At 45.6% G+C, this 72,089-nt stretch overlaps 1 protein-coding gene across 2 annotated transcripts; it reads left to right on the forward strand.

The window, feature by feature from the left end:
* Positions 1-30,448: 30,448 nt before the first annotated feature.
* OSR1 (odd-skipped related transcription factor 1) lies at positions 30,449-52,583 on the forward strand. 2 transcript variants are annotated; one of them, XM_028722302.2, is made up of 4 exons: positions 30,449-30,757; positions 31,457-31,570; positions 46,188-46,868; positions 51,460-52,583. In XM_028722302.2, exons 2-4 carry the CDS (start codon positions 31,527-31,529, stop codon positions 51,593-51,595), a joined length of 861 nt encoding a protein of 286 aa, XP_028578135.2. In that variant the 5' UTR covers positions 30,449-30,757; positions 31,457-31,526; the 3' UTR covers positions 51,596-52,583. The 2 variants fall into 2 exon arrangements, with proteins under 2 accessions (XP_028578135.2, XP_028578137.1); XM_028722304.2 differs by lacking the exon at positions 31,457-31,570.
* The last annotated feature ends 19,506 nt before the right edge of the window (positions 52,584-72,089 follow it).

A 72,089-nucleotide genomic window follows, 5' to 3' on the forward strand; every position in this document is an offset into this window, starting at 1 on the left:
GGCAACTCGGCAACTTCCCTGTCAAAAGCAATGCTGCCATCTCTCACCTGTTGCTTGAGGCTCAAGACACTGTTGAAAACTTTGCCATGAGCTGACAGGGCCACAAAAGTGGTTTGTGCTGTCAGATTTAAGATGTGTCCAAATGGCTGTAATTGGTGGAATCGTATTCACTGCTCCAGTGTATCCGGAGCCCACAATCGTATACACAAAAGAAGGGATCACAGATGCTGGTGAAACTGATCCACAGGACCCAAGGCTGCTGGGTTGGTTCTCCCACAATAGGCCCGGTGCAACATTTTGTAAGATCATGTGTGTGAGGATGTATCCAAGGAGGGCAGTTCTGACATACATGTACATTTTTACTCAACCTTCAATGTCTCACAGCAAAGTCCTGGTTTACATATGTCTCAGAATCAGGTAGGTTCTGATCTGACAGAGACCCTCAGTGGTAGAATGAACTATAAGCTTGTTTACACATTACACTGAGCACAGGCACATGATGTCTTTACACATCTGCAAGTGTTTGTGTGTACACTTGTTGATTCGTATAGCTCAATCATTGTGTAAAACAGGCATGGCCAAACTCGGTCCTCCAGATGTTTTGGGACTACAACTCCCATCATCCCTGACCACTGGTCCTGTTAGCTAGGGATGATGGGAGTTGTGGTCCCAAAACATCTGGAGGGCTGAGTTTGCCTATGCCTGAGGTAAAAGGTAAAGGACCCCTGGATGGTTAAGTCCAGTCGAATTCAACTATGGGGTATGGTGCTCATCTCCACTTTCAGACCAGGGGGTTTTTAATTCCCATCACCTCCAGCTACCATGGCCAATGGCCACAAGGGATTATAGGAATTTAAGTCCAGTGACTATGGAAGAACTACAAGTTAGACACCCCTGTCCCAATAAATGTTTGGTATAGTCAACTTTGACAACACGATTTACCTATGTTGTGGCACGTGTTGGAGGCACACGATCCAACCCCTGATTCCTGCCACTTTTCCAAACAGGTGGGCTGTGTAGTCCTACTTGGTGGGCACCTATGTGCTGAACATCATACATAGCAGCATGTATGCACTGAGCACTGTGCATGAGGATCTTTGGATTTGGGTCAATCCATTTATGTTTTAATGGACCAAGAAAAGCAAGATCCACTGACATACCTCAAAAGATAAATTCAAGGGATCCAGGCACCGGGGAACGACAATGTCCATAGTTCTAAGATAAAAGAGTACTATAAAAATGGAAATTATGATGAGGCTATGGGGACCTAGGTAAGCTAGAATGTGGTTCTAAGCTTGTTGGTGGAAGTGAAGGGTACAAATCTAATGTTGATAGTTAATATAGGAGTCTTCTGGGCATCTTACAACTCCAGAATCATAGAGTCAGTGAGGTAGGAGGTCCTTTCTCCCCTAGAGGAGGTCCCGCAGAGGCAGAAAGATTAATTTTGCCCTGGCAAGGTGGATTTTTTCCTCACGGAACAATCTGATGAGGAAAAGCAACTTGATTAGGTACTCCTCTCTAATGGCGAGGGAAACAGGATAAAGTTATTCTTTTTTTCCTCTGTTCAAAGAATGAATCCAGCACATAAATACTGTCATTGCACTGATTAGCCTTGTTTTTATGCTGAATTAATGATTGTATGCATTCCTGCCAAGAGAAAAACTTTGGTGATGAGTCATTAAAGGCTGCTGGGATGTTTATCAGTGATTTTTTTTTTTCAGAGGGGGAGGTTTAGTGGTGGAATTGTGGCTAACGGAATTAACAGAAGCTTTACTTGTGTGATGAGCACATGTTAGAGGGGAGTGAGAAACCCCACCTTGACCTACTCACATTTGCTTGACCATCTGTATAGCCCCTAGGCATGTGCAGAGTGTGTGCCTGTACATGCTGATGGGAACAGTATAGAAAGCATGATCCCGGCTGCTTGTATGATTCTGTGAGCATGCAGTTTGTACATGCCCAGGGACCACATAGTGGAGAACCTCTGGCCCTCCAGACGTTGAGGACTCGATCTCCCATCATTACCAACCATTGGCCAAACTGGTTAGGGCTGACGTGAACTGGAGTTCAGCACCGTCTGTAGAAGGTTCCACACACCTAATGCAGAGAGACTGGAGAGAATTCTCCACTACATTCCTGCTCCAAGCTTTCAATTAATCTTGTGCATGTGGTGTGAATATTGCAGCCCATCCTTCCTCAATAGTTAACCTAGGGCACGGCATCACTCACAAATTCATGGACCTCAGAGGAGCTGGGGATCTACTATGAAGAGGATTCCCTCATGGTGAATGCCACCTTGGAACTTGAAATTGGAAGGGCCTTCTGCCCAGGTAACTGCAACATTTGTTCACGTGTGCCTGATCTTTCTCTACAACATTGAATAATGCTTGACAACTCTAAAAGAAAATACTACTACAGTGGTACCTCGGGTTAAGAACTTCATTCGTTCTGGAGGTCTATTCTTAACCTGAAACTCTTCTTAACCTGAGGTACCACTTTAGCTAATGGAGCCTCCCGCTGCTGCTGCTGCGCCACCACCATGCAATTTCTGTTCTCATCCTGAAGCAAAGTTCTTAACCTGAGGTACTATTTCTGGGTTAGCGGAGTCTGTAACCTGAAGCGTATGTAACCTGAAGCATATGTCACCCGAGGTACCGCTGTAAAAACATAGGCACCAACTCCTAGGGGCCCAGGTCCCTTTGGGCCTTCCAATAAAATATTTGAGGGGGCCACTCCTCCCCCCAAAAAACTTGATGGGCATTAGTGCCTTTCTTTTCCATGATTAGACTTGGCTTCCCAACAAGCCCTGTAAATGAAGTTGTAAAAGGGTTGTTGGATGACAATGGAGGCAGGATTGGGCAAAAACGGAGGCAGGATTGGGCAAAAAAAAAAATCATTTTTTATGGCCCTTGCGATTGGAGCTAGAAGGTGTATGTATGTGGGTGGGGTGGGGGTTGGGGTGGAGGGTGGGGAGTGAGCAGAGGAAATCCCGGCACCTCGACTTCCAAACAAGAAGAGGAGAGTGATACAGTGGTACCTCGGGTTACAGACACTTCAGGTTACAGACTCCGCTAACCCAGAAATAGTACCTCGGGTTAAGAACCTTGCTTCAGGATGAGAACAGAAATTGTGCTGCGGCAGCGAGAGGCCCCATTAGTTAAAGTAGTACCTCAGGTTAAGAACAGTTTCAGGTTAAGAACGGACCTCCAGAACGAATTAAGTTAACCCTAACCTGAAGCACCACTTTAGCTAATGGGGCCTCCCGCTGCCGCCGCACCGCTGCTGCGCGATTTCTGTTCTCATCCTGAAGCCAAGTTCTTAATCCGAGGTACTATTTCTGGGTTAGCGGAGTCTGTAACCTGAAGCGTCTGTAACCTGAGGTACCACTGTACATGACACTTTAATAAATTCAGGCCACCTCTTACAATCCAATAATATAAAGCAGTGGTATCCAACATGGAAGCCATCCAGATGTTGTGGACCAGAGCTCCCACTATCCATGGCAATGGTTCATGTTGGCTGGAGCTGATGGGACTTGTAGTATCACAACACTGCTGGATAGCTCAGTAGGTTAGAGTGTGGTGCTGATAACACCAAGGTTGCAGGTTTGATCCCCATAAGGGACAGCTTGCTATTCTTGCATTGCATGAATAGATGATCTTCAGGGTTCCTTCCAACTCTATGATCCAACGAGAACATCTGAAAAGCACCACATTGGCTACTAAGGGTGCACTGAGAGTAGAAGGCGGGCAACTGTACCGCTTTTTGCTTTCCTTCATGAGGAAACCATGCTAAGTGGCCAGCAATTACCCTCTTCCTAGCGAACATGAAAGGCGAGCAGATGAAATGATTTCAAAAATAAAACAAAATCCCTCCTATGACATAGCCCTTTGCTTCATTTGTTTGCTTTGGACCAGCTCAGACCTGTCTGAGTGAGTTTCTGGTAGTATGCATTCGTTGTTCGAAAACAACGCAAGACAGTCTGGTGAAGAAGGTGATCAGTTTCTCCACCAGACCTGTAGGAAAAGGCTGGGAGGATTTGACTGGGGATGACCTCAACAGGGTGAGGGCACGTTGAACATGCAAGAGTTTGTATTCCTTGACTGGGACTTAGGCACATCATGCATTCAAAGCTCATGACTTCTCCCCAAAGAATCATGGGAATTATAGTCTACAGAGCAAAAATTCCCAGATGCCTTAACAAACTACAGTTCCCAGGATTATTTGCAAGGTGTGCTTCAAACCTTAGTATCAATCTATCGAGAGTGGTCGCTCACTATTTTTGATCAGGAACAGATGTTTTGGAGGATTTTTAAGCTGCAAAGACTTCTGAAGGAAAGGGGAGGAAGAGATTAAATGGGACTGATACCAGATTAAAACTATTTTAATGGACTGATAAGCCAATACAGTGGTACCTCGGGTTAAGAACTTACCGGTAATTCATTCTGGAGGTCCGTTCTTAACCTGAAACTGTTCTTAACCTGAGGTACCATTTTAGCTAATGGGGCCTCCCGCTGCCGCTGCGCCACCGGACAATTTCTGTTCTCATCCTGAACCAAAGTTCTTAACCCAAGGTACTATTTCTGGGTTAGTGGAGTCTGTAACCTGAAGTATCTGTAACCCGAGGTACCACTGTACTAAAGTAATATAAATAATGGGATAGAACCATTACTCAGAGCTGTTTCCCAATGTGATCGGCAGCACTTACTCCCAGGTAAGGATTGCAGCTGCCCCCCCAAAAAAATTATGGCATATATATGGCAAGAAAAATATATCTGTATGCTTAAGAACAATGAGTTCAGCTGTGATTCAGAACAATTGAGTATTTTTACCCTTAAATAAATTAGGTTTGTTGAATGTGATGCTGGTACCTCAAGTATATGTTGTATGAGCATTGCATTAACAACTGTTAACAGCAATGCATTCACTCCCTTTGAAATCACTAAGACTTTGTGAGGCTCTTTTGTGAAGCTCCTCCTTTGTGATGCTCCTCCCATGATTATATGCAGCAGACCTAAGGGGGTCTAAGCCCAAGGCATACCTACATGCATCCATAACGATGGCTGCAAGCAAGTGCAGTTCTGTTTTACACGTGGGAAAGGTATGGAATCCGGAACGTGTGCAGAGGAGGGCAACCAAGGTGATAAAGGGTCCAGAAACCAAGCCTGGAACTGTTGAGAGAGCTGGGTACGCTTAACCTGCTGAAGAGGAGACTAAGAGAATATATCCCAAGGGCTGTCACACGGAAGATGAAGCAGGCTTGTTTTCTCCTACTCCAGAAGGTAGGACCGAAGCTAATGGATTCAAGTTACAAGGAAAGAGATTCCAACTAAGCATCAAGGAAGAACTTTCTGACAGTAAGAGCTGTTTGACCGTGGAACGGACTTCTTCAGAAGGTGGTTTTTGGGCACAGGTTGGATGGTCATCTGTCTTGGATGCTTTCATTGGGATTTCTGCATTGCACTAATAGTAACATGTTAGTGCTAATATTGTTTTATAGATATGAATGCTATCGTACTTTGTGACTCCTATGATTTTTGGTGTAACTGTGATGTTTATCTTATTTTTTAGTTGTTTTGTTAATAGTGTTACATATATGGTAATTGTTATATATGGGATTTGGGATTGTTCTACTGATGATTTGTTAAGTATTCCATACAATTTATGCTGTATTCGCAGTGTTCCATTGTGTTATTTTTATATTTTGTTTGTAAGCCGCTTTGGGATTTATTTGAATAAAAAGAGGCATAGAAATAGAATCGATCAAATCAAATCAATCATTTCCTGCACTGCCTACTTTTGGCATGTGACACACACACACCACCCAGAAGGTTTGCCAGGAGCAATGGGACCCACAGGCCAAAAGATATTCCCCACCCCTACGATACACACTTTCTTAGGAGTGGCCTTGCAATGTAAAGTACATGGTTAACTACAGTGGTACCTCAGGTTAAGAATTTAATTCATTCTGGAGGTCAATTCTTAACCTGAAACTGTTCTTAACCTGAAGCACCACTTTAGCTAATGGGGCCTCCTGCTGCTGCCACCACGCCACCGCCGCATGATTTCTGTTCTCATCCTGAAGCAAAGTTCTTAACCCGAGGTACTATTTCTGGACTAGCGGAGTCTGTAACCTGAAGCGTCTGTAACCTGAAGTGTATGTAACCCTAGGTACCACTGTATATGATTTACCTGCTCCCATTGAAATAAGAACATAAGAAGTGTCTGCTGGATCAGGCCCATGGCCCATCTAGACCAGCACAGGGACCAACCAGAGGCCACCCTCCCCAAGTGTCCCAATTTTCCAAGGACAGTCCCAGAATTACAAAAGCCGTCCCAGTTTCTGATTTGATCCTGGAATGTCCCTATTTCCCCCACCAGCAACGCTGCCAAATCACAGTGGTCACAATGATCCAATACATTTCAAATATGGTATGTAGGTCCCCTGGCAAAAAGGAAAGAATCCTGGAAAGTGTAGTTTCTTAAGGGTGCAGGAAATTGCAGCTCTGCGATGGGCAAACTACAGTTCCTGACATTCTTTAGAGCAGGCATCCCCAAACTCGGCCCTCCAGATGTTTTGGGACTACAGTCCCCATCATCCCTGACTGCTGGTCCTGTTAGCTAGGGATGATGGGAGTTGTAGTCCCAAGAGATGAAGAAAAGTTTGGATTTTATATCCCACTTTATCACTACCTGAAGGAGTCTCAAAGTGGCTAACAATCTCCTTTCCCTTCCTCCCCCACAACAAACACTCTGTGAGGTGAGTGGGGCTGAGAGACTTCAGAGAAGTGTGACTAGCCCAAGGTCACCCAGCAGCTGCATGTGGAGGAGCGGGGAAGCGAACCCAGTTCACCAGATTACGAGTCTACTGCTCTTAACCACTACACCACACTGGCTCTCACATCTGGAGGGCCGAGTTTGGGGATGCCTGCTTTAGAGGAAGCCATGTGCTTTAAAATATGTGACCTGGGACTTTCAAAAGTTCCGTATGGATGGGATCGCACTCACGGGATGAAGCTTGGGCCTCAGATGGAAAAGGGAGTCAGCCGTATGGAACAGCAAGCAAATATTTTCTAATCGCCGGCCTTTGGAAATGGGGGAGGAAAACCTATTCAAAACAAAGCCTCTGTTCAAAATAGCTGGACCTTCTTGTGCTTCCCAGCAGGACCCAGGTGCAAGTGGCTTTGTGGTTAGCGCTTTGGCTCTCCTACCCGGCACGGACATTAGAGAAGCTCTGAAAGATGCTTCGCGATCCCAGATGGAAATGTGACCTGTCCAGAAGCCCCGGCGAAGAGATTCTTGTGGTCTCCGTCTCCATTTCAGCAAAAGCGAGGCTGAGGAATTATCAGCGCCGTCTTCACCGGTCCCTCTGTTTGATTGCCTTTCCAAGGCAAACACAAGCCAGGCACGGCCTGGCAAAGGAAGGCAAAAAAGCGGCAAGGTGGAGTGGATAGGGGGGGTAGACTTCAGGACTCGCAGCAGCTGGGGCTCGCATCCCACCAAGCAGGCCCCCTCCGTGATGTGCAGTGACAAGCTGTTTTGGGAAGGCTCGGTCGGTACTAAAAATTGCTTGAATAAATAAAGCTGCGCATGCTGGAGAGGTCTCCAGTGACTGCATTGTTTCGCGAGCCGCACGGTGCTGTTCTAAGGATTGTGTTCCCCGGACGGAATTTAATTCCTCCCTTTGCCTGTTTACCTGCATGACTAAATGAGTGCCAGAGGCGCGAGGCCGTATGCGAACTCTGCGGTTGCCAGCTCATGAACAGAATTCTATGCGCTTCCACGCGTCACCAGTGGCATCCAACCGCAATGAACCCGTCGTCGCAGTTCCAAATGTTGCAGGGGGGGGGGAGAGAGGCCGTGTTCTGGAATGCTCGGAACTTTTCAGAACTCGAGCCTTTGGATGCAGCACTTCCGAAAAGCTCCAAGCTGAAGCTGCCAGCAGTGTTTGAATCCAGTTTTCCCCATCGGCTGGACTGGAATTTGTGATACGGGGCCATCCTTCCAGCTGAATCTCTGCTGGCTGGGAAGGTGAATTAGGGGCAGCGATAGGAAGCTGCTCCTGCTTTGTCCCTCAAGGGCGTTGAAATATACTCGGAGTCGAGAGTGGATTTCATGTTCTTTATTCAGCTCATAGTGGTGAGGAGGAATGAAAGTCCCCCCCCCCCCAAGTATCTGCTTTATATACATTATTTACACAATGGGCTGCACGTGATTGGCTAATTCCGGAATTCTCCTGTAGGCCAATCAGGTTGTGGGTTCACTTCCATCTGGAGCTGGATTGGGTGGCTCCTGCAGACCAATCATACTGCTGCATTGTTCTAGGACCAATCAGACTGCTGCATTTTGGATCCTATTGTTCTAGGACCAATCAGACTGCTGCATTTTCGATCCTATTCAACTCAGTATGTAACAGGTGTTTTTGAGTGTGGGCAGCTCAATAAAGTCAATGGAAGGGAACATTGCAAACCCAAGATCTGCTGGGATGAGCAAGTAAGGAGCCAGCAGATCTCTGGCTCAAGTTGCTCATTTGCTCCTTTATTTGTTATGGCCTTTATAGGGACTCAATCATAATTTAATCCCCACCACAACCCTGTGAGCTAGGCACAGCCGGGCTATGCTGACCTATGCCCTACAGCCAGGCAAAGCTGCAGATATATATGTTGTGATTTTATGTTGTGAACTGCGCTGAGATCTACAGGTATAGGGTGTTATACAATTTTAATAAATAAATTCATAAATGAAACGTGCCAGTTTAGCACCTCATCCCCTGCTTAGTCAGGGCTCAGATGGCTGAACCAAGAGCAAAGGAATCTTGCACCAGTGTAAGACCTAATCACCAAAGAAGAAGAAATAAGAAGGGGGGTGTGTGTGTGTGTGGTAGTAGTAGTAGTAGTAGTAGTAGTGGGATACCCTTGTAAAGTTAAGTATATACTGCAACATTTTGTTGCAGGCTCCCACTACTTCACATACACCTTTTTCTTTCTTCTTCTTTGGCGATCACTCGTAGCCGAGTAAGATTGTCTTCCATAAACACAGTTTTAACAGTGTCCGTAAGTGACTGTGGAGGCCAGTTCTGGAGCCACACGTCCTTCCACAGTGGGGACATATGTTTCCGGGCAGGAGTTGATCAAGGTGAGGGTTTGCCACGTGTCTTCCTCTTTGCATGTTCCTGAGTTCGAGCTACATCAAAGTCCATGACACCTTTGGTAAAGGCTGTTCTCCAATTGGAGCATTTGCAGGCCAGTGTTTCTCAATTGTCACTGTTTATACTACATTTTTTAAGATTTGCATTGAGAGAGTCTTTAACCCTCTTTTGTTGACCACCAGCATTACGCTTTCTATTTTTAAGTTCAGAATAGAGTAGTTGCTTTGGAAGACGATCATCAGGCACCCGCACAACATGACAAGTCCAAGAAGTTGATGTTGAAGAATCATTGCTTTGACACTGGTGATCTTTGCTTCTTCCAGTACACTGATATTAGTTCACCTGTCTTCCCAAGTGATGTGTCTCCAATGCCTCAAGATGTCTTTCACCCAGGTATCTCCAATACAACAGACATGGGTTTCATCCTCACTACAACATTGTAAGGCAGTTTAGACTCAGGGATAGGGACTTGCCCAATGGAAATTTTCAGTGACATTTCAAATTGTCCAACCAGAGCCTTTGTGTGTGTGTGTCAAGTTAAAAAGATGAATTGACACCTTTCTTCTCAGTGCAATACAATTTTCAACATAGAAACATTGCACCCTACAAAACATCTAAAAATAAATGATGGCCTGTGTGTTCATATTCACAGTGAGCTGGATAACTATTTCTAGATCCTGATAGGTATCTCTTGCAAACACATGACATTCAGGAAGTTCAGAAACATTCTGAACTGTCAGTCTTTCCTTTGTCTCATGAACATACTGTTGTCACTAGATGAGCAGGGCCAAATAATCTGGTCACATGGAATTGCTCCAAGACACATACCATGGCTTTATGAGACCATTGTGATTCACAGACAGTTTGACAATTATTAATGCAACCTGTAGTTCTAGTAATAATTATTTTTTCTGCTACAGTCTTTGGCAGATGTGATAATTCAGTGGTAAGGTTGCTACCAGAATACCACTATTTTGCAGGTGGGATTGAGTTGCTGACTGGCAAACCCAGCTTGTGCAACTTAAGTGGATTTGGTACACAACAAACCAGCTTCCCCACTCCCCAAAAAAAGTATTACAATAAGAAAAGCGGCTGGAAAATGCACTGGAAAGTGTGATGTGATTGATGATTGCTTTGTGTGATGTTGTATATAGTCTGCATGCAACAAAGAAGAATGAATGTTCAATAAACAACCAACGTCATCTAATCACCCTGAAAACTTTGTGCTAACAAATCAGGTTGCATGGTCAATGAACAGGTTGTCTCTGGATGCAACCTACATGAATTGTGGTGTGATCTATACAGCCCTAGCAAAATAGTTGTTAGAAATTGGCCTTCAGAAAGAGTCAAAACTGCAACACTGGTTGGAAGATATAGGGACACCAGTGTGTACCATAAGCTTCAGTCTATAAATTTCAGTCTTTCGACATAAGGTCTGGAGTCAGATCAAATCATGTCTATCCAAGTTGTGCACTAGAGATGGACAAATCTGTCAATATCCATTTCTCTTGGTTTCTTGCTTTTCCACTCTTTAGTTCTCCACTTTTCTTCATCACTTTGCAATTTTCGTTTAAGTCCTCATGAAAATTTGTCAACTTTTAATGTCAATTTATCCTAAGATACATATTTTATGTGCCACTTTGCCTGATGTACACATTTTTATAAGCAATTTCCTCTCAGTAAGAATGCATTATATGTTTTTCACTAATGTACGCATCTCAATTGAATTACAAAGGTAAAAGGTAAAGGTAAAGGACCCCTAGATGGCTAAGTCCAGTCAAAGGTGACTATGGGGTTGTGGTGCTCATCTCGCTTTCAGGATGAGGGAGCCAGTGTTTGTCCACAGTCAGTTTTCCAGGTCATGGGGCCAGCATGACTAAACCACTTCTGGTGCAACGGAACACCATGATGGAAACCAGAGTGCACAGAAACACCATTTACCTTCCTGCCACAATGGTACCTGTTTATCTACTTGCACTGGCATGTTTTCGAACTTCTAGATTGGCAGAAGCTGGGACAGAGCAATGGGAGCTCACCCCGTCACACGGATTCAAACCGCTGACCTTCTGATTGGCAGGCCAAAGAGTTACAAAGGGTATATGTGCTTTGCATACTTTTTCAGAAATAAACCTACAGCACAAGCAAAAATTAACCAGAAATGTTATTTGATTTGATCGCCTTTAAAAACTAAGGGGAAAATACAGGCTGTGGTTGAAATATATATCAATTATAACTGGACACAAAGAATGTTACTTGAGCCTAACTAGCTTTGCGCTGTGTCTTCCCTTGTTGCAAAACAAATAGGCAAGAGAAGACACCGTGCAAAGCTCGTAGCAAGACAAGTCTTCCCTCCGCAGGCTGGAATTAATGGGGTAATGATCTGATATATATATATCTGTTCTCATTTTGAACTGCTAACTGAATGGTTCAAGTTATTAAAACGAAATTCCTCTACTTCGAATGTAGCGTAATTGAAACAAGTCTGGTTTTGTAACCAGCAGGTGGCGCATTTTCTTCAAGATTCTTGCTGTTGTGGCACTTTCTTTTTTTTTAACATTCTCCATCCTTCAAGAAAATTCTTATTCAAGTACAAGTCTGTACACGACGTGTATCTTAAAGTAACCTCGAGAGTCTGACCTTGAACTGCGAAGAGCGGATAATTCTTGCCTGGAGATTAAATGTTCTGCCAGTTGCTTAACTTCCCCCATAAGACTTGGGCATTGCATCACATTTGGTATTTCTGATCGCCGAAGGTCAGGAGGCAGAGGCAACCTCTCTTGGATGACCTTTATATGCACTACTCCAAGTATAAGGGACTATATTAAGAGATGACTTCCTCTATGCTTTTCCAGGTTTCAGCTCGAGTCTTAGCATTACATCTGTGATTGTGTCAATGTGCATTTATTTTTACAACTTCAAAAGAAGTCTATCTTTAGTATCTTACAAAAACAGGAAGTCTAAGGTGTGTTTAGTAAGTGAACCCAATAATTGTCGTTCGTTTGACGTGTATCACTTTGAGCTCTTGACCCGGAAGTGAAACCTCCTTAACCTCTTGTGCTGCATTGTGGCTGGCTTCCATTGCTGGCATCCTGGGGACCTGTCAGTCTGAGGGTAATAATAATAATAATAATAATAATAATAATAATAATAATAATAATAATAATAATAATATATTATTTATACCCCACCCATCTGACTGGGTTTCTCCAGCCACTCTGAGTGGCTTCCAACCGAATATTAAAAACAATACAGCATCAGACATTAAAAACTTCCCTAAACAGGGCCGCCTTCAGTTGTCTTTTAAAAGTAAAATAGTTGTTTATTGCCTTGACGTCTGCTGGGAGGGTGTTCCACAGGGCAGGCACCACCACCGAGAAGGCCCTCTGCCTGGTTCCTGGTAACTTCACTTCTCACAGCGAGAAGGCCCTTGGCACTGGACCTCAGTGTCCGGGCTGGATAATGGGGGTGGAGACGCTCCTTCAGGTATACAGGACCGAGTCTGTTTAGGGCTTCAAAGGTCAGCACCAACCCTTTGAATTGTGCTTGGACATGTACTTGGAGCCAATGAAGATCTTTCAGGACCGGTGTTATATGGTCTCGGCGGCCACTCCCAGTAACCAGTCTAGCTGCAGCATTCTGGATTAATTGCAGTTTGCGAGTCACCTTCAAAGGTAGCCCACACAGAGCACATTGCAGTAGTCTGAGGGGGAGATAACCAGAGCATGCACCACTCTGGCAAGACAGTTTGCGGGCAGGTAGGGTCTCAGCCTGCGTACATTGACTCAAGGCTTATATGACAAATGGGAAGGAGAGGAAGCTATAGATATATTTCAGAGTTCAAGTACTTTGCGAAATATGCATTCACAGGTTGTACTGAAATGCTAGCCTTTGCTAAATGAAGCAAGAGTGGGTGGGTGGGTGTGGGTGCTGGGTCTGTGCAATCATTCACCATAACAAATATCTGACAATTCTGCTGCATCTGATAAGATGCATCAGGGGTGATATCCAGCTAACATTTCAAAGACTAAGGTTGGATGTCGCCCTTGGAATTTTGATTTAAGGCACCAGGCATTGTTCTCCTGCTGCCTTGTAAGTGGCCTGAGTGGAAGACAGCCTGCAGACTGCTCTTATCCCTTTAATACTCAGGTGGAGAATCCGTGGTCCTCTACATATTTCTGTGGTCTTCTCGTCATCCCTAACCACTGGCTATGCTGACTGGGGCTGATGGGAATTAGAATCCAGCAACATCTGGAGGGCTACTGGTTCTCCATCTCTTCTTTAGCTGATGAGCAGGACATGAGAGAAAAATGAGTGAAGCCTTCCACCTAGAAATGCATTCAATCAAATCAAATGGATTTGACTTCCACATAATGGCCCCAATCTGGGGATCTGTATATAGCAGATCTACGTGTCCTCTGGATTGTTCCAGCCATTTCCTGGAGGGCACTCACCTCTACTGAATCATCCAATCATTGCTACGTTTTCTTTCTGACTTCAACTTTCCCCAGAGTCGTTGAGGAGGAAATGACAGTTGGGTACACTTCTACGTGTGTGAGAGAAGGAAGGTGAGTCACAACATCCAGTTTAGGATCAAAGTATAAGAACTGGAAGGTTAAAATGTGAATAATCATTCTGTTGAGACTGGAAAAAATATGTTCACAATTGCCACTTCCAGAGGAGTGGCTGGGCTCATGTCCCTTATCTAGAACCCAATTGCAAGTCCCACCCTAGCTCGCTTTTACAAAATCTTCTAGGAGGAACACTTTGTTCATATTTTCCCACATTATTACCTTGTTTTATTCATATCCATGAAGTATGGACAGGATATATGGATACATCATGCCCAGCTGCCAGTCATTGCCTAAGCAGAATACTTAGAAAGATTGTTCATTTATTTATTACTAGTAAGGAGTTTTTGACACTGCCCTGTAATGCTTAGAAATCAAATATATGTTTTTATTTTTAAATAGATAGTATTAGATAGTCACATTTTAGTCCACCATCTTGATCCAAAAAGGTGCCTTGCATTCAAATATCAACAAAAACTGCCCCATACACCCCAAGAAGTCTTGTGCAGTGTTTGGTAATGATATATCAAAAGGTGAGCAAACTTATGCCAAAAAAGGGCAAAATCATGCCAAAGTCATGTTTTGTTCCACCATCTTGAATCAAAATGGTGTCTGGTGTTAAAACACCAGCACACACTGCCATCCCCACCTCTGGAAGCCTCATGCTGAGTTTGGGGACAATATCTCAAGAAATGGTTGAACCTGTGCCAAAAATGGGCACAGTCATACCAAAGTCATGTTTGAGTCCACCATCTTGATTCAAAATGGCACCCGGCACCCAAACATTGATGTTGACCACCACCACAAAACCTTTGGAACCCTTGTGCTGAGTTTGGCAATATCATGTGAGGTGGAAAAATTATTCCCCCCCCCCAAAAAAATGGACAAAGTCACATTTAGATCCACCATTTTGACTCAAAATAGGGACCGGTGTCCAAACACTGAAGAAGGCTGCCACTCCCATCTTAGGAACCGCCATGCTGAGTTTGGAACGGTATTTTGAGAGGTGGCTGAACCTATGCCCCAAAATAGGAAAAGTCACACCAAAGTGATATTTTGGTCCACCATCTTGGTTGACAGAGGCAGTTGGTGGCCCAACATCAACAAAAATCGCCAACCCCATGGCAGAAACCTTTTTGATGAGTTTGGCAATGATATCTCACAAGGTTTCTGGACACCCGGAGAACAAACAAACAGGCAAACCACTTTCCAAAATACATAGTTGATGCGTGTATCCCACCCCTCATCTAAGATGAGATGGGAAGCCTTTGACCCTGCAGATGTTGCTGGACTACAGCTGCCAGCATCCCTGACCATTGGTAAGGTTGGCTGGTACCTGTGGAGGTTGGACTACAGGAACACCCAGGAAGCCACTGGTACCTCCATCCCAGCTGCAGTATGTTTTTCACTGCAGGGATGCAGGTGGCACTGTGGTCTTGGGCTTGCCGATTGAAAGGTTGGCGGTTCAAATCCCCGTGATGGAGTGAGCTCCTGTTGCTCTGTCCCAGCTCCTGCCAACCTAGCAATTTGAAAGCATGCCAGTGCAAGTAGATAAATAGGTACCGCTTCGGCAGGAAGGTAAACAGTGTTTCATTGCACTCTGGCTTCCATCACAGTGTCCCATTGAGCCAAAAGCGGTTTAGTCATGCTGACACGGAAAGCTGTCTATGGACAAATGCCGGCTCCCTCGGTCTGAAAGCGAGATGAGCGCTGCACCCCATCGTCGCCCTTGACTGGACTTAACAGTCCAGGGGTCTTTTACCTTTTTTAGGTTTTTCACAGCTATCGGACTAACCTGGCTGAGTGTTTTTAGAGCTTGAATTTATCCTTGCAACAATCAGTAGGGCTGTAGTGCAATGCTGGACATGTCTACACAGAAGTAAGCCTCTCTAAGCCCTGTGAGACTTAGTCCTAAGCAGCTGTGTAGAATTGCACTCCAGGTTTTGATGCCAGATCACACTTCTAACTAATATGATTTTGAACTCTTACTAATCCCTTAAGCTACAGTATGAAGGTACTAAGGATTCACTGGCTTGTGTTTATACGAGGAAACTGTGAACAAGTGGTTTACCACATCTACACTAAATTGGGAGTGGGGGACAGGTACTAGATCAGAGGATTACAGAACCAGCCTACAGTTTTGAACATCTTATCCACTAATGGTTCCTATGCCTTTTTAAAGCTATTTGGTAAGCCCAGTCTGTTCCATCACAGCTCAGCAGTGATGAGAGACATTGTGCTGGTCAGATTTCTTCCTGCCTGGCAACTCTGAGTGGCAAAGGAGTCCCAAACTGGGCCAACCATAACCTAGGTTTACATGTTTTATTGTTGATGATAATAATATTGTATACCTGAAGGAGCATCTCCACCCCCATTGTCCAGCCCAAGATCCAGCTCCAAGGGCCTTCTAGTGGTTCCCTCATTGTGAGAGGGCCTTCCCTCTTACAAGGAACCAGACAGAGGGCCTTTTTTGGTAGCTGCATCCACCCCATGGAACTTCCTCCCAGCAGATGTCAAAGAAATAAACAGCTATGTGATTTTTAAAAGACTTCTGAAGGCAGCCCTGTTCAAGGAAGTTTTTAGTGTGCCTCCTCCACGAGAGGTCCAGAGGGTGGCAACACGAGAATGGGCCTTCTCTGCAGTGGCTCCCCGTCTGTGGAATGCTCTCCCCAAGGAAGTTCACCTGGCGCCTTCATTGTACACCTTTTGGTGCCAGGCAAAAACGTTCCTTTTCAACCAGGCCTTTGGTTGATCTGTTTGACATCCTATACCCTTTTAAAATGTGGCTCTTTTCAGGGGGGCAGGATGTTATTAAGTTGTTTTTATTCTGGTTATATATTCTGTGATATTTTCTGTGAACCTCCCTGAGACCTCCGGGTGTAGGGTGGTATATAAACTAATAATGATGATGATGATGATGATGTTGTTGTATTGTGCTTTTACCATTTTTTGCTGTGAGCCGTCCAGAGTAGCTGGGGCAACCCAGTTCAATGAACAGCATATAAATAATAAATTGTTTTCGTTGTCGTTGCTTACAATATCAAATTTTCCTTATTTAGTTCTTAACTACCTTTCATCAAAAGGTCCCAGGACAGTGTATAAAAGCATGAATAGAATTAACTCACACAATATATAAATACAGTTCAAAACCGACAAATAGTCATTAAAAATGCAATAAGACAAAATTTTAAAACCCAAATGGTAATTCAAAAAAATCATTTGCCTGGGCAAGTGAGGGCAATCAAAGGCAATGAGTGATGTATGTGAACACCTGAACCTGGGCTACTGGGTTTTTTTGTTTTTTGTTTTGCTAGGAAGGACAAGATCTCAAGGTGAGAATTCTGTGATGAGCTAAAAAGTAGTGCTTCAAACTCTAGATAGTTATGCTAGACAGTTTTGCTATGAGGAGTGAGACAGTCCTCAGTCATGGTGAGGTGTGCATTTGCAATGTGGCGTGTGAGCCCCACTTCTCCATCCTTAATTTAATAATAATAAATTAAATTAAATTAAACATAATTTCATTCAATTTATTACATGCCCTTCACCATCAGATGCCAGGGCAGGTTGAAACAATTTAAAATTAAATATTAAGAATTATTAAAACAAATTACAGCCACAGGAACAGGTCCTGAAAACATAATATGCAGGTGTCAAATGCCAGACTAATCAGATTTTTTTGGGGGGGTGCAAAGACTCCAATTCTCTCTGCAAATATTTTGCAAACCACCTGTACCCTCACTTCAGCAGGTAGCTTGACTTAATAGTAATTCTTCGTTCAGGACATTTTTTCCCCACATTAATTTTATTAAAAGTTTTCAACATATAATGCTGTAAATACTAAAGAAATACAGAAAAAGAAAGAAAAATAAAAGAAATATAGCTAGCGCAATTAGATCTTAATCTTCAATCCACATACAGAGAAGTGTACAGTGGTACCTCAGGTTAAGTACTTAATTCGTTCTGGAGGTCCGATCTTAACCTGAAACTGTTCTTAACCTGAAGCACCACTTTAGCTAATGGGGCCTCCTGCTGATGCCGCGCCGCTGGAGCACGATTTCTGTTCTCATCCTGAAGCAAAGTTCTTAACCCGAGGTACTATTTCTGGGTTAGCGGAGTCTGTAACCTGAAGTGTATGTAACCCGAGGTACCACTGTATATACCATTAGAGCCCACAACCTATGGCAAGCATATCCAATACTTCTGGGAAATTGGGGAAAACATTTCACTGAATTTCTCCCATTGGAGAAGTTCCCCAACAGTTCTTTGGGATGGATCTTGACATCACCAGTACCATAGCTTCTTCTTTTTTACCTAAACAGCTTGCATTATGCATAACATACTATGGGGATATCTCAAGTGCAAAAACTGGAACACTGGTATAAATATGTTCCCGGTGATCTAGCCCCCCGTTGGAAATGGCTCATTATGTTTTGCACCAGCTAAAGCTTCTAGGCGTAAACAAACAAACCCCTGTGTTGCAAAATATGACCCAGCAATATCGAAAGCAACACAATGGCCAGAAACAATTACAGCATAGAAAACTTTATGGAATAATGCAAAACATCAAAACTATCAAACTGAAGTCTCTGAAAGTCCTGGAATAAGTGACAGTGCCAGACTTTGCCCGGTGTACTTGTAAAAGCTTTGTATAATCCGCAAATGTCCAATTCTGATGTCCAACTACATAATCACATGAGCACTGTTCCAGAGTATTTTTCCTTCTCATGTATATTACAGTGGTAACTTGGGTTACATATGCTTCAGGTTACAGACGCTTCAGGTTACAGATGCTTCAGGTTACATTCGCTTCAGGTTACAGACTCCACTAACCCAGAAATAGTACCTCGGGTTAAGAACTTTGCTTCAGGATGAGAACAGAAATCGTGCTCTGGCGGTGCGGCGGCAGCAGAAGGCCCCATAGGCTAAAGTGATGCTTCAGGTTAAGAACAGTTTCAGGTTAAGAACGGACCTCTGGAACGAATTAAGTACTTAACCCAAGGTACCACTGTATATCAATTTGGGGGGAAATTGGTTAATGAAGATATTACATATCTTTCTACTCATGATTGTTTGTTGAACTAATTGGCTGATGAAGAACTGAACGAAGCAGTAGTTGCTATCTGAAAGCTTCTAGGTGGACAGTCATCAAGCCCCACCACATATGCACAGGCTGTTCGAGCACATTTTATTTATTTCATTGCATTTATATCTCACATTTTCTCCACGGAGCTCAAGGTGGCTTCAATGATTTCTCCCCCCCCCCCCATTTAATTCCCACAACAAACCTGTGAGGCTGAGAGAGAGTGGCTGAGCCAAGGTCACCCAGGGAACTTCATGGCCTAGTGGGCATTCGAACCCTGGTCTTCCAGGTCCTAGTGCAGCAGTCTAACCACCACACCACACTGGCTCTTCCTCACATTACAAAAAAAAAGCTAGTCTTGGCATTAGAAAGGAATGAACGACAATTACCGGTAAGTACTTAGCCTCTTTTCTCAGCAATAAACCCTAAGAGTTTCAGTAGATACTGCTATAGCTGATGTCTCATAGAATCACAGAATTGGAAGAGAACCCTGCAATGCAGGTATCTCAGCTAAAGCATCCATGACAGATGGCCACCCAACCTCTGCTTAAAAACTTCTAATGAAGGAGAGTCCACAACCTCCTGAGGGAGACTAGTCCACTGTTGGACATATTATGGTGCATCCGGGCAAATGAGGCACTGCTCCATCAACCTCAATCTGCCTTCAGACAGCCCCTACTTGCCTGTCTGGCTACATACAATGAGTCCAAGAGGGTGACACTGCTTGGCAGCTTCCTCCTCAGTCTTAATGTTCCTCTTGTAGAACTCAGCAGGGTGGAAGGTAGGGGCTAAACTTCATTGCGTTGGTTCTGCCTACCACTGACTGCTTCCATTTAATGTTGATCACCCTGCCTTCTGCCCTACCAATCTCAGTGAGTTCCAGCTACCACCAAGTCCTAGTACAATTCTTGTCATACGCAACTAGTGGGCATGGACAGGGAAGTGTGGCTCTAGTCGCGCATGCGCACACAGAGTGGAGAGTCCATTTGGTGCATCCAAATTGCCTTGAATACAGGATTCCTACAGATGAATGATTTATTCAAAGCTAGACCATCAAGAAGGCTGATCGCTGAAGAATTGATGCTTTTGAATTATGGTGCTGGAGGAGACTCTTGAGAGTCCCATGGACTGCAAGAAGATCAAACTTATCCATTCTGAAGGAAATCAGCCCTGAGTGCTCACTGGAAGGACAGATCGTGAAGCTGAGGCTCCAATACTTTAGCCACCTCATGAGAAGAGAAGACTCCCTGGAAAAGACCCTGATGTTGGGAAAGATGGAGGGCACAAGGAGAAGGGGACAACAGAAGACAAGATGGTTGGATAGTGTTCTTGAAGCTACCAGCATGAGTTTGACCAAACTGTGGAAGGCAGTGGAAGACAGGAGTGCCTGGTGTGCTCTGGTCCATGGGGTCACGAAGAGTCGGACACGACTAAATGACTAAACAACAACAACAACAACAACATTACTATTACTCATAGTATTCATACTTGCAACAACTGTACGTGTGGATATCGGCTTCTGCACATGGCTCTCTTTTCCTGGATCAGGGTATGTGGATTTAGTTTAAGATATTTAGGCTACTCTCCTAGAGCTGCTTACCTGGGAGTAAGGCCCACTGAACTCAGTGGGACTTATTTCTGAGCTCTACTGGACCCATTTTTAAACCCCGCTGAAAATCAGAGAGATGGTGCTTGAACGATCCATGCATTGAATTCAATGGGATCTTTTTTTATATAAAAAAAAGTTTAATTGTGCATTTGATTGCAGCCCTTTCTGTTTGGAAATGCTGGTATTTGACCAGAGGAGCCACTGAGTCGTTACAATCCATCATGTAAATGACTGTTCAGGGACATCTAAATCCTCAGATTATTTGACTGCTGTACAGGATGCACTAAAGGGGGCTGGAGGAAAGAGACCCAAATCTGCAGGCGAAACAGCTGCAGCCATATAAAACAGCTCATGCATATTCACGCTTATGCACAGCAGTCCGATAACTTGGTCATTTTGATCTCAAATACCCCTGAGGTACCCCATTCACATTATGGATGAGTTACTGGCAAGTGATGGGTTTCAGATTTTTATAGAAGCATTAAAAAGTTATCTTTTGCAGGCTCACGTTGATTCAGGGAGGGGAGCTCTAGATTCCAAACAGGCTGTTCAGTTTTTGTCCATTAGTAATTTTTTTCCCTCCTCTGTGGCTCCTCTTTTTCATATCTCAGGACGAATCTATAAAGCAGAGTGCTGTAAAATAAATGCAAAGCCCTGCACTGAATTCCTTTTGTTTCACTCTTCTTGTAAAATAAAATTCGATAGATGGCTTCCTCTTTCAAATGAAAGAACGAAAGAAAGCTGGAAGGAAGAGTCCTGGGATCTAACAGCAGCCACTAACCCTCACCTGGAGAGAGAGAAATCGGGAGAGAAAAGAAATACTTCTGTATAAAAGCACCCAGTGAAGACTGCCTTCTATCAGTTGTTTCTGACCAGCATTGTTTGTTGCAGCAGAAAAGAAGTACTGTGGGATTTTAAAGACACATTTGGTATGACATAAGCTTTAATATGTCTTATATGTCACAATTATGTTGGTCTTTAAGGTGTCCCAAGACTCTGTGTCCTTCTCTCTCTCTCTCTCTCTCTCTCTCTCTCTCTCTCTCTCTCTCTCTCTCTCAAATAAAAAATGGTACCCTGGGTTTTGAGGAGGAAAATTTAAAAATGGTACCCTAGGTTTCAAGGATGAAACATTTCTCTAAGAACCCTAACTTTAAAGATGCTGCTGCTGTGAACATCAGTTCCTGTCTGGCCATTTCGTTTTTGTTTAGTTGTTGTATTGTTCTTTTGGAGCGAAATAAACAAGCCCCGTCCTCCTTAGGGAAAAGTATCGTTTTCGCAAATATGTCGGGAGTTGTTTGTCCCCCGCCCCGCCCCCCAGCTTTCCCCGGAAAAGTGTCAGTTGAAACCCGGGACGGTGAGGACGAGACTGGGTGCACATCCTTTCAGATGGATCAGGCGCGTTTTCTGAGCGCGCTGCGAGGACCGCCAGCTGGGAAAGGAAGAGGAGGGAGGAAGAGTTGGGGAGGAGGATGGTGAAACGCTTGTCCAGATGGAAACGGGCCAGATCCAGAGATCTGGGGTGGACGGGTTTACAGCAAGCCTGGTACCCTCTGGGCACCTTAAAAGTGTCGACGGCCGGCGGCGCTCACTGGACCCGCGGAGGGAGATGAACAGCGCGCGCATCTGCGACTCTCGCCTTCCTTCGTTTCCTTACTGGGAGGAGTCATTTCCCCCTGGCTCCAATCCTAGCACCCACTTCCTCAGGCGTAACCCTCCACAACTCATTATCAGACCCACCGTGCCCCAGCCCCAACTGCCATGACCTCCCTTTGACCAGTGCAGTTTGCGCGGAAAGTGCGCTCTGCTGCCCAGAGCATAAGAACCAATTCCTAGGGGCCGAGATCACTTTGCCCTCCCGCAATAAAATATTTGAGGGATCCAGCCCCGCCGCCCCCACCCCCGGTTGATGGGCATTGCCATTCAAATATGTGTCGTGTCATGTAATCAATTATGAGAGTTGGGGCTTAACCCCCACCAATATTCAATATTCACCCCGGGTCCAGAGTCGAGAAGGCTAACCACTAAAGAGGGGCGTGGTGGATATGGGGCATTACCGATGCTGTTGGACTCCCATCAGCCCCAGCCAAGGGTCAAGGAGATGGGGGTTGTAGTAGCCCAACGATATCTGGAGGGGCCCCCTCCCCATTAACGTATCTAAAGACCATTATGTAGGCAACCAATGGACTTGAGGTCAAGATATGCCCTTGGCCACGCGGAATGTCCTCTTCTGTGACCAATGTTGTTGTTGTTTAGTCGTGTCCGACTCTTCGTGATCCCATGGACCAGAGCAAGCCAGGCACTCCTGTCTTCCACTGCCTCCCGCAGCTTGGCCAAACTCATGCTGGTAGCTTCGAGAACACTATCCAACCATCTGGTCCTCTGTCGTCCCCTTCTCCTTGTCCTCTTGTGATCTTTCCCAACATAGGGTCTTTTCCGGGGAGTCTTCTCTTCTCATGAGGTGGCCAAAGTATTGGAGCCTCAGCTTCAAGATCTGTCCTTCCAGTGAGCACTCAGGGCTGATTTCCTTAAGAATGGATCGGTTTGATCTTCTTGCAGTCCATGGGACTCTCAAGAGTCTTCTCCAGCACCATAATTCAAAAGCATCAATTCTTCGGCGATCAGCCTTCTTTATGATCCAGCTCTCACGTCCATCCATCACTACTGGGAAAACCATAGCTTTAACTATACGGATCTTTGTTGGCAAGGTGATGTCTCTGCTTTTTAAGATGCTGTCTAGGTTTGTCATTGCTTTCCTCCCAAGAAGCAGGCGTCTTTTAATTTCGTGACTGCTGTCACCATCTGCAGTGATCTGTGACCAATACGATCCTATGAACCTTCTCTAGCATTTGGTTTTCATGGATGTCCCATCCAGTGGTACTGAAGCATCCGCCAGACACACACGGCCTGCAAAACTCTCTCTCTCTCTCTCTCTCTCTCTCTCTCTCTCTCTCTCTCTCTCTCTCTCTCTCTCTCTCTCTCTCTGTGTGTGTGTGTGTGTGTGTGTGTGTGTGTGTGTCCTGAGAACAACGTTCCCTCCAGGTCCGATCTCTCCGCCGCGAAGGGATGTTTTCCTAGTCAGACCTGGAGATTCCGGTGTTGAACCTGGGACCATGGAAAGTAGATACTCTACTCATGACCTACGGTCCTTCTTCAAAGGCTCCTGTGTCCCACAATGTTTAACACTCTGCCTTTAATAAGAGCGCAGGGGCTCTACATAAGGAGCAAGATGACGCACTGAGGACTAGTTACTCCTTTTTGCACATCAATCTTATTTCTTTAATCGTGCATTAAGCATAAGGTGCAGGAAGCGCTGGAAGGGTGAATCTTTCATTCTGCTTCCGCACAATAAGGAAATGATACGATTTGTTGTCGTCCGCTCTCTCCCACTGCGTATGACCTCCGATCACGACCAGAGCAAAGAGTCGACCTCTAGAGAAGTGGAGAGGAGCGGGACTTCTAGTGGTGGAACCCTTTCATTAGGTGACCTCCAGAAAGCGGACGACGAAAACCGTATCATTTCCTTATTGTACGGAAGCGGAATGAAAGATTCACCCTTCCAGCGCTTCCTGCACCTTATGCTTAATGCGCGATTTATTTTTTATTTTTTTAAGGATTGATGTGCAAAAAGGAGTAACTAGTCCTCATTGCGTCATCTTGCTCCTCACGTAGAGCCTCTGCGATCTTAATAAAGACAGAGTGTTAAACATTGTGGGACAAGGGGGCCAACTCCTAGAGACTCCTCGGCCCCCCAATAAAATATTTGAGCTTCTTCTCAAGTTGATGGGCACTAGTCAAATAGTGTGCATGTGCCACATCATGTGATCGATTATGCCGGATGAAGCTTCCCTCACCCCCCCCCCCCCAATATTGTTGGCAGCCCTGCAGTGGGCTCCCTCCCCGCTCTCCATTTTAAGAAAGCCAAACCAGCAACATCTATGGAGCTAGTTGCAGCTGTATTTTAATACCCCTTTAAATAAAATAAATAAAACGGCACTCCGATCCTGCCCTTTGTTTGCTTATCAATATCCGATGGGGATTGCAACAGATTCCCTGCCCCCCCCAAAAAAATAATAATAATAATTGGGGATTTATTCCGGGAGTTGCTTAACACTTTACGCACGTCTACTCAGAAGCAAGCCCCGCTGAGTTTAATGAGGCTTACTCCCAGGTATAAGTGGTGACACAGCAGCTAAAATCGGTGGCGCTCTCTGGACGCCGAAGGCAATGTGTGCTCGGATCCAGGATGAGCAAGGAAGAATAGCCCTCCAGGGAGAGCGAAACAGGGCAGGAAGCGAGCTTTCATCGCGAGGCAGAGAACCTCGTTAAAAATACTCGCACGCACAGCGAAGCGCGCTTCCTGCAACAGCGCCCGGAATGCGGCCGGCGGAGGCTCAAATCTGGCTTTCAGTGTCCACGTTTAATGCCCGGTCAGTTTCTGAACCCGATTGCTTGCTCTTGTCTGAAGCCCTTGCCCGGGTCTCCCTTTCCCACGAGCAAGCAGCGAAAGCAAATTGACCCTTAGAGTGGTCTGGGCTGGTCCTCCAGGTGTATTAGTGTGACAGCTATCCTAGGGGGGGGGGTGTAAGAAAGTCAGGTCCTGTATTCATAGCAGTGACCAGAGGAGGAATGACCACTGGGAGCAGCGCAGAGAGAAGAAACTTGACGCCCTCATCTGCCCCAGCTGCAACAAAACATGTCTCTCCTATATCGGTTTCTACAGCCGCAGCAGGCGCTGTTACCTTCTAACGGTTTGACTTCACCCACAAAGGCGAGCTCCTCCATGGACTCCCGAAACAGACGAGTGCCAACAACAATATAGCCAATATGTATAGTCAATGTGGTTAATCCGAGGCAATAATTATTGCTAATTGCAGAGAGATAAATCAGCATGGTGCTGATAACACCAAGGTTGCAGGTTTGATCCCCAAATGCGATAGTTGCATATTCCCAGATGATGCTTCCAACACTTAGATAGACAGATAAATAAATTATAACGGGGTTCATATGAGGACTACACAGTTAGTTACTGAAGTGGGAGTAAATCGATCTTTCTACTTCACTCCCTCCGGATTCCTGGCACCGTAAACTACGATTTCCAGACCTGCCTTAATCCCTTATTGACCCTGATCTTCTCCCGCCGTTCTAAAAAGGGGTTACACAGCTCAGGTTTTCCGTTTGACTCCGGATATATGGGTTACGGGGAGGGGAAATTCTACATTGTTAAGCTGCGACTGCATAAATCTTTTGGGGAAGGGACTATCTGTGGACGCTGTGTAGTTCAGTACCATTTCCTTTATCAGCAAACATGCTTTGGATAGCCCTGCGTAAGTGGCACTAGGATTTGAAGCGAATCGGCTGCTGTCCTGCGCACACAAGGATGTTGTAGGCATCACTAAACGGGACTCGTTCTAGATTATTTTAGGATCAGGCTGCGAGCACCTCACAAACAAAGCCACAGATTGCTTAAACAGAAATAATTCAGTTTTCAACATGCAGACCTCTGCTCCACAATTCTGTTAAGTCCGTGATCTGAGCAGATTTATGGCCGAAATAAATTGATCCAGAACTGAGGTCAATCAACTTCCTAATAAATAGGGCCAATTGAAACACAAAGGAATCGGGTGTCTCCCCTAAAAACAGAAACTCATGTTTAGTTAGATAAATACTAGATAAATGGGACACAACGGGACCGTCTTAGCTGGGGTCCTGATACGTCTCTGTTGGTTACTATTTTACAGCGCAATCCTAACTATGTCTAGTTAGAAGGATGTCCTATTGAAGTCAATGGAGCTTACTCCCAAGTAAGTGGGGTTACCTGCGCAACCGGGTAGCAAGCACCATTGAACTCAGGGAGACTAACTTTAGAGTAGGGTTGTGCTAGCAATCCGTAAATCGTCTGAAACCCGTGTCAGCCCGAGGAACGTGTGAACCATTTTAGACCTTAGAAGCGCTCCCCTCGCCTGCCCGCGTGTACAGAAACAGATATCGCTGCTTTTCCACAGGAGAGGCTTCACACTTCCACGCGCACAGACTCTTTTGGGGCGATTCTTATTGACTTCCAAATTTGTAGCGTTTACTATCATTTAAAACATTTGGGAACTGAGGAGCCCGGACCGGAAGGGGTTAAACAACAACACAGAGGTCACTATTAAGCCTAAAACGACGCGCTTTGAAGTCCCGCTGGTGTCGATGGGGCAGTGCTTAGCTCTTGCCCTGACAGCTGAATAAGAAAACGTGGTTAGGATTGCTTTGCGCACTTAGGATCGCGCGTGCCCAGTTTTCAGGACAGGGGGGCGCGCGGATGCCATCCATACACACTCGTCTCCTTTGAAAACCGTGGCAAAACATATAAATATCTCCCGTTGACTTCCGTGTTTCTGATTTTGCCCGCAGAGGATCAAAGCTGATTTGGATCGCTTCCTGCGCTCGAGTTAATGTGGCCCCGGATTATCCCCGCCTGCCGCTTGAAATAGTCAGATTTTTAAGGGGGAAATTTTCTACTCCGGTATTCTTAATTAATAGCATTATTGATTTAATCATCGTCATCATCATCTCGCTCTCCGAGGATGCAATCTAATGCACACTTACATGGGAATAAATCTCACTTAATTCCGTGGCACTTATTTCTGAGTAGATTTACAGAGATCGCTCTGCATGTTTCCTGACATCTTAGGAAGCGGATGCCTTTTCTTTAAAAGTTTTTATGAGACTCTTTAAATCCGACTCTTCTTTCCTAATCGGGTACAGATCCTCGCTGGGGGAAAGGCAAGGATAGTCTCTCCATGTTTTAGTGGGATTAAAAAAAATAAAAATCCGTTCGCGGTGTTCAAGGGAGAGAGGGAAAGAAGGGCTGTCACCTTTCTGCCTCGAGCGAGCGCGGATTTATTAATAGACGTGAACAGAACAAGGGAGGTAATAAAAACCAAAACTGAACACGCGGGAGAATTGGAGGTTTCTGGAGCGATTATTCAATCAGGAGATAGTAAGCAGGCGGCGTGTCTAAACCTCCCCGCTTCGCTTCGCTTTCAAGCCTCTCCGCCGCGAGACTATTCCAAATATTTCTGTTTTAAACAAACATCGCTGCGCTCCGAGGGAGCTTTGAGCCAGAGGGAAACGCAGCTCAGCTTTTAAAGACTCAATTCCCCGCCGCAATCCGTTTTACAGCATGCCGGGTTAATTCTCTTCCACCACTTCAGTTATAAACTGGGGTAAGGAAGCCGGCCATCTGAAATGGAACCAAAACCGCTTTCTGGATTCAAACCGGTTTCCCTCCTGTTGCTTCTCTGAACAACTCCCTTCTTTTCTTCCATTCAGTTGGGAAGTAAATTCACCTTCAAATGCGCAATGGCTCCAGGTAGGTGCGATTAGTATCGGGATGCGTTATCTATCAACTTAAGTTCAAACACACCTCCAGTCATAAACGCGTTCAGGTAACAGCGCTAACCTAGGCACGTTTACGCAAACATAAGTCCCCTTCTCTTCAATGGGGTCTACCCCATACACGCTGCAAGTATATACTTTTCGACTCGGAAGTATATCCCATTGGTTCCATGGATACTAACCCCGCTTATCTAGGGGTAAGCCCCATTGAATGCAATAGGACTTCCTTCTGAGTAGACCTTTCGGTGGCATTGACTTACAAGTAGTTTTAAACGCGCTTACTAAGAAGATAACAGCTTCTTTCCAAGTAAAACTGTTTAGAGGGTCAGGGTGACTGCTCGGGATTTCAGACTTCCCGGGGAGTAAATCAGTCCAGAAATTAGCTTAATGACACATAATGTCAGCGTTCTTTTATTTTCACTAGATTGTGGGACCACGCTATAAATCAAACGCAGGAAGGAATTAGACAGCACCCATGGATCTAAGGTGTCTTTTGTTGTACAGGTTTATTTGGTTGAAATAAAACGCGTTCATTATTTAGTGTGTTTGGAAGAGCAAAGGAAGAAAGCGGGGGACACCCAGAGGTCAGCAGGTGAGAGGAACGCCACATTGCTTTGTGGTTAAGCTTCCTTTAAAAAAATTAAATAAATTATTGTTTAATTCCATTTCACTTTTTTTGACCAGGTGCAGAGTTCAAGGGTTTTTCAAATTCCATGTTTATTTTTAAGTGGGAGGGAAAAAGCTTTGCACTGGGAGCGCAGCGCGCGATCCAATTCAGCATATGGGAACTTTGAAGCGCGCGCTTTCGCGCTCGCTCGCCGAAATCATAGCGATGCTTCGAACCGGATAGTGACCCAAATCTGTGCAAACGTGTCGAAAGCTTAAAGACCCACCGCCACCGGTGACAGCTACTAACAGCGGGCCGCGTTGCTTGTTGCAAAGAAGAAGCGCTTGTGCTGCTGCTTTGATTTTAGTTTTTCCGAAGTCACGGGAACCGCAGATGCGTTCCGACGATCACTAGCTGCTCTCGGGGAGCTTTGGTGTCTTCTCCCGTCTCTGTTGGTTCCCGTCGAGGTTCGCTTGTTTGATTTTCTTACCCACTTCCTACGACAGTGATCCGCTAGCCTTCTTGCTTAACAGAAGCGATGAGCCCGATTCTGTGCCCCTTTTTCTGGAGGTAAGCGCCGCGGAATTAAACGGCGCTTGCCTCGAAGGAGCAGCCGGGAGCCCCAGCTCGGAAAAAAGAAAGCCTCAATTTGCTCCTTGGGAACTGACTGCCAAGTTAACAGGGCAAGTGGACCGGGACATCAGTTGGCTCTCTGAGCGCTCCGATTAAGGTGCGCTCCTGTCACTGCGCAAGGAGGAGCAGCCGCGCAATTCTTCCAGTCCTCGCGCCTCGCTTCTGTTCCTCTGACCCCGTCGGTGCCTTTGGAATCAGCCCAGCGCCCCCGCTTGTAAAATGGGCAATTTGAAGCGGTCCTCAAACGGTGGCAGGCACTAGATGACGCTAAGCAGGATCTGCCGGGGCTGAAACCCCAGCTGGTCTTATCGGGACGGATCTGTCTTCACCTCCCTATTAGTCGAGAGACGCTACCTTGTTCGCAAAGGCCGTTTTGCCCTCTGCAGACGCCGAGCTAAATCGAGGCGAAAACCGGGAGCGCTGGGAGGAGGCTCACCGTTCCCCACCCCCCGGCTGTCGGGCTTCGCCTGGATCGCCTGAAGCCTTGGCGAGCGTAGATTGAAGTCCAAATCACCGGTTTAGGAATCTGAGGTGGGTAGTTTGATTCACACAGGATACTCAGTTTTCTGAACCGGGCTTGATTCTACCTAGAGAGGCAGGGATCTGTCGTGCCCACCCAGACCAGAAGATGCAGGTCGGCGATCCAGGATCAACTCCTGATCAGAATGAGCTCCGACGGTGGGGGTCATTATTATGGGGTGGAATGGGAAGTGAAGATGCCCCCTGGGATGGGATCTGCGGGGAAAAGGAAAGGGTGGGTCCTGAATGCCAGCTAGGGTCCGGGGCTACTATGGATGACCCTCTAGGAGATGTGGATCCACCGGATTCCACGGGACATCTGTAAGTGGGAGGGTTTTTTTTTAAAAGCTTACTCCACAAGCATCATTCGATTTCTGGAGCGGAGACTGGATAGCTACCGCACATATCCAGTTTACTCCAAAGTAGCCCGGTTCATATCGAGAATACAGAAGCACGGGATCTCTGGTGTTTTCCCACACACACATCCAACCAACCAACCAACCAACCAAGCAGTAGATCCTGCTAAGCTTGAGCGCAGCCGCGATCCGTTGGAGAAAGCTCCGCCAAAGCTCTGAGCCTAAGATGGGAGATGGGAGCGACCACTTTCTCCATTCCCGGGAGATCACTTAAGAGCTTAGCGCCCTAGCTGTCTCCCAGACTCGGCTGCCCCGGGGCTCCTCTTGACTCTGTGCCAAGGCTTGTTCGAGGTGCGAGCGTGGTGTGGGGGCAGCGAGGGATGCCACTGGAGCGAAGGCGGAGCGCGTTGGTTGCTCGGTATCCGGGAGCCGAGCGGCCGAAGTAAGAGTTTCCCAGTTAGAAACTTTCCCCCCATTCCAGTGCGCATGCCCAGGGGTGGGGAAGGCGAGGGGGGGGCGGGAGAGAGGGGGTTGAAATAAGGAGGCGGCCGAGGGAAGGGATCCGCTCAGTCGGCGCTCGCCTTGCTCCAAGGCGCTTTTGCCTGCAGCCCTTCCAAGCCAGCCGAAAGAAAGAGCGCGGCGCGGAGAGGCTCTCCGCTACCTGGTGCGCTCCTCCGCTCGCTCGCCCGCCTCTCCGCCCCTTCCACCGGATCTGCCGCGGGCCAGCGGGAGAGCAGGCGAGCCGAGGGCCCGGCCCGGCGCGGGCAGCAGCACTTTGCCCAACTTTGAAGCTGTGCAGTTTCGCCCACGGAGGATCTTGAACCATCTGCCGGCGGTGGAGCGGAGATCGGGATTAGGTAAATATTTAGATTTGCCTGGCACTTCCACCCCCCCCTCAAAAAACCCCTCTTCTCTGGCTGGGTGTCCCGTGCCCTCATTCTCCGGTCGCTTCACGAGATTCAGGTCCTGTTGTGAAGTTCGCGGAGTTCAGTTAGGCCGTCTGGTTCCGCCCCCCAGATAAACTCTTAGCTACCAAGATGCTCGGATCTTCTTGCAGACGCAGAGCACGGTCTGCCTACTTCGGCGCCAGCTGTTAAGCGGTCCGACTAAGGCAGGCGTCCCAGCAGTTAGCAGCCCACCCTGCAGTTCCTATGCCCCTTCTTCCCCTTGGCAGAACTGGTCCTCTCTAACCCCACAAGGCTGCAATCCTAAACCTGGCGGGAAGTTAGCCTCGTTGCGTTCAGAGATAGGAGTTTGTTCCTGAACTATCCACGCTTCTAGGGCGAACTGGGCGATAAAAGTCCCACGGGGAGACGGATGTCACCAGGATGCGATCCTAAACATGTGGATTAAGTGCAAGCGAGTCCCGCCTAGGCTTGTTATCCGAGTTAGGAGCTCAGACAAGGGCCACGAGGCGATCCGAGCCCTCGTCTTCATCCTAAACGCGCTATATTATCAGAAGTTCCTCCCGTTGGTTCCAGGAGGAACGTATGTCTGCTGAGCCTGGCATACTTTTTGTTTTTTTTAAGACCCCGATCCTTAACGTGTTTCCTCAGAAGGCAGGTCGGGAATTCGTCCTTCCAGATCTGTTTCTAGAATCGCAGTGCCAATGCGCTTAAGGGTCTGATGATTTTACTAAACCCTGGCAGTTCCACGCGCACCAGAGACCGGTATGTTTTTGCTACCAAGCGTAATTGCGCGTGGGTGGGTACGATTTTTTGTGTGTGTTTGCTCGCTCACTCGCTGGCGCCTGCTATTCATAGCCCACGGAGGACTATAGCAAAACAACAAACCATCCTCTTTGGGCGAGATATGGAATGTACCTACTTGCCTGCGCATAGGTGGAGGGGAAAACGGTTGGGTCCTAAGCAGGTAGCATATTTGGAAACGAGTTCAGCCGAAGTCAAGGGGGCATACTTCCAAAAGGAATTTAGGACTGGTGTATATGCGTGAAAGTACACAGAGATATCTGAGTGGGATAGTACAAAGGGAGAATTTCTATATCCTTAGCTTTGCTTGCTATATAAACCACAGCCACAACTCGTTGGCATTGCTGGAATTTAGGGCTATGTCTCTGCAGCAGGTATGTAGTCTGGGCATATTTAACTGGGAAGCGTTGAGTCTTTCGGAGAATGTGCACAGGGTTGCACCCTTACTTGAAAATGCTCCACGAGATCACCTTAAAGTAGGTTCGCGTGGAGTTGCGATTTCAGAATCGCGCTCTCTCCCCGCCAATTTCAGCGGAGTTTCCTTCCCAGCAAGGCTCCCTTGAAAGGGCTTGCAAGGCTGAACTTTTAAATGCAATGGCGGATCTCGCAATCGACTGGACTAATGCGTGTGTAAATGTTCCGGGTATAGCGAGGCAAGACGTTTCGGTTTCACTGGGTTCTCTTCTGATCCATCTCAGATCAGGTCTCTCTCTGTATTAGTATTGCTCTGTGGGCCTGTCTCTTACACCTTACCTGCCTTGAAAACTTCGTAACCTTTCCGTTTTAAAGGCTTTTCATCCTAACCCTCTTGAAGGGAAAGAGACTTCCATTCATTTCGAATGCAGCTCTCTTCCTTTCCAGTTTATTTAACCAGTAGCGAATCGTAAACGGATAGAAACTTCGAGTGTTGCTCTCGTTGCCACGCAAGAGATGGCTGTCCGTGTTATTCACCCGGGGTCGCCAGGCCTGCAGGAGTTTTTCAGCAGCTCTTCGGGTTTACGTGTTTTTTATATCCGTTTTCACTGCCAGATTTAGGAGAGCCGATCTAATCCGAAATACTCTGTGTTGTGAATATCAGCTGGTTAAATAAACAGAAGTACTTCGAGCGAACGGGCTGATTTAAATCGACCCACAGACAGATCTCTCTTTGCGCAACGTTGGCACCGAAAGCGCCCGTCTATGTCTGTCTGCATGTTCAAAGAGGTGCAGGGGTTTCTGTTTTGTTTTGGAGGGGGAAGTAGCTTCCTTTGTGGGAATAATTCAGTCCCTTTTCAGAATTAGTGTGTTTGGGGGTGGGGGGAGAGAGGCAGAAGTAGTACATGTCCGAAAACTATATAGATTCGTTTCCATCTCCATGACCTGAAATGATTATTTCGAGTCAGCGGGATCCACTTCCAGTGGCGCTCAGCTTCCAAGTAATGTGATCGAGGGAGGGAAAGTCAGCATCTTCAGCCTCAGGCATTATCCAGGAACAATGTATATTTTGGATCGAGGAAAGCGAAGACTGTTGAAAGACTTTGGCGTTCCTTCTGCTTCCCTGCCCCCAACCATTATTTCTTTCCTCAATCAGCTGCTGCTATTATTATTATTATTATTATTATTATTATTATTATTATTATTATTATTATTATTAGCTGTCCTAGAATGCGGTTCCTTATTGCAATTAGCAAAAGCGCCGTCCAGAACGGGATACTTTTATTTCGTAGGGTTTTGGATTACAGTTTAGCAGACCATCCGGGTTGCGATGCGCGTTTACTCCAGGGTGAATCCCGTTTAATATAGATGGGGCTTCTCTCTGAGTAAACATGAGCAATCCACAGTGTGTTATATTCCTCCAGTGGAAGTTGCTGCAAAGTCATGTGGTTTAGGTCAGGGGTTATTGTGGTGATGGGGGGAGGGGAGAGAGAATTCCCATGCATGACACCAGCAGCCCGATCCTAACCATGTTTCCTCAGAAGTAAATCCAGCTGTTTTTAGGATGGCAGCCTCTAATTCCTGGTCTTCCTTTTCATTCCCCACACCAGATTCCCCAATGCTACTGGCACAGTAACTTAGGACTGACGCGCTTTTTTTTTATTTGTCTTGTAAGCTATGCACTGCGCGCAAACAGGATTATGGGATGTCGAAGAGAGGGACAGAGGTGGCTCAAATAGATAACGATCCCGCGGAGTAAAAATAATGGTCATCATTATTATCTATATAGCTCCATCCCCCAGGGCAATAGAGTAACCCCTTTGCTTGGTTACTCTATTGAGTAACCAAGCAAAATAAGCCACCAAACCAAGAACTGTCCCCTCAAAAAATGGTCTCTCGTTTTCTGTCCTGCATCCCCATTCACACAAGCGGGCGAAACAGAGGGAGAGAGGCACTTTTTAGCGTCAGGTGAGAAGACCCCTCTTGCCTCCAAGGACACCGCCGCTTAATTTGTGGATTCAAAAGTCCCTTGGCATCAGTCTGGTTATGCTGCTTCGGTCAGTAATATCTTGAAGGCCTCCTAAACGCGCAGGCTGACATTTTCACCAAGTGACGCTGGCACCTCCAATTTCTAAGGACATCTGTATAGAACTACGTCCTATAAATCTAGATTCGCCTTGCTTGCAAAGCCTTAGGCTCGAGCTGTTTATTTAGTTTGGATTTCCAGAATTTGGGGACATCAGATGAAAAGCAGTTTGTTTGCTCTTTTGCTTTTCTCTCTCCATTAACCACAAGGATACATTTTAAGATTTTAGCGCCCCATTATTTCCTCTGTGTAGGAGGGTGTGTGTGTGTGTGTGTGTGTGTGAGAGAGAGAGAGAGAGAGAGAGAGAGAGAGAGAGACCACTGTCTCAGAATTGTTTTGCAGCTCATAACTGCCGCCGCTTGACAGTAGGAGCGATTTCAAACGGCTGTTGTGAACACTTGATCCTGGCGATCTGTAGTATTCAAAGCTTAGGTGTGGGGGGGGGGGTGCAAGGAGGGGGGAAGGAGAGGGGAAGGGGTTGATTTCTGATGTGTGAGCAAACAACTGCGAGGGCGTCCGCGGGGCTTGTCAGCACCGATTCCACGATAAAACGTGATTATTATTATTTTTTTACAAAAAAGGAAAGCAAGAAATTAACGAAGCCTGTTCAGCTCGGCTCCGCCAGGCAAAGGCGCAGAGGCCGCTGGAGTCCTTCCAGCGCTCATTAAGGGACGCAATTAACTCGTTCACGCTCAATTAGAGCCGTACATAACTCCGTTTGAGGAGATCCCGTCGCACCCTTTGCAGAAAGCGGAATGCTCCGCGCGGCTGGAGCCAGGAGAGTCGCCCGCCCGCCGGCCACGCCAATTCCCCTTTCCTGTTTTGTTTCCTCAACACAGGTAGAGGCCACGCTCGATTTCCTCCTGCGCTGCTCGCAGCAATGGAAGGGGAGGCGGGGGAGAGAACGAACGAACGAGCAGTGTCCCTCCAGCTTCAAGGGTTTAAGGGGAGACGGTTTATTTTCTAGTTCTGGCCGGGTTGCTGTTCCAGGCACCCTGGCTTGGGGAAGGAAATCCGTGGGATCTCCTTCACGTGTTCGTCTGAAACGACTTTGGTTGTTTTTTTAAATTTAGCGCGGTGAGTGTTTTTCGTAGGTGACATAATCGAAAGGCGCACGACGCACCCCCTGCCCCGAGGATCTTACAAACTGAACGCAAGCGGGTAGGAGGGAATGCGAATGTTTCTCATAACAACCGTGTTAGGTAATAAAACGACCCCAATCCTTTATAAAATGAAAAACAAAAATCTTATTTAATAGAGATTGTCTTGTGTTTTGGATGAATGGCGGGTGCTCCCAAGTGTTTGTGCTTGGGATCTGCCAGTGTTGTGCTAAAGGATGCCAGTGTTGTGCTAGAGGATCTGGAGCAGGAGGAGCTTTTTATTTTTTGCTTTTTGTAAAACGGTCAAAAAACAACAACTGAGCATAAATAGATTAACCCCCCGCGCGCACACCCAGACGCAGCACCTCCATGGAGTTCTGTCCACTCCCAACGCGTTGAGATCCTATATCTGAGCAGACCGTGGGCTTTGCTCGCGACGCCTGTGGAGAGGCGAGCGCGAGTTTTGACTGCTTTTATTTTATCATTCGAATAGCCAGCAACTTAATTTACCTCGGCCATTTCTGCATGTGGGACTAATTGGGGGGGGGGGGGGCGAAAAGAGCCCAACATGTTATTTATGAGTCGAGTATTTCATCTGCAAATATCCTCTCCCCCCGCCGCTGGGGAAAAAAAATAGATACGCCAGGCACGTGGATAATTCAGGCTTAAACTTTAAAAAACTAACTAACCACAAGATGACCATAAAATTAAGGGGAGAGTTTCACTGCAGTCCTGAGACAAGAATGACAACGCGAGGTTTTCGCCCTTGGGGAGAGACTTCCTCGCCCCAGAGAGGAAGCTTAGAAAAATGCGATTTCCACTACTATTTCCAAAACATAGTGCCTTAGGCTGATATGGATTGGCAGTTCCCAAAGGCTGAAGTCTTTTTCGAGGCCTGAACTGATTTCAGTGCGTAAATCAGTTGAGCAGAGTACAGTTGGAGCGGAGGACACCGCGTGTTGAGATTCCTGCACTGCAGGGGGTTGGACTAGATGACTCCCCAACCCCTTCCAGCTCTACAATTGTATATGGATAGAGTGAGTTTGGAAAGGCCTTTCATGGATGTCGGCGGAACTTACCGCCACTTGAACTCCCAGCCACCTTGAAACCCTCTTTCTGCTAGGCTTTCCTTCTTTGAGGAGACCTCTTGGTTTCAAGAGACAGTTTGCTTTGAAAGTCAGCGAGCTTATTGCCTCCAACGAGTAACGCTCCATTGCCTGTTGCAGTCTATCTCATCTTAACTCATAAAGGATGTTACTGGCGCCTTGCGATCCTAGCGAAGAAGTAACTCCTTTTGAATTCAGCGGGACTTACTCCCAGGTAAGTGGAGTTAGGATGGGCAGCCTTTAAGATGCAAACCACTGGCCTGATTTTGAACACCTCTTGATAGGACGGTAAGGCTGCAATGCTATGGCTGAACCCAGCTCGGAGTCAGCATGCATCATAGGATCGGAGTTGCACGGGAGTAGCGCACTAAGTAAGAACCGTGGCCTGGCAAGGCACAGATAGAGCAGTATGTCGGTGGTGAAGACCGCTTTGGACTCCTCCTCCTCCTCCTCATTATTATTATTATTTATTATATTCTAATTCAATTGCTCCTGAGGCCGGCCCTGAAATGCCATAAAAAATGCCTATGCCTGTCCCTTCTTTTTTAAGAACATTTGCCATCTTTTTTTCTGTTTGCTGAATCCTAAAATTAAGTCCCAGGCAAGCAACGTTCCAGGCAGGTGTTATGTCTGATCACCTGCAAAGCGTATGGAGACTCCAAGGCAGCCTTTGCCAGCTTGGGTGAGAGTTAGCTCCCACCTGCCTCAGGCATCTGCTAGCTGCGGAGCGTGGAAATTGCAGCCCAAATCAACAAAGTTACCGCAAAAAGGGTGGCAGGGGTGAAGAAACAGAGCGCCCAGGCCTGCTCGCTCAGCTCCCAGCCCCACAGGAGGAGAGAAGGTATCTATCTCTCGCCTCCCGTGTGAGGACTAGGGCACTGAAAGATAGATGGCGTATCGTCTCTCAAATACAGGCAGTTACAGATCAAAGTGACGCCAATGGACAAATGCATCGCAATTACATTTTCATGAAATAAATGGGATCGCTCAGTCGGTAGAGCATGAGACAACTAATCTTGGGTCGAGGGTTCGAGCCCCACCTTGGGCAAAATAGTCCTGCATTGCAGGGGGGGTTGGGCTAGATGACCCTCAGGGATCTACTCCGACCCTACGATTCTGTGAAGCAGTTTCCAGTCGTTCGAGTGCGCCTTTGCATCCGTCGGCGCTCTGGAAGGGGAAAGAGGGTTATGTCCTATGGAGTAAAGGGGGCATCTTTCTGCACCAGCGTTCTTCTCATTCCCCCCCCCCTCCCAAACATCCTCGCAATTTTAATTTTTATTTTAAAGCCGGAAAGTGACTTGATTTACAAAAGAGAGCTCCCCTAAAACAGGCACCCCCTTGTTAAGTTACACCAGGGATGTTCCTCCGTTCCTCAAAAGCTTGAGTCGGACAGAAAGCAACGGCTGAAGGGGGCTTTGGGAGGGGCGAGAAAGGAAACTCTGCGTTTCCACAGGGTTGCAGCGCAGATGTTGCGCAACAGGTTCCTCTCTGCCCAAATCCGGGCTAAACTCCGAATGTAGACAAACCTTTCTTGCCTTGGCGCGCAACGTTCCTTTGGAAGCGCAGGGATTTGGTTGCGGATCAAGATGCGGGTGGACTTACAGCCCGAATTTACAGGGTAAGATTTACACCCCTCCCTCTCTGTAGATTCCAATGGGCTTCCTTTCGCATCCCGGTGGTGACATCCGTTTGGAAGCAAGTCCTTTGAGACAAAGCCTGCTTGGATCTGGCTGGGTTTGCAACCTGTTATATAGTACCTATTGGGGTGTGCGTGTTTTAATAACTAAATTTAATTCAAAGGACTTATTTCCAAGTAACCCTGCTTAGGGTCCCAGCTGGAATTGGGTTGTAAAGAGAAACTCAGGCCGCTGGTCAACAAAGGAGCAAACTCCTAGGGGCCGAGGGGTTTTTGGCCTCCCCAATAAAATATTCGAGGGACATCTCCCCCCCCCCCCAAGCTGATGGGCACTGCCATTCAAATGTGCACTGCATCATGCGATCGATTATGCGGGGCGGGGCTTACCTGGGCCCCTCCAATGTTTTATTCGTTGGCACCCCTGGGGGTCAACTGAGTCTTCATTAATTTCAGAGGGTGTTCTCTGAATAAGATTTGGTAGAATTGCAACACTTCGGACGGCAGGCTTCGGTTTCAATTCTATAACCCCTGTGTAGCGGGGGGGGGGCAGGGAGCAGCTGCCCCCTCAAATCAAGTAAAACAATTGAAATAACTAACTGACCAATCACGTGGGTCCTCCCCCCCCCAAAAAAAAATATGGCTACGCCTATGCCTGGGAGTAAGCCTCATTGAACTCAAGGGGCCTCCTTAATTTTGAGCAGATACGTCTGGGATGGTGATGTTAGACCCACTTACCGGAGAGCAAACGGGACTATCGATTCGGAGTGAGCATGCATAGGTTGGATTGCGCTGCGGGACTGCGATCCTAAGCACGCTTACCTAGCAAGGTTGTAGGTGGGGGGAGCTCACGTCTAGCACTTCAGTCCGAAGCCTAGAAACTGGTCGGAAGCGATCCCACGCTGAAAGCGATAGGACGGAAGGATTTCACGGAGTAAATCAGCGTCGGGATCAAACTGTAAACATGTTTAGGATGGAGCCAATGGGTTTGTCGGTCCAGGGAAGTTTGAACATAGACTTTCGCCTGCGTTGAAATCTATGGGGCCCGTCTTCCCCCTTGGAAGGGGACTCTAGTCAGAAAAGAAGCTGATGTCCTAACCTCAGTTGAGTCGCCTAAGGCGCATGCAAGGCTTTTCGCTGATTTGGGGCACGGGCCTATACGGCAGGTTACTTAGGAAGTAAGTTTCGCTTGAGTCCGGGGAGGGGGGCTTGTTCCCATGGGCCTGGGGGGGAGGGGCAGTTGCCCCCCCATAAATAAAAATACTTAACTAACTGAAGTTCTGTCCGCCTAAGATAAATCCTGGCTGCGCCCATTCTTACCCTCCAAGCAAAGCGCCGCAGATGGGATTGCGCGACTGCTTACTCCGCAGGCTTCCTCCGGAGTAATCATAATCATAATAATAATTTATTATTATACCCCGCCCATCTGGCTGGGCCTCCCCAGCCACTCTGGGCGGCTTCCAAAAAAATATTAAAATACTGTATTAAATCAAGTTTCGTTGTGTCCAAAAGGGCTTGCTTGCTGCTCCCAGGCGTGTTTGAGGTTGCAGTCTCAGTCGTGTGTGTGTGTGTGTAGCAGGGAAGGTTTTATCTTTGGTTAGCCTACTGCGCATTTATTTGTTTCACAAAACCTACATACCGCTTGATTGAAAACAACCAAGCAACCCCCAAAGCTGTTAGTCCCCGAGTATCTGCTTCAATTTACCCAGCGAGACGTGCCTCCTGAATTATTATTTTTTTAAAAGAAAGAAATATTATTTTAAACGGGACTCTGTTTATTGCCACCGAGGGCAGAGGAAAGGTGGTTGAGAACTCCCAGACTCTTCTCATTTAGGGGAAGAAGGGGGGGGGGGAGCCGATAAAGATCTGTTGACATGAAGCAGAATTGAAAGGTGGAGGTGACACCGAAATAAAAGGATCAACCGGCTCTGCGGTGGGGAGGAAAGTAGAGCGCAAGGGGGGGGCGAGTGTCACTGCAGACCTCCAGAGAATCGTTGGCTTTGATGTCCTAAAAGGGTCCCGCCACTCGCTTATTCCCCCACCCCCCAGCTACTCGTCCCCTTCTCTGTCTCTTTTCTCGGTTGTAACAAAGTGTAACTTACAGATCTGGACCAAGGCCAGCAAACTTGTAACAGCCTGAATCCTCTCTCTTTCTCTCTCTCCGCTCCCCTTTGTTTTTAAGCTAAACTGCTTCTAGCGACCAAAATCATTAGCACAATGGATGCTATTATGAATCACGATTTTTCTTTTCTCCCCTCTTCCTTTCAGGAGAACCGGTGAAAGGCCGCTTCTTATTCGATTGGTGTGACTTAAAACTTTGAAAGTTATCTCCCTCTCCACTCTTTCTCTCTCTCTTACACACACAAACACACACACACACACACACACACACTTGCCGCAGCGCGACATTCTCTTACAGGGCTAGATTTACGAGTAACATATCCATCCGGTTAAACCACAGTCCTTGGATTTAAAACGATTAAAAAAAATAATTCAGTTCTGAAAACTGAAGGGTGCATGCTTAAGCACGTTGACAGTTAATAATAATAATAATAATAATAATAATAATAATAATAATATGCTAGGAAATCCGTACCTTAAACACACACACATACGGAAGCAAGGCAATTGTTTTTAGTGGAGCCTAGTCCTAGGATTGGAGCTTTAATTCTTAGTAAAAGAATCAGGATGAATACACGTGTTTAAATAAAATACAAGGACTTTACTGGGCTGTGAATCGGATTGTAAACATTTACACATGGCAAGACTTAAAGCACACGGGGATATGCCGTAGTAGAGATTTCTCTCCACCTTCCGAATTAAACTGCATTCCATAAATCGCCCACCACCAAGCCTTCAAAATAAGCCTGTAAACCAATATACTGATGCACGATTTCCAATCGCAGTGAATCTCTTTCCATTGGACCCTGCACGGATTCACATGCTCAAGAGGAGGAACGCGAACGGGTCCAACACGTTCGTTCCTTGAAGAATATGCCATTTCTGACGCTAAACGCACTTGTTCAGAAGTTGTCCTATTGATTTCACGGGACACGTACTTCCTTGCAAACGGTGTTTATGGGATCTGCTAATATCGTCTCGCCTGAAAAGGAACAGGATCCATCCCCGTGTCAGCTGCCAGGCTCTATTTCAAAAGTGGCCTAAACATAAGGAGTTTGATCAATATCTTTTGGTAATAAGCGGCTGTGCATGCGAATAATTTTTTATTTAAAAAATTTGAGGGGGAGACCTTTTAAAAAACACAGCACCCTGGTCCTTAAACAGTTAAATTTAACTGAGGGTGTGGGGTGTGGGGAGGTTGCAGCGTGTGTGTTTTAATCGACCGGTATACCAAATTTATCCAATTAGAAAAGGCAAATCTTGGCCAAATGTCACACTCGTTTATTCTGGGTCAGTGCGATGGAATTTCTGTAGACTTTCCTTTTCCCTTCTCCCTCCCCCCCCCCCGCCTTTTCTTAAGGCTGATTTATGTAAAGTGGTGTGAAAGGTGGACTCGGGGCACATCTTTAGTGAGAAGATCCGTGAACAGCAGAACCGCCAGACAAACAGCGCGTCGCCCTTTAATCTTCTCGGCTTCGCGTCTGATCCATCCCATCTCAGCTGCTAGCGAACAATTCCTGCGCTTTCGCTCCGCTCCTTTTTTGCAGCAGTTTGGTGCGCGCGCGCTCGTTTTGCTGTTGCTTTGGGTGTGTGTGTGGGGGGGGGGGGGCAAATTCAAAAAACAAACTTAGCAACAATAAGTTTCGATCGAGAGGCTTCAAAATCCCCCCCTCCACATTTCTTTTATTTTGTTTGGGAAGAGCTTTCCAAGCACCCGTGGCAGAGCATGGGCGTGACGTCACAGGGCAAGGCTACGCGTCGCCGTTACGTCAAATGCAAACTATAAAAGGAACTCGTTGAGCGCTAAGCAGAGGCAAATGCTCTCTCTGGTTGCAACTTTGCGCTGCGTCGTGGGTACGCGCAGCGCGATCCTCAGCATGTTTACTCGGAAGTAAAAGGCCGCAGCTTTGCAGCAGCCGTTAATCTGCTGCGGGCTCAGAATAAGTAGCTAGGTCTAAACCCGAACATGTGCAACGATCGTAAATAAGAACCAAGCCCCATGTAAATGCAATTATAACATATTTTGGGGGCTGTTTTATTTCCCCAAGCATGGAAAGTATAGGCACTCCCGCACAATTATCGCCGAAATACGTTTTCGGCTGCAGCTTTAATGCACGTGTTTTAAATCTCACAGAAATCTGCAGGACTTTGGTAGGGGTTGATTTTTTCTAGATCAGGCTCCAGATCTTTAAGCATCTGTACTCCGGCATAACTGGTTAAAGGACAGCTTGCCGAGGCCGTCAGCGACCTTTGCAAACCTAACCATTCCGCCGCACGGGGGACGCTTCTGAGGCGCTAGTTGACTGATGGAAATCGAAATCAACCTCTCGCTTTGAAAGCGAAGGGCAGCGTTCTGTCCTGCGAGTGCAATTCTGACCCCAGTCCCCGAATCTACCCAAGTCTTTTGCCCCTATGCTAAAACACGCTGCAGGCTTCAATCCGAGGGCCGAGCGCGCCTATTGAATGACAGCCCGCAGGTGTGTGTGTCAATCCCCTCCGTGACCATTGGGCCCTGGACTTCAACAACGTGCATAAAAAGTCCGATCGTTTGCAGGTTTTATTTCGTATTTTAGGACAGTCATTCTCCTCCATCCCCCCATCTCCTTCCGCTGGAGAAATGAGACTGAAAAGCACAGCCTTGGCTTAAAACTCCTGCTTCCCCCAGAATTGACAGAAACACTCTCTAGCTTTTATAGCTGATCCGAAATCAGGGGTGCCAACTTGAGTAAAAAAAGAATTGGGGGGAGGAACAGGTAACTCATGCCCGAACAATTGATCGCAAGATGTGGTGTACGCACACCATTTGAAAAGCAATGCCCATCAACTTTGGGGGGCGGCCCCCTCACATATTTTATGGGGGGGGGCGAAGGGACCTCGGTTCTGCCCTCCCATAACAAAAGTCTACCCCCCCTCAAGAAAATCCTGGCTACGCCCATGACCTTAGCCCCGGGGTCGTTCTCCTTGCTTTGTGCACGCGGGTCGATCCCCAGGGCCGTCCAACAGCCTAGAAAACGCCTCTAAATTTCCTCTCGCTCTGGTCTAAGGCGACAGTTCTTAATTTACTGTTGCTATCAACTGCCATCCCACGGACACTTAACAGGAGGTAAGGAGGCGCCCATCGAAGTAGCGACAAGGAGCGATGACTTCCTCCTGGGAAAGGTTGCCCGGTCCCTTTCCCTGCCTAGACGGCTCCTCTTCACCCCTAAGGAATGGAGTGCATAGGAGCCAACTCCTAGGGGCCGAGGGCGTCTTCGCCCCCCCAGTAAAATATTTGAGGGGTCCGCCCCCCAAGTTGATGGGCATTGCCAATCAAATGGTGTGTCCCGCGTGATGTGCAATCTTTAATAAAATACTGCGTGGGGGTCCCGATAAACCCCGCCCCGATAATCCATCGCATGACGCAACTATTTAAATGGCAATGACCATCAACTTTGGGGAGGGCCGTCCATGGGCGTGGTCGGGGGGCAGCTGCCCCCTAAATTAAGTAAATAAATAAAAAACTTAACTAACTGACCAACTGCAACGCAGATAACTCGGTTCCGCCTCCCCCCCCCAACAAAATGCCTGCCCCTAAAATAAATCCTGGCTATGGCCCAACCCCCTCAAATATTTTATTGGGGGGTCCAGAGTCCCCTCGGCCCATAGCTGTCAACGTTTCCCTTTTTTAAAAGGGAGATTCCGTTATTCCGAGTAGGTTTCCTCGCAAGAAAAGGGAAAAGTTGACAGCTATGCCTCGGCCCCTAGCAGTTGGCTCCTATGTAATCGATTATGCGGCTTTTATTCAAACTGGCACCCCTAATGGGGTGTGCGGGATTTTTGTCTCGTTTTGTAGCAATGGACGAGGCGAGGGAAGGAGGGGGCCCCGACGCAGAGCTTTGAAGTCAGCTATGTTAAATCCTTGTACTCTGCTTTCCGAAGCAAATTGGAGGTCAGAGTTGAAGCGGAGCGGGGAGCAGAGGAGAGGGCAGAGAAGCCGCGAGCAAAGCGGGGAATTTCCTGCCTGAATGAAGGTCCAGGTCTTCTTGCCAGCAGCGACACGGACCTCGCGCTGCCTGGTCTCCAAAACCAATCTGGACTCTCACCTTCTTGGGTGGGGCCAAGGGGCGCTGGCGCGTTTGCAGCGCATCTGTTAGAACTGGGTTGCGTCCAAAGGTCCTAGGGCCAAGGGGAACACAACCTGCGTGCTGCTATGCGCCGTTTAGGGGATGACACAATAAATAAAAAGCAGTTCCATCAACCCCTGGTATGACCAAGAAACAAGGCCTTTTTGTGATGTTGCCTCTGTATCGATGGTGTCCCTTGAGAAGCTGAGTGGCTCTTGTGGATTTTTGGAAAAATATTTTTTATTAAAGATTTTATTGAATTACAAAAGAACGTGCAATGTCTCTCCCCCCACCCCCAAATCATAGAGTCTCTTAGTTACGTTCAGTGTAAGACTCGGCTCTTGTTAAATTACGCAAGAGGCAGCTAATTTTGGTGGCTAAAGAGTAGCAGAAGTTCTACCATCAAGAAATCAGGGGCACAGCTATCCATCCCAACTTCCAAAAGGGGTGTTTCTTCCTATATGCAAGCTAGAAACTCCTGCCAATTATTACTGTGGCAAAAACATTTGGGGACACCAGTTCTTTGCCTCCCAAATCTCCTGTCTTTCCCTCCCCCTTCGCAATGGCTAGCACAGGGTCTGACGCCCATCACGATACATTTAGTAGCAAACAGCAGCTTCTTGTGAAGTGGAGCCACAGCTGAGAGTACCAGTGGTTTCTACAAAAGATTTCATCTTGTTCACTGCTGAGGACCTCTCCCCCACCTCTCTTACTTTCTGCCCATCCTTACTTTTTACTTGGGACAGGAAACATTCTTGCATGCATTTTATACTCTTTTAAATAACTCCTTTAAAAGACAAATAAGAATACAGTGGTACCTCTGGTTAAGAACTTAATTCGTTCCGGAGGTCCGTTCTTAACCTGAAACTGTTCTTAACCTGAGGTACCACTTTAGCTAATGGGGCCTCCCACTGCCGCCGTGCCGCTGGCGCGCAATTTCTGTTCTCAACCTGTTCTTAATCCGAGGTACTATTTCTGGGTTAGCAGAGTCTGTAACCTGAACCACCTGTAACCCAAGGTACCACTGTACATAATGCTTGTATAGCACTTACAAGTGTTCAGAGCACTTCGCATGCATTCATAGAATTGCAAAGTTGGAAGGGACCACAAGAGTCATCTTGTCATAGGAACCAACTCCTAGGGGGCTGAGGTCCCTTCCGCCCTCCCAATAAAATATCTGAGGGGGGCTGCCCTCCCAAAGTTGATGGGCATTGCCATTCAAATGTGGTGAGGGTGCCATGTCATAGAATAATAGAACTGTAGAGTTGGAAGGGACCCAGAGGATCATCTGAAATGCAGGAATATGCATCTGCCCCATATAGGGAACGAACCTGCAACCTTGGCTTTGTCAGCGCCTCTCTCTAACCCACTGAGCTATCCAGGCACATGATCAATTATGCAGAAGGGGGCTTACCTGGGGCCCCCAATATTTTATTCAAGTTGGCACCCCTGCATCTTGTCGAACCCCTTGCAATTCAGAAATCTTTTGCCCAACGTGGGGCTCGAACCCACACGACCCTGAGATTTAGAGTCTCATGCTCTACCAGCTATTACCCCGTGTTGTTGCAGATGGAGGTGGGTGGCTGAGTCTGAGAGAGAGAGAGAGGCTTGTCTATGACCCCCTCTGGTGATTTCATGGTAGAGGTGAAATTTGAACAAGTGGCTTTCAGATTCACAGCTTTATTTGTTCCAGTGTGAGAGCCAGTGTGGTGTAGTGGTTAAGAGCGGTAGTCTCGTAATCTGGTGAACCGGGTTCGTGTCTCCCCTCCTCCACATGCAGCTGCTGGGTGACCTTAGCCTAGTCACACTTCTGTGAAGTCTCTCAGCCCCACTCACCTCACAGAGTGTTTGTTGTGGGGGAGGAAGGGAAAGGAGAATGTTAGCCGCTTTGAGACTCCTTCGGGTAGTGATAAAGCGGGATATCAAATCCAAACTCTTCTTCTTCTGTTCCATCCAGTAATCAGACACGTTTCTCTCTGTGTTTCCCCACTCCCTTCTTTCTCTCTTTCTTACAGGCACTTGCCTTTGCTGCCAGGCTTCTCTGCTATCATGGGTAGCAAGACTTTGCCAGCCCCAGTGCCCATCCACCCCTCCCTCCAGCTCACCAACTATTCCTTCTTGCAAGCCTTCAATGGTCTGCCCGCCGTGCCTTCGGAACATCTGCCCAACCTCTATGGCTTCAGCGCCCTCCACGCCGTTCATCTTCACCAGTGGACCCTGGGCTACCCGGCCATGCATTTGCCTCGTTCGTCCTTCGCCAAAGTGCCCGGCGTGGCCAGCCTGGTGGACGCCAGGTTCCAGCTGCCCGCCTTCCCTCTCTTCCCGCATGTCATCCACCCCAAACACGAAGCTGCCAACATGCCGCTCAAAGCCAAGCCCCGATTTGACTTTGCCAATCTCGCTGTGGCGGCCACTCAGGAGGACCACTCGAAACTGGGACAGATCGATAGCCAAGGCTCCCCTCCGGGCCTGGGCTCCTTGCTCGAGGTGACCAAGCTTTCACCGGAGAAGAAACCCACGCGGGGGAGGTTACCTTCCAAAACCAAGAAGGAATTTGTGTGCAAATTCTGCGGCAGGCACTTCACCAAGTCGTACAACCTTTTGATCCACGAAAGAACCCACACGGACGAAAGGCCGTACACATGTGACATTTGCCACAAGGCCTTCAGAAGACAAGATCACCTGAGGGATCACAGGTAGGCCTGAGCGTTTAATGGATCTGTCTCCTGAAGCCCATCTTAACTGCCAACAATTACAGTGTCTCATCTAGTAGCTATACCCAGTTATATGTCGTGCATAACTGTTATCACAGACAAATGTGATGGTGCTACTACAGTAAAAAATGCCCCTTACACATCAGGTAACACTTGGATATGCTTAATGGTGACTCTCCATTGTGATTTTAATGCTGCTGCTGCTGCTAATAATAATGATAGTAATAATAGTAATAGTAATAATAATAATAATAATAATAATAATAATAATAATAATACACTGACCATCTAGCCACTCTGGGCAGCTTCCAACACATACAAAAACATAATAAAACATAAAACATAAAAAACCTTCCTAATACAGGGCTGCCTTCAGATGCCTTCTAAAAGTTGTGTAGTTCTTTATCTCCTTGATGGGAGGACATTCCACAGCACGGGTGCCACTGCTGAGAAGGCCCTCTGCCTGGTTCCTTGTAGCTTCACTTCTCTCAGAGAAGGAACCACCAGAAGGCCCTTGGAGGTGGACCTCAGTTTCTGGGCTGAACGATGGCGGTGGAGACGCTCCTTCAGGCAGAGCTGGAAAATCCAAAAATGTTTTCTAGCTGAAATTTCAGCTAAGCAACAGATCTGTAAGGCAGTGTTTCCCAACCTTGTGCCTCCAGCTGTTTTTGGACTACAATTCCCATCATCCCTTGCCACTGGTCTTGCTAGTCAGGGATGATGGGAGTTGTAGTTCAAAAACAGCTGGAGGCACAAGGTTGGGAAACACTGCTGTAAGGTGAAGTCTTCCATCCTCTACTGCAAGGTTGGGGACTATTTTTCACCTTGAGGGCCACACTCCATTTGGGGCAACCTATCCAGGGCCACATGCCAGCAGGGAATAGTTAGCCAGAACAAGTGTAGATACACACACCTCTCTCTGCCTCCCGTCCAGGCAAGCAAGAGTTCAATGATACATTCCAGCCAGGCAAAAAACACTTGGGAGATGAAATGAAGCAAGTGAGAGGTATGACCTGGGAAAAGGGTTCATGGCCTGGAGGACCACAATCAACATCTGCTCTACTATTACACCCTGTTTCCTACTGTCATGCCCAAGCGAGTAATGATCTGTGCGAAGGATCTCATATTCTCTTTCTTATGCAGAAAATGCATTTATTGAGTTTTTTGGGTTTCGTAATTGCATAACATTATTTCACCAAAGTTCACCTGCGTCAGGGTTGTACCATTGATGTTGGCTGGAAGGCTGTTTTCTGAGCAGATGACCAGGGGTTGCATCCACAATCCCCATGGAGAATATAATGGTGGTCAACAAACATTCATTCCTTAAACTCCTCTTCCTGGGGCTCCCCGCCCTGCACAGCTAACATTTCACTTCCTGGATCAGATCCCAGGTGAGGGAAACCCTGTCAGGGGCAGGAGGAAAAGAAAGCATCAGGAGAGGATTCACTGCCAAAATTATACTTGATGATTGTTTCCCTTCCCAAGTGTGAGCAGTCCTATGAATCTGGGAGTAAGCCTCATCTAAACTCAATGGAATTTACCTCTGGGCAGACGTGAATCGGATTGGGCTGTTAAATGACAAGCTAGAGCTGATTCACCAGTGCATCATGCAGATAAGCCTACCTCACCGATAAGTGTGGATCTTTTGCACCTGAATACCTGATTGAATGATGTGGAGCAGGGTTAGCCAACATTGTGCCCTCCTGATGTCATGGACTCCAGCTCCCATCAGGCCCAGCCAACATTGCCAATGACCAGGAACAATAGGAGATATTGAGGGTGCCACATTGGGTATCCCTGCTGTAGAGTGTGGTAGGGGGACCAATGGAGATGCTAATGGGCTTGATAGGTCCTAGGTCCTGATATCTGATGCCCTTGACTTAAGTCTTATTTGTCCATTTTCTCTAGTGACCATCACATGACTTGCCATGCAGTCAGGGTTCTAAACCATGTAAGGAGCCAACATGCATATAGATTCAGACCTTCTCCAATGCATGGAGAGTCCACAAGCACTGCCCTACTCTTCCCCACATGAGATGGCAAGATTAAGAAGGGACAATGGCCTTCCTACACATAGATGTACAGATAACTGCTTATGCAAGGGAAAACCAACAGAAGTTGATAGCAGTGGCAAAGGTCCTTATGAACATAGGAAGGGCTTTGTGTGTACCGAGTCAGACCAATGGTCTACCTATCACAGTATATTGCCTACTTTGGTTGGCAGAAGCCCTCTCCACTGCCTCAGATGGAGGTCTCTCCAAGCACACCAACTTAAGATCCTTCTAACAGCTGCAGATGTTGAGGGTTGAACCTTAGCCTTCATTATGTGCTCTTCTACTCTCTTAAGGCCCCAAACCCTTCTATCTACTAATTATACGAGACAAAATGAGTGTGCATTTACACTTTTCATGAATAACAAGCTCACTTGGATTCCAAGTCTACCCACAGCCCAAATGAAGCCACGTATTTCAGCTGAAATCCTTTTTAGCCCAGTCCTGAGCACACTTTTGTGGAAACACGTTCCATTGAATTCAATGGGATTTACAGGATTGTGAGTTTAGTCCCATTTAGGATTAAGGAATGAAGGAAGATGCTTAAATACAGATAGACTTAGATAGCTCCTTTGTGGATCAGGGCATTTATTTGTTTAGAACTCTCTGTGATGTATATGCAACGTTCTTTCCCTCTATTTTTGCACAGTGAGAATTTTTTAGGGCAACTCATGAATATTATGTGCATGAAACCCACTGAAGATGCGAAAAGTTTTAGCAGCCTAATGCCCAGCTAGACTCAGTTCTTGATTACAAGGACTGCAATCTTAGTCTGCAAATAGTCTTATTTATTCAGATATTATATGTAGGTTTGGCATGCTCATCACTCGAATCAAAGCAGGTAGTGGAGAAAAATAAGCAAAAATCTCATTTATAATAAAATCAGTCCCCACCTGGTACTGATTCCAACACTTCCAGTTGTTTATAATAAAAACATGTCTATGCTACCTATTTAATCTGATTTCATACTGCTGTGTCTCTCAGCCAAGGAACTACGGACACGGTAGGGACACCAGAGAAAGTCTCAGCTGCAGAGGTGTCCCTGACAACTTAAAAGTCTCAAGGCAGATGGCATCAAGACTTTGTGTATGCTAATTTCTATGCCTAGGTGTACTTTGAGGTTTCTGGGCAAATAGAGTGGGTCTCACCAGAACTGCAGTTTGCCACAGCCCTGGAAGTAAAGTGTAAAATAAGGAACAAGAGATCTGGGACCCCAGGGCAAAAGGATCAGGCTCAGGGGCTTTGGACCTTCCCTAATAACACCTCTGATCACCACCCTGACAAATTATGCTAACTACAGTTCTCTAGAAGAAGCTGTGTCAGTTAAACTGGTTTCAAGCCAGTTTAAATGAGCAGTGTAAATATCTGCCAAGGTACCAACCTAGATTCATGGCAAACTCCTCAATGGGACAGTCCCTCTGTCCTCTGAAAGGATCATATCCCCCTAAACATCATATTCATTCTACTTTCAGTGTTTCAGGACTTTCCCAACAATTGTTTCCCCGCTCTGTTTTATTGCTGACAATTATTTTGTGCAGGGAAGCATGAGTGAACTTCTGAAGAACTTAAAAAAAAGAAAAGAAACTGCAACACCCAGTAATAGATCCCATAGGATTGAAGCTCTACTTATTTAATTTATAGACTGCCCTGCCACAGAAGCTCTATAACAATGCATTTAGTTAAGGTGAACTGTAAGTTTACGATGGTTCTCATCTTACACCAGGGGCAGATCCCTGTATGTTTTCTGCTGCGGAGCTAATAGTGGTTTTCAATCCCTTTCTCTCATCACTGCTGCTTTGATCAAATCCGGAGCTCTGTTTTTGGATAAAAAGAAAAGTATTTGGAGATCTGAACACAGACTTCCCATAGTTCATCTCCCTTTAGCCAAGGCTAACTGGATAGTCCATGTACAAACCAGGGATTTCAACTCAAGGGGCAAAAACCAAAATATAGTTATAGATTGTGTGCTTTTTTAGGGTTTAACCAGACATACATTTCCCTGAAGGTAAGCCCCACTGAGCACAACAGGACTTACTTCAGTTAAATATAGGATGTACATCCCAAGTCTATTGAAATCATTGGAAGCTGTGTGCATTTACTGTGTGCTAAATTGCAGCTGAGCATTTCAGTCCAATTATCTCCTGTAGGCAAGGGAGCTCTGGTTGTGTTTGATCCCATTGAGTTCAATGGAGAAGATGCCTCCAGAAACATCTCTCTTTGAACCTGGAGAACAACTATATATTGATGTGAATGAAAAAACTTCCATGTATTGAATTCTCCATGATATACTGAATTCTCCACCATATACAGAAGCACACAGGAGGCTCAAAGTGGAATTTCCAGGTCCATATGTCCTGCTATTAGATTTTTCTTCAGCGTATCATTGTTCTCCTTTGAGAACTTTCACCAAAACTTTGACCTTCCACCTATACATTGTAGCAAGTTAAGACAGAAATGTACGTTGGCCATCCGATCAAATCTAAAATCTCTCTCTCTCTTTCTCTCTTATTTTCTCTCCCCAGATATATCCACTCCAAAGAAAAGCCCTTTAAGTGCCAAGAATGTGGGAAAGGATTTTGCCAATCCAGGACTCTAGCTGTTCACAAGACACTTCACACACAAGTAAAGGAACTTAAACCTTCGAAAATGAAATGCTAAAGCTTCTAGCCCCCATGAACTTCACCCCTGGCATTCCGAAATTTAGACCAAATTCTTGACAGAGACATTGTGGAGCACTGAACACTATTAATTTTAAATTTGTTAAGAAAAGAAAAACTCAAACCCTCTCTGCACACAAACGCAGCCAGCCTTCCCAAAAACCTGGGTGCTTCCGAGTTACACAGAGGAGTGTAAACCTTGCATGACTCTGCTAAACTTTACGTCAAAAGGTGGTGCTCAAGTATTGGAGAGAGGAATTTTCATTGTGTTATGAGGCAAACAACACCCAAAGTAGCTTCCTGAAGTTTTTGCTTTTCTTTAATTTTTAAAATTTTTATCCTTTCTGTATGCTTGTGTGTGACTGTTTAAAAGGCTTAGCATTCATCATACTTCCAAAGAGAAAATCCAGAAGATGGTTAAAGAGAAATTGGCTTCATGTTTTAGGCACTGCTGAGATGAGAAGGAAGATCGCTGATAAACTCTGTGCTTGAAAGGAAGCGAATGACCCTCCCATGTAATGGATCTTGCTGTCCTCTACAGATTTTTAACACCTAAGTCTTCCCATCAGTGGGTCTCCTTCCTGCGCACTGTGGCAAACATCCTGGGGTTTCTGTTTGTTTGTTTGTTTGTGGTCTAGTGCCTTGGGAGTGGTTTGTAGCTGGTGGATTTATTTAAACAAAGCCAAACACAAAAACACCGAAAGTGGGCAAAAGTTGACAACAATAAATCAAAGTGACTGCTGTGCCCAGTATGGTCTTAGTAGTACTTTCAAGTTAGCATGTGTCTGGATGGGGAGTGAATGGAATTGGTGGGGTGGGGTGGGGGGTATTTGACAAATCTCAGCCTGAGAGTTTTATACCCAGTTGTCTTTCCCACCCTCCTTAGCAGTGTAAATAATAATAATGAGACATTCCAATATGTTTTTGGTTAAAGTTATTGCTATTTGGCACTTTATGCTGATTCTTGATAATGAACATTTATCACTGGATTTATTTGTGTGCGTGCGTGTTTTTTTTTTTTTTTAAGTATTAAAATAAATTGGCATTTTACAGGCAAACATGGCTGGGTGACCTTTTCACTCCCTCTGTTAAAAATGCTTTTAGCAAAGCCCGTGATTTCTGTCCAGACCTTACACTGCTACTATCTGGTATTGTTCTGTAGACACTGAATCTGTTAATGACCTTGGTTTTGAGAAGCACAGCTTTAATTTAAATGTGGTCTTAACTTTAACAGATAAAGGCAGCAGTCCTGTACCCACGTCACAGTAAGCCCCATGGAACTAAGTGGAACTTACTTCAGAGTAGAAATGTAAAGGTCTGTATTGCAAGTTAACAAACGGAGACTGTGATCCTATGCGTACTTGGAGGTGACAGTGAATACAGGGGACTAAATGCATAGGATCGGGTCCCAACATGCATAGGATTGGGCTGCAAAATCTATACTGCAGGATTAAGATGGAGCATTATAGTATTGCAATGGGGTGTTGCAATACTTGCAGGTGGGCAGATGCAAGCCCCATTCAACTGTACAGATATGCATAAGGCTGCAGTGCAAATCAATTTAAAACAGAGGCTTTTGCTTGAACAGACTTAAGAATTTAGCCATGAAGCATTGACCAGTGTAATCCTATGCATGTTTGCCCAGAAGTAAAATCCCAGTATGTTCAAGGGTAAAGGTAAAGGGACCACTGACCGTTAAGTCCAGTCGCGGACGACTCTGGGGTTGCGGCGCTCATCTTGCATTACTGGCCAAGGGAACTAGCGTTTGTCCACAGACAGCTTCCGGGTTATGTGGCCAGCATGACTAAGCTGGTTCTGGTGAACCAGAGCAGCGCATGGAAACACCATTTACCTTCCCACTGGAGCAGTACCTATTTATCTACTTGCACTTGATGTGCTTTTGAACTGCTAGGTCAGCAGGAACAGGGACTGAGCAACGGGAGCTCACCCCGTCACAGGGATTCGAACCGCCAACCTTCTGATCGGCGAGCCCTAGGCTCAGTGGTCAGGGGTCCTTTACCTTTACCTCTTAAGCATATACTGGATTGTACTGCCGGGGACCATCCATAAAGCACACAAAACTTTTTAGGACTTGCTTAAGTCTCTTTTGTCCCTTGTCACACTTTGCCTGGTTCTAATAAATTAAAATTCAGGATATCAGTATCTAGGGTTGCCATACACCCGGAATTTCCTGGACATATCCAGTCAGAAGCAGTCTCCGGGCAGAAATTGCTGAAATGTACAGATTTTCACTGTTTGAAATATGGCAACCCTACACAATCTCTTCCAGGCATACCAATAATATATGGATGTTGTTGATGTGAGGCTGCACTACTTAAAATGTTTGGCAATTCAGAACTATGTTCAATGTGGCTTACTTCCAGGGAATTGCATGCCTGCAGTGGCAAGCACAGTGCCTGTGCAGGATTGCAGCCCTAATCTACCTATTTAGAAGTTGTTTCCACAAGGGGACCACAGCTCCATCCATCCACATACTCAAACCATAGATGCTCATTGTAACACCAGATCAAAACACTTCAGAAAGTGGCCTAGACTGTGGACTTTTCCCTCTCTGGCTTCTCCAAGTGTGAAAAATGAGTCTGGATAACACCATCCTGAGAGATAAGGCAGAGGAGGCACCTGGAGTGGGAGAGAGCTGCTTCCTATAAAATTGAAGCCAGAGACGGGTCGGGTCTGGAGGATGCTCAAATCCCCGTTGTTGTTTGAGCCAGGACCGGCCTACTGTCAGAGTATGCTCAGTAATCACACAGTACATAGCTGGGGTTAACTCTTCATTAGCATAAGCACGATCTCCACAGACATGGCTGAGTGTCAGGCCTAATGAGCACATTATTCCTGGTGGTTTTCATAGAATTTTAAGAGTTGAAAGGGACCTTAGGGTCATCTAGTCCAACCCCCTACTATGCAGGAATCTCAGCTAAAGCAACCATGACAGATGGCCACCCAACCTCTGCTTGAAAACCTCCAATGAAGGAGAGCCCATAACCTCCTGAGGGAGACTGTTTCACTGTCAAACAGCTCTTGGTGTCAGAAGGGTGTTTTTTTTGTATGTTTAGCTGGAACTTACTTTCCTGCAAGGGATGCGGGTGGCGCTGTGGGTCAAACCACAGAGCCTAGGACTCGCTGATCAGAAGGTCTGCGGTTCGAATCCCTGCCACGGGGTGAGCTCCCATTGCTTGGTCCTGCTCCTGCCAACCTAGCAGTTCGAAAGCACATCCAACTGCAAGTAGATAAATAGGTACCACTCCGGCGGGAAGGTAAACGACATTTCCATGTGCTGCTCTGGTTCACCAGAAGCAGCTTAGTCATGCTGGCCACATGACCCGGAAGCTGTACGCTGGCTCCCTCAGCCAATAAAGCGAGATGAGCGTTGCAACCCCAAAATCAGCCACAACTGGACCTAATGGTCAGGGGTCCCTTTACCTTTACTTTCCTGCAACCTGAAGCCATTGGTTTGAGTCTTGCCCTCCAGAGCAGGAGAAAACAAACCTGCTCCATCCTCCATGTGACAGCCCTTCAGATATTTGAGGATGGCTGCCTCCTCTCAGTTTCCTCTTTCCTAGGCTAAACATACCCAGCTCCTTCAACCGTTCCTCATAAGGCTTGACTTTTGCTCCACAAAATCATTTGTCGAGAGTCCCCTCTTCCCACAGCTGTATAAGTACCCTCCTCTCCAGAGCTTTCCCCAAGCAATCAGAGAGTGCGCCTCCATGAAGCCTGTCAACACTCTGCCCATTTCAGCCCTCTTCTGGTTCTCGGAAACAAACAGAGAGGGGAGCTTGCTGCTTGTGTGTGGGGGGGTAAACTGCAGTTCCCATGATTCTTTGTGGAGAAATGTACTTTAAATGTTTGGTGTGCATGCAGCCTCTAGTTAGTGTTCAAGACAAGAAGAAAACACTCCCCTTATGCACTGGACTTCACAAAAACAGTACAGTCATACCTCGGGTTGAATGCGCTCCGGGTTGAGCGTGTTTGAGTTGCGCTCTGCGGCAACCTGGAAGTAACAGAGCATGTTACTTCTGGGTTTCGCCCCTTGTGAATGCGCAGACACTCAAAATTACGTCAAATGCATGCGCAGAAGCGTCGAAAAGCGACGTGCACATGCACAGACATGCTGTCGCTAGTTATGTTTGCTTCTAGATGCGAACGGGGCTCCGGAACAGATCCCGTTAGTATCTAGAGGTACCACTGTAAAACAAACATCAGAAAAAATAATAAAAATTAGTTAAAATACAGTGGTACCTTGGTTTACATACGCTTCAGGCTACATACGCTTCAGGTTACAGACTCCGCTAACCCAGAATCAGTACCTTGGGTTAAGAACTTTGCTTCAGGATGAGAACAGAAATCATGCTCCGGCAATGCGGCAGCAGCAGGAGGTCCCATTAGCTAAAGTGGTGTTTCAGGTTAAGAACAGTTTCAGGTTAAGAACAGACCTCTGGAACTAATTAAGTTCTTAACCCGAGGTACCACTGTACTAATAAATAATATAAGCACAACAGACAGATGTTAAAAGCAACTCAGATGATTAAGGAGGTCTTTCTGTGGTCTAGAAAGGACAAGGTAGGCATAAGATGAGGGTTCCTGGATAGAGCCACATAGACTGCATGGTTTAATCAGCTTCCAGAGAACATTTTACCCCTCATGCAATTACAGTCCTGTGGAGGAGAGAGAGTCCTTCCACATGTTCCACACCAAGTAAACATGGATAGAATTGCACTGTCAGATTTCCTTTAATCATATACTGACAATTGGATTTTAAAGACAGAACAGCTATTTCATGCTCCCATCTGTATCTCACAAAGAGTATCTGAATTATTGTTCATCAGACTCTGGAATGCTGTTCCTCAAAGAGTTTTTAGCTGATCATTGAATTGCAGCTGATTGTTGAATTGCTACTGTTTTAAATCTGAAAAACCCCCAATTAGAATTATTTTCTAAAGAGAATGAAAATCAAAGCAGCTTGCAAATCGTTTTGCAAATGCATGAAAATTTATGACAAATTGATCAGCCATCCATATTTTAATCAATTAATCAACTTATATTCTTTTGAAGCAATTCAAAGAAACACTACTTTGGATCATGGTGTCATGGAGATTCCGTTCTGTTTTAAGCTGCCCATTCATCCTTGGCTGGGGAAGTTCTAAACATTTAACCAGAATGGGATTTCTATCTCTCTCTCTCCCCCCCCCCCCCGCCTTTTATTTTTTGAAGGTGAGGATTAGATTTTCAGTGGGACAGCCCAAGAGCACTAATTTATTTGATCAGATTAAAGCTGCATGCTTTTGTGAAACTCTCTGGGGGAACAGATTAGAGTAAACCTTGTTTGCAAATGCTCCAATACACAAACCGAGGGGAGTCACACTACAGCTGCCTGGCTGAATCTTGCTGTTTCTGTTGTTAAATACTTGTTACACTTTTCAAAGGAAGTGCTAGAAAAACCCAGAGATTTTGGTACATAATGCTTTACATTTGTTCTTGTTGAAACATCCGTTCCTGTTTGTACTCTAAATTTCTGAGAATTCTTTTCTTGTTTACAGACTAACTGTGAAGTACTTTCAGCACCTTCTCATTCTACAAAGTCCACATGGCATTGTTGTAATGTTTATAAGGATTTAGCTTTTTCTGCAGAAAATCGGATGTTAAAAAAGGCTGTTGCCAATGACCCATTTGAAATATCCCTACGACCCTTTGGAAAAAGCAAACTCCCTGTTTGGGAGCACCACGTGGGTCTGCCAGCTTTCCACTGACTCCACATGTATAGTAAATGAATACAGTGGTACCTCGGATTAAGTACTTAATTTGTTCCAGAGGTCTGTTCTTAACCTGAAACTGTTCTTAACCTGAAGCACCACTTTAGCTAATGGGGCCTCCTCCTGCTGCTGCGCCACCGGAGCACAATTTCTGTTCTCATCCTGAAGCAAATTTCTTAACCTGAGGTACTATTTCTGGGGTAGTGGAGTCTGTAACCTGAAATGTATGTAACCTAAAGCGTATGTAACCCGAGGTAGCACTGTAGATAGCAAAATCATAAAGCTGTTAAAGCAAATTGTCCATTCTAATGTTGCCTGATAATACACACATGGTTGCCGCTTTAATGCAGGTAAATGTTAGGTGTGTACAGCAACCCCCCCCCCCCAAATACATCTTGTATTGGTGGCATTTGGAAGCATCCTGATCCACTTTGCATCATTCTGATTCATTATTTGGGTCTGAATCTGCTCTGTGAAATCTGAGGCTGTTTTGCCCCCTTGACAATCATGGGGAATCTAAAAATAGCTATGACTCACCCATTTTTCATAAAAATAAATGCATGCATAGGAGTGATTAAACCTGTCAAATTTCAGGGAGTGGGATCATACAGGGGAACCTTTAAACCTTTTCTCTTTAAGCCTGAAACTTAAAAAATATATTCCTGCCAAAATGGGATGCAAATTACAGGCATGGTCATCCCTTCTGAGGGGAAGAAGCTTGACAAATTTTAGAAGGATGGGTATAGTAGTTCTTTGTTGGCTTGGGGTGGGGAAATAGAAATCACATACCCTCTCAAAGGGTCTTTGGGGCAATTAGCTTGAAAATTGGGACACAAAGGAGGTGCCCTGGGTAAGAATCCTGCCAAAGTCCAAACAAATATGTCCTGGGACTGTCAGGTGAGTTTGTTATTGAAAAAACTGGAAAAGTAACCATTTTTTCTCTCACCAGAACTCTCCCCACTTTCTTGGAAGTACCCAAAAGAAAAGAAGAAGAGAGCTACAGTTTTGTTTGTTGGGAAATAGAATTACTGAGGGGAAATTAGGATACCCCAGTAGCCTAACTTTGCCACTCATGCCTTGCTCTCTGAACCAAAACTCAGACAATGACAACCCACCTCAAGAACAACTCTGCTTATTTGCTTTAGTATCCCTCCCTCAAAAGTTAGGCCTGTCTGTCAATATGAAATGGCTCCTCCCACCTCTCCTTCCCTCCTTTCTCAGGTCCTCAAATGTTTCCCCAGTTTACTTGGTTTTGTTTCTCAGAAAAGAATAGGGAAGTGGTGGAGAAAGGTTGTTCCTTTCAGGAAAACTGAGGCTTGAAGCATTTAATAATGGGAAAGGCAAATAGATGTTGCTGCCTTCATGAAGGTATGCAAAGCATCTGGGAGTGCATAGTTTATTCCGAAGCTGGGCACCGCAACCTTTATATATAATTCTATGAAAGGAAGGAAGAGCTACAAATTTCAGAGGCGTCAAGAAAAGACAGGCCTGCACACCTCTCTGTGATCGGGGTTCCCCCCGCCCCCAGCCATTGTAGCAAAGGAATACATGAGCAGGAATGTCTCCCTTATAACCCACACATGGTTGGGAGCTGAGGAGAACACAAGTTATCTCCTGGAGCGCTGTCATCTTTTTTATCTGAGTTATAAATAAAAGAGAGTTTTCTGATTCGAGTCCAAAGAGGTGATCGGTCAGGGAGGTAAGATCCCTGAGAGAATCCTGCCCACGAGTTCTTATCAGACAAGATTAGGGTCCCTTGAATTCAAAAGGGGAATTCAAGGCACGGTAAGAAATCTGCCCTGTTTTTTAAAAAACAGATCCCCCAGAAAGGGCTTTCACCCTGGAAAAAGGGCAAGCATTGATAGTGGGGAGAAGGGAGGATTGGAATAAATGGCAGAAACATCACAGGGCGGGCCAAAAGTTTGAGAAGGGTTGCCTGAACGCTTGGCGCTGCCAGGAAACTTTCCGTGCTTTAATGTGCTGCGATTTAAAGAGAAGACAAAAATTGACATCAGAATTAAAGATTAATCAAGAATATACGCCGAGTAAATATTTTCTAAAAGTGCTGGGCCGGTTGCTGTGAAAACAAAACGAAATCGTTTTGGTGCCGTTCCTGGTTTTGCTCATGGGCTGTCCATATTCGGTCAACGTCTATTCTTAAAAATGAGTATTTAGGTTGTTCGGGGAGGGCGCATCACCCAGGGTTGGAGCACACTCTGCACACGGAACGTTCCGGGTCCAATCCTTGGCAAAGGCATCTCTGAGCATAGCTGGGGGGGGGCAAATCCTCAAAAATTATTGAAAAGCATTAAAAATTAACTGAGGTTCCGCCCCCCCAGTAGACACTTGCCCCCCCTAGCAAAAGCCTGTTCCCCATAATGTCCTTTTTGGGGGGATTTTTACCTGTGATCTCCCCCAAAAAGCTCAGCAACTTTTTGTCGCCCTCCCCCCAAAAAATCCTGGCTATGCCCATGGACCCTTCCCCAAGATTCTGGCTGGGATTGATGGGAATTCAACAACCCCTGAATGGTCATGGGGCGCCATCCTAATTTTATAGCATCCTCTCCCATGTGCACAAATGAGGCTAGACTCACCCTGGAAAATTCTGACGCAACCATTGGTTTTTCTGCACCCTTTTTTTTTTACAGATTTGTTTATTATTCTTATCACATGGACTCCAGAGTTCTACATGACAGGCAAAAGAAAGGCAATGTTTTGATTTATGAGAGATGGTTTGTATCCATGTGTGCTTGTGACAGCAGGCTCTGATTGACTGGAGGAGAATCTGAGAGGGAAGACTGTATAGCATTGGTTTCTAATCTGTGTCAAGTATTAGGAGATCTTTGTAAATGTGGAATTCCACTCAGACCTGAAGCACAGTATGCCTTTCTGTCTTAACTAAATGTACTGTGGTTATAAATGGATCGAGCACCACGAGTCGAATTCATCCCTGGAGGAACCTAATTGAACTCAATAGTTTTTGCAGGAGTCTTTGTGCTGGAGTCAATTGGCTGACTTTGGACAAATGTTTGCTGCATTCACTTGTGGATTTGGCTTGCTGCTAAAACAAAGATAGCCTTCCCTTCCTTTCATATGAAAAATGTATCCGAGCGGGGTTGGAGTCAAAGGCCTCCTCCACTTGGACATAGATTAAGATGGCTCTAAACTTTTATCCAGTTAAAGTTCCTTTATAAAGATACAACATAAAAAGCACACAAGTGAATTCAGAGCTCCATGCCTTAGACATTCGTAGGATGGGATTTCTGCTGCATGTCGGTTTGAAATCCATAAACTCGTTAAATGCAAATACTATTTGGATTGAATCCAATTTAATCATACAGAGGAATTTGCATTCCAATTCTAAATATTTGACTGGGTGATTCTGGCGCAGTGTCCTTGCAGAACTAGCGCCTTATATCATCATGTTCAGTATACTTCATTTTAAGCAATCTAGCAAAGCAGTGAATCTTTTGACCAAAACAAAAATGAGTTAGCTCAGGAATTGGACTACTTAGGACATTTGGAAGAAAGGTATCATTCGCATCCTCAGTGTGTCAACCTTATGGCCCCCCACCATTTATATCATATCCATCTAAGGAGGCTCAGGGCAGTGTACATGCCCTCTACTTTAATCTTGTAACAATTATATGGGGAAGTTCAGGGGGATAGTCACTGACCTAAGTCTGCCCAGTGAGCTTCATGACTTAGTAAGGACTGGAACCTGGTTCTCCAGGCTTTGGGATTCTTCAGGAGAGGAAGAAAGTCTGCAATAGGGCCACTTCCTGCACCCCTTTGTGTAAATGTTAAGAGGGAATGAGCCAAACAGTTGCATTGTCAATGATCGGGGACAGAGTGTTGAGGCTGAAAGACAGCAGATTGCTGAAAGGAGAGGTGGACAACCTGTGGCCTTCCAGTTGTTGGACTCCAGTTCCCACCAGCTCCAGCCAATGGTTAGGGGACATGGAGGTAGTAGTCCAACAACATCTGGAGGGCCACAGGTTCCCTACCCCTGGCGTAAAGTCACCTACATTGGTAATTGCAGATGTGGTTCACTATTAATATTGTCAGTCTACTCAACTAGCTTTCTGTAGCCATTCTTGCCTTGTTAGCATCTTCAGTAAGGCAGAAAGTGCTCACATGCATTCCCGGCTGAAATGAAAGGGAGGAAAGGCTTCCAGATATGTGGCTGTGTTATATGAAGAGTCTTCTCCTGGGAATCCATCTCACCTTCCATGTCTGTACCCACCTATGGTGTCATAGATGGGAAGGTAAGGGAGCAGGTGGTGCTGAGGTCTAAACCACTGAACCTCTTTGGCTTGCTGATTGGAAGGTCAGTGGTTCAAATCCGCACAATGGGGTGAGCTTCCATTGCTATGTCCCAGTTCCTGCCAACCTAGCAGTTCAAAAGTGTGAGTAGATAAATAGGTACTGCTGTGGCGGGAAAGTAAACAGTGTTTCAGTGTGCCCTGGCACTTGTCACCGTGTCCCGTCATGCCAGAAGCGACTTAGTCATGCTGGCCATATGACCCGAAAAGCTGTCTCTGGACAAACACCGGCTCTCTCGGCCTGAAGCGAGATGAGTAGGTTGTGAGTAAGTGATGGTTTTGTTGTAAATTTCCTGGGCCATCTTCAAGTACCAGAGGTATCTAGTCTGACCTTCTCCAGCATGGATGGTGAAAGTTTCCCTAGGTAGTCATTCACTGGAAGGAATTACTTGTCTTTCTGAGAAGCAAGTGAATACCATTGAGTCCAACAACTCATACTTGAAGCGGAGCATATCTTTCAGAAAGCAATTCAGTCTTAAATTCAAGATTGCAAGTGATGATGAATTTACTATTTCCTTTGGTGGGCTGCTCCAGCAGTGACTTGTTCTTGCTGTCCAGACAGTTTTTGTCCTGTTTCCAATTTCAATTTTTCTAACTTCAGACTGCAGCCATTATCTATGCACGTACCTTGTTGCTTTGCCTCGCTCCCAGACCTTTAAATAGCAAGACTTCTTTGGCCTTAATTTTTGTCTGGCATCATTTCAGTTTAGTCTTAAATGCTGTTTAGAAGAAGACGAGGATGACAACGAAGAAAGATGGAAGGAAATTGTCTTCTGACTCTGCACGTATCAATCTTGTCCTGCAATTTCTTTCATTGGCTATCTTCACATGAAGATCAGTCTTTTTTCACTCCACCTCTTTTTCAAAAGCCTCACCCATCTTTTAGTGCTATCAATTTATAGGCATGCCACTACAGGCTGTGGTTGTTTTTTTTGGGGGGGGGGATTTATCAAACTCCAAAGCCCATCCAGCCAAACAACAATGACCTGTAATTTTAAGTGAATTTAAGATTGTTTGCTGGGACGATCAGATGAAGGAGCAAGAAAGATGAGGTTATAATGTCTCGGGACAAACTCTGCTAAAAGAAGTGGATCTTGAGAAAACCCTTAAAAGAGCAAGGTGGCTTTAATTATTAGGTACATGGAAATAGCTCCAGGGAACAATATGGAAGACAGGGAACAATATGGAGGAATATATAGTGGCAGTTGTTGTTGGAGGAGACATATTTCTGTAACAATATCTTGCTGCATACTTAAAATCCTTATGCAGTACAGCTCTCTCTCAGCGTGTGGGGTGTTGCAAATTTATCATTAGCTATAAAACTGTAAAACTTGCATGGATATGAAGATTATCTAGTCAAACCTTCTTGCTCCAGCATGGAGACAAGATTCTCTAAATATTCCCAGTAGATGAGCCTGTGCAACAGAAGGAATGGAATGCAGTCTATTATTAACTTAGATGACAATGTGCTACGAAGACCAAGATTCACCATGCCAGATGGAAAGAAATATTAGGTTCTAACAACAAGCCAGCTTGGCTTCAGTGGAAGTCAAAACCTCACCCCCATACAACAGAATCTGACTTTGGGGGAAATTCTGTTCCAGCTTACGACTATCAGATAGACCTGCCTGTTGGATTTTTGGAATAAATTCATTTGGGAAAGTTTGCTCCTGCTTCTTTTTCAATCATGCCCATCTTTGATGCCTGAGAGAAAGAAAACCTTTTCCAATTTTTTTTTTTTTTGGGGGGAAGAACTTTCCCCATCACAAAATATGATCTGTATTCTATTAGGCATTTGTGAACTGTTTCTGCTTTTGGCTTTTTGAGAAAATGTGTGTGAGCTCTAGAGATGAGTTGATATCTTGAGTTATCTAGGCATAGATAACTGAAATAATGAAACTGAAATAATGTAAACGTCAAGGTTTGCACAATAATACACTCATGTTTCTGGACTTAGAGAACATGCTTCCCCAGTATATTAGCTTTCCATGTTAGGTTTAAAGATTTACCTTGCTTTACCTGAGTGTTTCATTCATTAACCCACCAGCAAGCAGGAAAAGGTGTGGCATCATGGGTAGAGAGGAGTGATATATGTGTCTCATTTAAATACATTTCTATAGCAGAGCATCAAGGTCTGAGCAAAAGAAACAAATGCTTTCTGATAAGTAAATCCCACTGTATCCAGTGTTGCTTTCTCCCAGGTAAGTGTGCAAAGGATTACAGTCTTTACCAAATAAAGCATTGGAATTGGCTGAAGTGATGACTAGGGTGGGTTAGGGACTAAATTTTGTGTCACCACTTCCTCAAGTATTCTGAAGTTTTAGGGTACCCTTACTGGCCCAGTGCTCCTGGCAGAGGAGAACACTGGAGACTTCACCAACCTTGCTGTTGGTGTTTAATTATGATAAATGGCTTCTTTCTTTGGTGATCCCTCATGGCCGAGTAAGATTGCCTTCCATGAACATGGTCTTAACAGTGTGTCTGTAAGTGACTGTGGAGGCCAATTCTAGATCCACACATCTTTCCAATGTGGGGACATAAGTTTCCGGGCGGGAGTTGATCACAGTGAGGATTTGCCAAATGAGCCTTCCTCTTACTGTAGCTCGTTTCTTCCTTTTGTCCTGAGTTTTGCTTCTTCAAAGTCCATGACACCTTTGGTAAAGGCTATTCTCCGACTGGAGTGCTCAATTTTTCCCAATTTTCCATGCTTATACAGCATTTTTTAAAGATTTACCTTGAGAATGTCTTTACCGCCACTATTTTGCTTTCAATTCTTAAACTGAGAATAGAGTAGTTGCTTTGGAAGACGATAGTCAGGCATCGGAACCACATGACCAGTCCAACAAAGTTGATGTTGAAGAATTATTACTTCAACACTGGGGATCTTGGCTTGTTCCAGTACACTGACATTAGTTCCTATATATATGTAGAGCAGGTGGGAAGCAGGCAGGTACACAGAGTGCTGTCTTAATTTGCAAATGAATGAATGAATGAATGAATGAATGAAGTTGCAGAAGTTGGCCTCTCCAGTTGGGGCCAAGATGCTTCTGCTCCATTATGACACTAGTTCCTTCCTGCTTTTGTCTCTCTCCCCTCCCTTTGACCCCTAATGCCACTTGAAGCAGATTCCTTCACCTTTCTGGCAGGCACAGCTGCCTTCTATTTGCCTAAATCCAAACTGCTGCAGCTTTTGCCCCTCCATCACCTTAGCATAAAGTCCAAACCTGGCTTTCAGCTTCCATCTAGCTAAGTTGTAGCTATGTCACCCGTTGTTGTTGTTGTTGTTGTTGTTACAGCTTGGGGTTACACTAAGGCCTGAGGAAAGCAATTCTGTGTATTCAGAGAGCTTATCTATTTGCATCCCAACTTAGCTTACAAACCCAGACAAGCTGAGGCTGTGGGTGATGTAAGCAGAGCAGACAGGGCCACTTCTGTTTCCTGTCTAGGGCCTTCTTCCTGGCATTCCAGCCTGTCCTTTGGTATGTGTAGCCATAGCTCCAAAGGGAAGAGAGCACTGCTCATGTCAGAATGCTGGATGGGCTTGAAACAGCACTCGAGCCTTCGTGTCTCCCTAAATATTTCATCCAAACTGAGTTGCGGCTTCAGCCAGATACTGCTAAAAGGGTGATTCAGACCATGCTCATTTGCTGAACTCTTCACTACACACAGGCAAAGGAAACCCTTTGCCTTCTGCTATATAGCACAGAGCCACAGACAGCATCTGGGATCAGGCAGCTTTAGGGAAAGGTTGACTTCCAACTGCTTACTGGCCTCCATGGATTGATAAAACTGTTTTGAGATACTGCTGAAAGGGGAGTGAGGGGACAAAGGGAAGGATCACAAGATGCAAGTGATGGCTTAGAGGATTACTCATTCGACTAGGGGGAGTGCTGTTGCAGGCTTCCCATGTGCATCTGGTTGGCCAATGTGGGACCAGAATGCTGGGCGAGATAGGGCTTTGATCTGGCCCTCCAAGACTCTTCTCCTGTTCTTAATGAGCAGCTGGGAATGTTCTTCATTTTTAGACCATAATATGTATGATTGAACACAAATAGGAGCAATTGACCCCCAAGTATTTTGCATTTGGAGAAATGGGGGATGGGGAAAACACCAAATAATGTATTTTTTCAGGTTAGTGAAGCTAATAAACTTCCAACTGAAGTTACAGGGAAGGTCTATTTTCTTGACAAATGTGTCTTCTCAAATCAGTGTTTGCAGAGATAATGTGGGGAGAGCCATATCTCATTGGTAGGACACATGCTTTTCTGGAGAAGGTCCAACGTTCAGTCCCTGGCATCTCCTCACCATCACCACTGCCGCTGTAGGAACCAACTCCTAGGGGCTGAGGTCCCTTCACCCCTCCATAAAATATTTGAGGGTGTCAGCTGCCCCATATTTTATTCAAGTTGGCACCACTGCCTGCCACAACCCCCCATAGCTTGCTCAGAAGCTACCAGTCTACAAATGACTGGTAGCCTCTGACTTGCCATAAGAGAATAATTATATTTGGAGACTGTCTTAAAGGTTGGGTATTAAAAGGCCAAGTGTGATGGAATGTAAGCAAATGTGAAGTTTTGCATGTTGGGGAAACAATTCCTAATTTCCCATATATGCTAATCGGACTGAACTGGTGGCAACTAACCAGGAATGGGACCTTGGGGTTGTAGTGGATATCTTGATGAAGATGTTGACCCAGCTGTGGAAAAGGCAACTTCTGTATTAGTGATCTTTAAGAAAAGCATTGGAAGTAAAATTGCCAGTGTTATGCACATTTACAGTTGAGATCACGCTTAGAATACTGTGTGCAGTTCTGGATGCCACCCCTCAAAAAGGAAACTGTAGAATTCAGAAAGGTTCAGAAAAAAAGCAACCAATATGAGCAAGGGGCGGCTGCAGCAACTCTCCTATGAAAAAGGTTACAGCATTTGGGGTTTTCTAGTTTAGAAAAAGGATGATTAAGGAGGGGCATAAAATGAGGCATGGTACAGGGAAAAGGGACAGGCAGAAGTTTCTCCCTCTCTCACACAATACTAAAATGGAGCTGAAAGTTGAAAAAATTGGACAAATAAATGGTAAAAAAAGAGAAAAAGGTAAAGGATCCCTGGATGGTTAAGTCCAGTCAAAGGTTGACTATGGGGTTGCGGCGCTCATCTGGCTTTCAGGCCAAGGGAGCCGCCATTTGTCCACAGACAGCTTTCTGGGTCATGACTAAACTGCTTCTGGCACAATGGAACACCGTGACGAAAACCGGAGTGCACAGGAACGCCGTTTACCTTCCCGCCACAGCGGTACCTATTTATCTACTTGCACTGGTATGCTTTTGAACTGCTAGGTTGGCAGGAGCTGGGACAGAGCAACGGGAGCTCACTCTGTTGTGGGGATTTGAACTGCTGACATTCCAATCAGCGAGCCCAAGAGGCTTAGTGGTTTAGACCACAGCGCCACCTGCATCCCTACAAATCAATGGACGATAAGGCTATCAATTGTTACTAGCCACTGACTGTGTGCCACCTCTAGTCTTGGAAGAAGTATGTGTCTGGGTGCCAGTTGTTGGGGATGCCAAGTTGGCAGAATGATGTGGTTCTTGTGTCTTTCTCATGGAGGTCTGACCGGCATCTAGTTGGTTATTGTCCGAAAAGGTGCTGGATTAAATGGACCTTTGATCTGCCCCAGCAGTGCTCTTTTTCTAGAAAAAAAAATGAGAGCCAGTGTGGTGTAGTGGTTAAGAGCGGTGGACTCGTAATCTGAGGAACCGGGTTCAATTCCCCGCTCCTCCACATACAGCTGCTGGGTGACCTTGGGCTAGTCACACTTCTTTGAAGTCTCTCAGCCCCACTCACCTCACAGAGTGTTTGTTGTGGGGGAGGAAGGGAAAGGAGATTGTTAGCCGCTTTGAGACTCCTTCGGGTAGTGATAAAGCGGGATATCAAATCCAAAAAGAAACTCACCATGAATGCCTCCATTGTTCTCTTACAATGGCACTGGCGGCCACCTGAGAGGTGCCAGAACTGAGTTTCGGCAAGTTCCAGCTGAAAAAAAGCCTTGACTTTTCTTATTCCAAGCATCAATATTAGATTATGCTCAAATAATCATGTAATAAGATTGTAGCCATAGCTGTCTGGTCTGGACACCCAAAAAGAATTCCTTTGCTTGGTATCCATTGGCAATTTTCAGATGCATAATTGCTTATTGCCATTTTTTTGTATATCTAAAAAAAGGGAGAACTCAGCACCCTTAAACAACAAGCTACCTTGAGTGGGGTACTTAACTGCAGGCACTGAGATAGCTCCTTTATATGTGACTGAACCTGCTGTCTGGAGGTCCCCAGCAAGTTAACTGTAGGTAGATTGAACAGCCTCAGGTCAAACATCTGCAAGGAACATGTGCCTGATTTCCTCAGCAGCTCCCTTGGGATGGCAGATGGCATACGCGGCACTGCATTGTAACTGCTACTGATGGTATTGAATGCAAATACCAGGCAGCCTCTGGGAGATGTTAGTTAATAGGAAAATGCTCCGAAACAAATTCACTCAGTTAATCTAGGCAATATAAAAAAAGGAAAGTGAAAGAACAAGGGTCCAATCATTTTGCGAACCAACATGAAAGCTTTTCAAGGTTGACTTTTTAACGTTCTTTCCAGCTCACGTTATTTTAATGAGTGACTTAGGCTGACTGTAGAATCTCATTGACCCTTTGGGAAGCTGGAACACATTGAACGAGAGAGCAAGAGAGAGAGAGGTGTGCTTTATATCCTTGGGCTTATCCTTCATTTTGTCCTTGCAATCAGCAATTCATACAGCTGCAAGGATGCAGGTTCTGGGTGTGGACTGTTTTGGACTCACAGCTCATTGGGATAATGCATCAATGAATTATGGGCATCCCACCATCACACAGGTATTTGTTCAGCTAAAAAAAGCTTACAAATGACTTTACTATTGGAAAGAATGAACGTGACGCTATTAAATTATTCCAGAGAAATCCTGTGCATCATTTCTTAATCTTGGGGAAAACACAAGTACTCTAGAGCAGCCTTTTCCAACCCTCGGTTAAATGATGATGATGATGATGATGATGAAGAACATCTTGCCTTGACTGAATTTCCTAATAGACTAATATTTGAATTCGACTTAGTACCATATCTGTTTTTAAAAGCTTTCAGACAGAATTTGAATTTTCTGTCCAAGAAAACCAATTTTCTGTTTTTGCTTATGAGTTCAAAAATGTGCCGAGCCTTGTTTGTTTCACTGCAACTTCAAATATTATCCAGACTTGCCATTTAGAAACTCTTAGTGCCATTTGAATTATGTGCCATTTTGAACCTGGATCGAGGAAAGAAAGAAAGAAAAGGCAAAATTAAGGACACTTGTCTGCAATCAGTGGAATGAACAACATGCTATGGTGAAAGCATCTGCCTAACTACTTTGTTTAATAAAGGCATGGATGAGATGATAGCCTCCAAGTAAATAGTTCAGAAGCATCCAAGTTCAGATTTCCAAGAGTCCCTTTTGGAAATGAGATGCAGGTTAAAAAGTCAGTTCTGCAACCAAAAGAAACTTCATCAAGTGCTTTTTGAGTGCCTTCTGTACATTCTGCTTTGTGTGTTCACTTTCTGATGAGATCCCACACACCGTGAACTAATCCACCTCAAGCACCACAAGCTAGTCTTGGGGAGTTTCATCTTCCTGGGCGCCCACATGCTTAAAAGTATACTCCTCTTCAAATGGGATGCAAATTGGCAGGTATATAATCACAGCGGTAATTAACGTATTTTATGAGGAACAAATTTCGGAGCGTAAGATACACCCCACTACTAATTATCCCAAAATCATATTGCTAAGTACCTATTATCCTTTACTGAGACAAACATAAAACTGCAAGGCTGGGTCAACCTTGTTTTATGGGACCAACATTTGGTAAACCCCTGGGTTACAACCATGCATCATCAGAAATATCATGAGAGGAAGGCCTGACCAAACTGCGGGAGGCAGTGGAAGACAGGAGTGCCTGGCGTGCTCTGGTCCATGGGGTCACGAAGAGTCGGACACGACTAAACGACTAAACAACAACAACAACAAGGCCGAGGGAGAAACCCATGTGCCATCACTCAATCCTAAAGGCATTAACCCTGATTCAATTGTAATCATGGGCAGTCAGTCATATAAACAATGCATGGCCCCATGCAGAAATGCACCATGGGAAAAAACAAACAAACAAACATGGTGGTGCTGGTTCCCTAGTTCTTTCTCTTTTAAAAACATTTTCTCCCAATAGTGGGGGAAGTGGAATTAATTGATTTATATATATTAGCAACTTTGTACCAATGTAACATTTTTATATGTAACAGTGTATTTTTGTAATATTTTGTTTGAGTGGTCTGTTGTTGCTTCTGTTTTCTGTGCACTGTTTGGAGATGTTTTCTATATATTAAGCAGCAAGTTTTGCCTGCAAGAGGTAGTGTATGATTAGTGTCACTCACTTGTGAGGAATTGGCCCCACATTTCGAGAAGAAATACTTCTGCTCAACCTGCACCCCCCACCCCTCCGGCAGCTGTTTCTTGCAATTTCTCATCTGTTTACCATTTCTGAGTATTTCAGACAGGAAATAGTTTCTTACACTGGAGACTCATAAAAATTTGTGGTGGTGCTGATTTTCTGATTCCCCTCACCTTTTTAATATTCTCTCCCAAAATTAACAGGGTATGGGGATTTGAGTGGGAAAATGGCCCCGAAGGGAAAGGGTTAAGCGCTTCCCCTTTGTGGATCTTCCACTCAGGGCCACAATCTCTCTCAGCTGCTTTTTGGAAACAGGATAAGAATGTTGCATGTGTTACCACATCTAGTTTGGCCTTCTGAGTATCAGGCAGTGCCATTTTTCTAGGAAAAAAAGAGGTGTCAGAGCTCACCATGAACTTCATCATGAACTTGTTCTCTTAGAATGGCAATGGTGCCCACCTGAGAAGTGCCAGAGCTGAGTTCAAGTGAGCTCCAGCTGAAAAAAAAGCTCTACTATCAGACAAAGAAAATATGAAAAAGAATATGAATTGGACAAGGGTGATTTGTATGTTATACATAGAATGTGGAACACGGCTGACGATAAAATATAGGTTAGGAAATACTGAACCCTGAAAGTTAAATGCGATTGGATGTTGAGTGTTAGACATTTCGGGTTAACAGCTTTTCAGCTGGCCCGGATCCTGTGGCCTTTTAACAGAAGTTAGTCACCCAGAATTGCAGGAAGAATCCAATAAGGAGCCGCCTAATCTTTAGACTTCAGCAAAGCATTGGTAAGAGAGCTTTTGATTTATAGGCCGGGACAACTGAAAATATTTTCCCGATTGAGAAACACGCTTCTCTGTCAGCTATTTTTAGCAGGAATAGTCGCACTAAAGTTGTTGGTTTTTTCCAATTAGTTACACGCACATATATTTATTATTGCAACCTAGTGTTCCCAGAAGGGGAATCAATTTCTATAAACATGCTAAAAGTGACCGATTCCCCCCCCCCCCTGAAATGTTACGGACAGCTGAAAAAGGAACTGCAACAGATCTTTATCTCATGTTCAATGTTCCAAAGTTCGGCAGTGGGGTGAAAGCTTAGGCCAGCTATCACATGTGTTTTAAACATGAATGTTAGGGTCATTTTAAAACCACTTGCCAAACCCCGCATGACTGCCAGCAAATGCAAAATAATGTTCCATGGCCCTCATTATATGCTTAATATGAATATGCTTCCTTTTCCATATAAATCATCCTGCATGGAGCAACCAATCATTCACTGGAAACTCACTAAATTTAAGTGCAGATGACAAGTTGGAAGCTCTCAAGATACCATCCTGTGCTGCTGATTTAGATCCTGAAGAAGCAATTTAAAACAAAACAAAACAAAAAAGACCTGGGGAATTCTTCCTCTGTGTGGAGGTAGGACAATATAGTGTTGTTGTTGTTTAGTCATTTAGTCATGTCCGACTCTTCGTGACCCCATGGACCAGAGCACGCCAGACACTCCTGTCTTCCACTGCCTCCCGCAGTTGGGTCAAACTCATGTTGGTAGCTTTGAGAACACTGTTCAACCATCTCGTCCTCTGTCGTCCCCTTCTCCTTGTGCCCTCCACCTTTCCCAGCATCAGGGTCTTTTCCAGGGAGTCTTCTCTTCTCATGAAGTGGCCAAAGTATTGGAGCCTCAGCTTCAAGATCTGTCCTTCCAGTGAGCACTCAGGGCTGATTTCCTTCAGAATGGATAGGTTTGAACTTCTTGCAGTCCATGGGACTCTCAAGAGTCTCCTCTAGCACCATAATTCAAAAGCATCCATTCTTCGGCGATCAGCCTTCTTTATGGTCCAGCTCTCACTTCCATACATCACTACTGGGAAAACCATAGCTTTAAATATACGGACCTT

The sequence above is a fragment of the Podarcis muralis genome, chromosome 3 (assembly GCF_964188315.1).
Source record: "Podarcis muralis chromosome 3, rPodMur119.hap1.1, whole genome shotgun sequence".
In the NCBI taxonomy this organism is placed as follows: Eukaryota; Metazoa; Chordata; class Lepidosauria; order Squamata; family Lacertidae; genus Podarcis; species Podarcis muralis.

What these genes read in the sequence shown, in the direction of transcription:
- OSR1 (XM_028722302.2), top strand. Translation starts at nt 31,527, where the DNA reads ATGATTTTACTAAACCCTGGCAGTTCCACGCGCACCAGAGACCG. An exon ending in TCCACGCGCACCAGAGACCG is followed by an intron (nt 31,571 to 46,187) that starts GTATGTTTTTGC and finishes TCTTTCTTACAG; the next exon opens with GCACTTGCCTTTGCTGCCAG. An exon ending in GATCACCTGAGGGATCACAG is followed by an intron (nt 46,869 to 51,459) that starts GTAGGCCTGAGC and finishes TTCTCTCCCCAG; the next exon opens with ATATATCCACTCCAAAGAAA.